At 45.9% G+C, this 68,707-nt stretch overlaps 7 protein-coding genes across 11 annotated transcripts in view; 3 read left to right on the top strand and 4 right to left on the bottom strand.

Moving 5' to 3' along the window:
* The window catches only part of prkcq (protein kinase C, theta), a 10,390-nt gene extending 7,359 nt beyond the window's left edge, over nt 1-3,031 (bottom strand). Inside the window, 2 exon segments of the mRNA XM_047015557.1 lie at nt 922-1,414; nt 2,373-3,031. Coding sequence (XP_046871513.1) covers nt 922-1,039 — 118 coding nt within the window. The 5' untranslated portion in view covers nt 1,040-1,414; nt 2,373-3,031.
* Nucleotides 3,032-9,252: 6,221 nt separating this feature from the next.
* sfmbt2 (Scm like with four mbt domains 2) lies at nt 9,253-29,621 on the bottom strand. Of its 3 annotated transcripts, none has more exons than XM_047015558.1 (21): nt 29,501-29,621; nt 24,818-24,990; nt 23,934-24,022; nt 22,694-22,934; nt 20,803-20,823; nt 17,709-17,797; nt 17,098-17,341; nt 16,373-16,470; nt 15,891-15,992; nt 15,492-15,722; nt 15,150-15,276; nt 14,911-15,024; nt 14,675-14,717; nt 13,917-13,984; nt 12,853-12,992; nt 11,972-12,081; nt 11,617-11,792; nt 11,284-11,453; nt 10,798-11,067; nt 10,544-10,672; nt 9,253-10,373 (listed from the first exon to the last, which is right to left on the bottom strand). In XM_047015558.1, exons 2-21 carry the CDS (start codon nt 24,906-24,908, stop codon nt 10,233-10,235), a joined length of 2,694 nt encoding a protein of 897 aa, XP_046871514.1. In that variant the 5' UTR covers nt 24,909-24,990; nt 29,501-29,621; the 3' UTR covers nt 9,253-10,232. The 3 variants fall into 3 exon arrangements, with proteins under 3 accessions (XP_046871514.1, XP_046871515.1, XP_046871516.1); XM_047015559.1 differs by having other exon boundaries at nt 29,536-29,607; XM_047015560.1 differs by lacking the exon at nt 20,803-20,823.
* Nucleotides 29,622-31,803: 2,182 nt separating this feature from the next.
* Nucleotides 31,804-38,879, top strand: tmem110l (transmembrane protein 110, like). Of its 2 annotated transcripts, XM_047015548.1 has the most exons (8): nt 31,804-32,241; nt 33,700-33,748; nt 33,903-33,998; nt 34,103-34,224; nt 35,237-35,349; nt 36,025-36,108; nt 36,816-36,944; nt 38,641-38,879. In XM_047015548.1, exons 1-8 carry the CDS (start codon nt 32,052-32,054, stop codon nt 38,758-38,760), a joined length of 903 nt encoding a protein of 300 aa, XP_046871504.1. In that variant the 5' UTR covers nt 31,804-32,051; the 3' UTR covers nt 38,761-38,879. The 2 variants fall into 2 exon arrangements, with proteins under 2 accessions (XP_046871504.1, XP_046871505.1); XM_047015549.1 differs by lacking the exon at nt 36,025-36,108.
* An 819-nt stretch (nt 38,880-39,698) lies between these two features.
* On the bottom strand, nt 39,699-50,785 carry itih5 (inter-alpha-trypsin inhibitor heavy chain 5). Its single transcript, XM_047015544.1, has 14 exons — nt 50,296-50,785; nt 50,150-50,194; nt 49,569-49,732; nt 48,964-49,074; nt 47,880-48,166; nt 47,536-47,705; nt 46,908-47,024; nt 45,655-45,826; nt 45,130-45,439; nt 43,346-44,058; nt 43,198-43,251; nt 42,349-42,465; nt 41,543-41,920; nt 39,699-41,430 (listed from the first exon to the last, which is right to left on the bottom strand). Exons 1-14 carry the CDS (start codon nt 50,425-50,427, stop codon nt 41,162-41,164), a joined length of 3,039 nt encoding a protein of 1,012 aa, XP_046871500.1. The 5' UTR covers nt 50,428-50,785; the 3' UTR covers nt 39,699-41,161.
* A 433-nt stretch (nt 50,786-51,218) lies between these two features.
* itih2 (inter-alpha-trypsin inhibitor heavy chain 2) lies at nt 51,219-58,571 on the top strand. The gene is made up of 21 exons (XM_047015545.1): nt 51,219-51,490; nt 51,659-51,691; nt 51,902-51,940; nt 52,396-52,568; nt 52,725-52,829; nt 53,080-53,242; nt 53,361-53,468; nt 53,617-53,745; nt 53,868-53,984; nt 54,177-54,345; nt 54,926-55,051; nt 55,276-55,457; nt 55,713-55,898; nt 56,084-56,223; nt 56,299-56,471; nt 56,568-56,690; nt 56,783-56,896; nt 56,979-57,177; nt 57,456-57,628; nt 57,743-57,854; nt 57,983-58,571. The coding sequence occupies exons 1-21, from the start codon at nt 51,389-51,391 to the stop codon at nt 58,137-58,139; spliced, it is 2,823 nt and encodes a 940-aa protein (XP_046871501.1). The 5' UTR covers nt 51,219-51,388; the 3' UTR covers nt 58,140-58,571.
* Nucleotides 58,211-61,451, bottom strand: kin (Kin17 DNA and RNA binding protein). Its single transcript, XM_047015546.1, has 12 exons — nt 61,195-61,451; nt 60,915-61,009; nt 60,754-60,797; nt 60,538-60,660; nt 60,246-60,430; nt 60,008-60,056; nt 59,849-59,906; nt 59,609-59,729; nt 59,345-59,464; nt 59,165-59,264; nt 58,925-59,025; nt 58,211-58,792 (listed from the first exon to the last, which is right to left on the bottom strand). The coding sequence occupies exons 1-12, from the start codon at nt 61,306-61,308 to the stop codon at nt 58,730-58,732; spliced, it is 1,173 nt and encodes a 390-aa protein (XP_046871502.1). The 5' UTR covers nt 61,309-61,451; the 3' UTR covers nt 58,211-58,729.
* A 47-nt stretch (nt 61,452-61,498) lies between these two features.
* On the top strand, nt 61,499-64,877 carry atp5f1c (ATP synthase F1 subunit gamma). Of its 2 annotated transcripts, XM_047015550.1 has the most exons (9): nt 61,499-61,587; nt 62,197-62,231; nt 62,424-62,555; nt 62,813-63,020; nt 63,251-63,394; nt 63,645-63,709; nt 63,817-63,972; nt 64,117-64,213; nt 64,664-64,877. In XM_047015550.1, exons 1-9 carry the CDS (start codon nt 61,547-61,549, stop codon nt 64,665-64,667), a joined length of 882 nt encoding a protein of 293 aa, XP_046871506.1. In that variant the 5' UTR covers nt 61,499-61,546; the 3' UTR covers nt 64,668-64,877. The 2 variants fall into 2 exon arrangements, with proteins under 2 accessions (XP_046871506.1, XP_046871507.1); XM_047015551.1 differs by lacking the exon at nt 64,664-64,877 and having other exon boundaries at nt 64,117-64,217.
* The last annotated feature ends 3,830 nt before the right edge of the window (nt 64,878-68,707 follow it).

The following is a 68,707-nucleotide window of genomic DNA, read 5'->3' as shown; positions in this document are numbered from 1 at the left end:
TTCTTCGATCATTTATTTTTATTTGACCACGAATGATGACTCTTGAGCTTTTTCTTGAAACCGAAATATCTTTGCTAGAAGATGTTCATAGCCATTATATTAAGAGGAGGAGGAGAGGGGGGGGGGGGGTTACTACGAAATTCATGCAAACTGGCTAACCATACATGCATCATCATGAGCTGAGTCAATGGACTATTCACTAGACAAAGCGGAATAGTGTACTATGATATCAGCACGCATTTTGACATCCATGTATCTGAAGTGTTTTGAAGGGGTTGCAGCAACCAAAACTGTGGCCAAATGTATCGGCTTACCATATCACAGGTGTGATTTATTAGCTTTGAAACTGCGCTGGATATTAAGCAGAACAACTATGTTTTGTGGTCTGATTCACTAGCCGTGTGAGTGTACTTTCTGGTAAAGGCTTGCAGTTTAAAAACAAATCTGGTCTGAAAATTAAGTGAATTGAAACTGAGGGAGAGTTCTTCCCCTGAATGAGTCCACCCTCACACATACACTCTAATAAAAGACACACACACATACACATATCACATGTCCTTCTAAAGGTTCTATGGTCTGGGTGTCATGAGAAAAGGGGAGGAACATTATAATCACATCATCTTTCCTCTCCAGCTCACTCTCTTCTTAGCACCAGACCTGTCATATTTACCCAGATAAAATGTAGTCAACATGGAATGAAAACCCTGTATTCAGCAGACAAGGTCATTCATGCTACTGTAACTAATCTCAAAATAAATATTACACAACAAGACAAATCACTTACTGATCTACACGCTTATTTGAAGTGTATCAGGACTCTCCATTTACAGCTCAGCATAGTTAAACAACATACCGGCCCATCACAGCAATGTCAATGCATTGGCTCACATTTGAACATAAGACACACACAGACAGACGTACCCGTGTCAATGGCCTCCTTCATGTAGACAGCACAGTAAGGGTTGAGTACCTCTTCGTGGTACGCTAGTCCCGGGTCCATCTCAAAATTAGAGAATCCGATACGCAGAAAGGGAGACATGACTGCGTGTTCCTCCAGATGAAAACCCACTCACAACGTCCACCCCGACCTCCAGAGAACCTTCTTTATCGAAACCCGCCCTCTCTGCACTTGTTACAGCGAGAGTGTGTTTGTTACTTTTGGAGTGGAGGGCTCTCCTCTCCTGTTGTTTAACCTCCCAGATGGAGTCGGTTGTTGTCAGGAGAGTCTCCCGGCCGTCACCCCCCCACTCTCTGACACAGGCCCCCCCCCCGCTGACTGGCCTTTTCCTCCAGAGGAGAGATGGACTGGCTGGCAGGGAACAGAGGGCAGAAGGAAGGGAGGGCTTTTTGTCTCACAGCGACAGTTCCGCCCTCAAAGCCTCACTCCTCCGGTCCTGATAAGAGCTGTGTCTCCCTGAGAACGGAAGGAGAAAGAGAAAGAGAGAGAGAGAGTATCCTAATGTCAATGACAAGGCAGCAGTTTCCACATCACCCAGTAGACTCGGTTTCTTTACGTCAAAACAAGAATTATCCACTGCTCAGCATTCCCAAACCCCAAACCAAAAACACATTTCCCACTACAGTGAGCCAGTGTGAGCCATAAGCACCTACCTCAAAGAGTACACATGAAACATTATTTGTAGAATCTATTTTACATAAATCCAGAGTTTACGCGGTCCTTCCTGTCATGACGGTTAGAGTACATCTAACGACTTGCAGCTAAACCTTCTCAGTTTTGAACCAGCCCAGCCAAGCCTGGTGCCTTCTGTGGTTAGCTCAGTGTCGACGGTGGAGGATCTACCCGTCAGAGTGATATTTGAGGCCTGACAGAAGGCTGTGTGTCAGTACCAGTCGGAGATGAGACTTGGAAGGGGCCTATTAATAGACATGTAATACTAAACGCTGTTCAGCAATAAGCGGGGCCAGTAGTCATCATTATACAGTAAGGGTCACTTGTAAATTACTTCTACCCCAGTGTGTTTGTGAACTCAGATGCACATGCACCATGAAGACACACACACACACACACACTCACATGTACAAACATCCAAATACAAAAATGCTGAAAGGTGTAAATTTTTTCTACGTACACACAACTAAGTCAGCTACAGCACTGCAGTGGTTACTAACAATCAGTCACTAACACTTACTAACAGTTAGTGACATAATCAACTTCTCAAAAATATCTCACACCCATCCGCTCCCCATAGAGGTAACTGAAACACAAATTGAATTAAACTTATATAGCCCTTTTTACAAGAAAGTGTTTTCACAGTTTCACAGTTGCCCACAGACCAGCATCAATAACCCATCTGAACCCTCAGAGAAGATAAGAACAAACACACACATGTACAAACTCACACACTACCTACCTCGTCAACTGGGATTCTCTGACTGCACGAAGCCCGTGCAGCCTCCTGTGCAAAGCCTGTTTAGTAGCGTTGACATAAACCTATAGCTAATATGTTACAACTTCCTGTGTTTGAGTGACAGGCAGCTAACCACACTTCCTGGCCCAGGGTTATTATATGAAACTTCACAGGTGGGGAGCTCCCGAAAACACAACAGAGAAAAAACGAAAAACACAAAAACAAAAACATAGAGCTCGAGTTTAAATCACATTAAAAATCATCAGTCTACATTCTACAACATATGTTGGATTAAATGCATTGTAGATTGAGGTTGAAATTACATGATAAGCCTCCCCTTTCAGCTCTAATACCCTGTATTTAGGTTGAAAGGATACAGGGGACATTGTTAGACCATAGTCTATCCCTGATTATCAAAAAGCAGAATTTCTGTTCTTTATCCGGTCAACAGAACGCAGCCCGGAGGAGCGAGACCCACAGGGTAACCTGGCCGACCTACAGCCATGGAACTCTTTCATCGCATGGCCTCCCGTCGACACACACTCACACATGCAGACACATACACGCACAGACACCTCCAGATGGAAAGGTCAAACACAATGGCCAACGCCATGAAAAGAGCCTGTGCCCTTTCAGAGATATTTCATCAGGGTCAAAGTCAAAGCAGCCCCCCAGGAAGACCTCTGTACTGAGCAGCATCAGAGGTGTTTGTGTGTGGATGTGCACACATATGTGAGGTAGAGAGAGGATTGAGAGAGAGAGAGAGAGGAGAGAGAGAGGAGAGAGAGAGAGAGAGAGAGAGAGAGAGAGAGAGAGAGAGAGAGAGAGAGCATGGATATAAAAACCTTAGTAGTTATTGACAAGCGTTTGTGTAACCATGGCCATTTATAGAGGTTATACTGACATGTGACAAGGCACTTAAGAAGGAGGTTAGTTAGTAAATATGTGGGGCTTAACAGTGGAGTGTTTGACCACTGTTTCATTGGATATTTAGTGCAAGGCTTATTCAATGAACAAATGAACCCAGAAGTGTGAACACCTTACGCAAATAGTTGAGGATTTACCTTAAGTTGACTATGAAGGCAGAACTTGTGTAATTCCTGACTTACATTTCATAACAAAGAGTCCATTGAATGAAATTCAAAAACCATGGAAAAACATTTGTGTGTAGTGCTATTGTCTATAAGTTTATGAAGCCATTGAAGCATCTTCTACTGTATCTGTTATTATAACCAGTACAGTATTAGGCTATTTCATTTGAAATAATTGTGGGTAATTTTTAGAGCACCAATTAAAGTAACAAAAATACGTTATATGCGTAAGATTAAAATAGCGAGGTTCAGTAAGATAGGCCTGCGTTTAATTGACAAAACGAATTACCAACTAAAGGCAAAATTAGAGCCTATAGTTGACGCTCAAAAATACTTACCACAATAAGTCAATGATGACCCGTTAGTCAATGGCTTGAGCATTTCAAATAGTATTTCAGGCATTATAGACAACTACACACCAACAACACTGAACAGCAGACCACAAGCTCACCTCAACTGCCGGCGGCATAAGAGAAACACGCTGTTTCACTCCATCCGTCTCAAACATCTGTTCAAACGTCAGTTTAGTTTTCGGCATTAAATAATTACGCTTAAACAGTTCAGCTGCGAATCTCACATCCACTTGTACTCTCTGCGTTGTCGTTTGTCTTGGGCTGTAGACTTTTTGATAGCTAGTACTCTTTATGTTGCTACAAGCTTTTAAAACAGTCATAAGGCAATGAAATTCAATAGCGCACTCATGAGGACTTCAGTGCTACTGCACGTGTAAAGGTCAGGTAACTTGGGCATGTTTGCTGCACACCTAGTTTACTGTCAGTGATTTTATCCCACTTTCCGTTTTGTAGTAGGAAAATGGGACTCATTTTCTGTACGAAATAAATAAGATAGTACACCAAGCGCCCTTAAAAACGCCATCTGGCGGACAAGGTAAAATTCGAGGTTATTTTAATTGGGATGGAATTTTGGCTCATCACCAAAGGGCACTTCGACTGCCACGGGGTCCTGAGTTAAAGTAAAGCCAGATGTCCACTGCAGCTGTCGAAAATCTGGATTAGAAAAGCCACTCGTGTGAAAGAATAAAAATAATAATTGTTCAGCAGGTTTTGTATACACATACGAATCTCAGTATGTGAGGTAAACGTACAGCTTCTCCTCCACAAGATGGAGACACTTAACTGTAGTTGAGTATTTTTCGCTCCACTCAATACCCCACAAGAATAGGTCAGATTTCTTCCACCAGGAGGCGTAGTGCCCTCATGGTGCCTAGCTAGTCAGAATGTACAGTATGTCGAAGGTAACCAGTTGGGCCACTCAGGAACTATAGCCCAGAATTTCTTTTCTAAATAGATCCCTGAGTCAAGATCATGGGAAACATGATGCCTAAGCATGACTATGACACATTCCTGCTCAGGTCTGAATAGAAGCAGGAGCATGCATGATCCAGATAGACTAAAATATCACTCCAACAATCATGAATATTTATTCATTTCATACTATCCACATCACATTGGATGATTAAAGTGGCATTCAATTATGAGCCTCTCTCTCTCTCTCTCTAAAAAAAGTATGAAAGGAAAAAATGAAATGCAGGTGTATTGAACCTGACATGTTTTTCCCCCACTGACAGAGTTAAATAACCAAGCACAGCTTAATTTACATTTTGATTGAGTGATTGGTTGACAACAGCTGCATAATAATCCTCTGTTCTGGTTCCTTGATCCATAATATTTCACTTTTCTATTCACCTATGAATGTGAATGTGTGAATGTTTTTATTCCAGGATAACATTGTGTTGGTGTTACAGATTTTCCTAACATTCATTAGGATCTTATTATGGGAAACCCATTCATCTAAGCAAATCTCACATTGAGTTTTGAATCAATGGATGTGCTCAAATGATTCCCGGTTTGAGAGGAGTGTTAGAGTCTTTTGATGTTGATACGGGATAGGTTGGTGTGTGTGTGAGCGAGAGAGAGAGAGAGAGAGAGAGAGAGAGAGAGAGAGAGAGAGAGAGAGAGAGAGAGAGAGAGAGAGAGAGAGACAGAGACAGAGACAGAGACAGAGACAGAGACAGAGACAGAGACAGAGACAGAGACGGAAAGAGAGAGAGAGAGAGAGAGAGAGAGAGAGAGAAAGAGAGGGAAAGAGAGAGAGAGAGATACAGAGAGAGAGAGAGAGAGAGAGAGAGAGAGAGAGAGAGAGAGAGAGAGAGAGAGAGAGAGAGAGAGAGAGAGAGAGAGAGAGAGAGAGAGAGAGAGAAAAACAGAGAAAGAGAGAGAAAGAGAGAGAGAGAGACAGAGAGAAAGAGAGAGAGACAGAGAGATAGAGAGTGAGAGAGTGAGAGAGAGAAATAGGTTCCGAAGAGCATTATTCCTTTGTACAGTGCACCGATACGGCACTGAGGGAGTAAGCCTGCACTCTTTTAATACATGTTTCCATGGAAACCGGACCAGCAGCCAACCAGCTGCTTAAAGATTCCAGAGAAATTCCTCCACACCCCTCCCCACACGCACACACAAATTCAGGCACGTGTGCACACGCACACACACCTTATGCATATCGGTACTCTATACTATACTAGTGTGAACGCATGGATTATAAAGCAACCTGCTAAACGAAGCCCTGTATAAGAGACCCAATGTAACTGCTCACAAGTAGGATGAGTCTGTATGAGTTGGTAGTTCCAGAGGATGTGGTTAACCTGCTACTGACTGTTTCACACATACACGTACAAACATGCACACGCACACTCAAAACATGTCTCTGCAGAGAATCCATTGTGACACTGTTATGCCGGTCAACCAAAAGCTAAAAAGATAGACCTAAAGGAAAATGAATCAGCAGTTTCAGAGAAAACAAACTAAAACAATTGAATACAAAGGAACCATTTGCCCAATGTTTGAAGTAAGCAAAGACAAATTGAACAACTGTTTTCATTTGAAAATACAGGAAAATTGAGAGCTGACGTTTTCCTTCTCGCACACACATACACTCAAACTGTACACAAATAGAGCGTGATAATTGGAATATGTTTTTCTCTTCAACATCTGGGGTAACACTCCCGTAAACAGAAAAAAACAACAGAGAACATGCAAGAGATATAATGGCAGAATTGGAGAGAAAGATGGAGAGAGAGAGAGCAAGAGAGCAAGAGAAAGAGAGAGAGAGACAGAGAGAGAGAGAGAGAGACAGAGAGAGAGAGAAAGAGAGAGAGACAAGAAAAGGACAGTGGAAGTCCTCTCATGCCTTGTCAGCTCTCAGTCTCGAAGGGTTTGAATTTCACTGACACAGCACAGAGCCTTGTCGTTCCTCTCGACCTTCCAGAGATGGAGAGACGTCCCCATGTAGAGCTTCTCACGTTACAGACAGACCCTCCCCTCAGCGTCGGCCCCACACCGTCCTGTTCGCCTCTTCCAAAAACACACTAAACTGACGGATTAGCGGAAACGACTACGTCAAATTCATTTCCCTCAAAGGCCATTGTTGGACCCATTGGGGAGACCTGGTCATAGTTTAAATGGGCCACTAACTGCATGCTGTATTTTACAGCACCTCATTTGCGATAAAGTGTAGAGGATATCTAGTGTGTTTAATGTAAGGTAACTCTGACTTTCCATCCGCACTCTGTAAACCAGCATATTGGGGTTGAAGCCTTCTAAAGCTCCCTCACTGCGTGTTAGGTCTGCCTTGAGGCTGGCTGACGGATTTGAAATTACATTCTGGGCAAAGACAAGACATGTTTGATACTTTCATCTGGGAATGTTGTATTGGTCGTCTCAAGGCACTTGTGTTTTTTACTCCCTCGGTTTGTTTTAGATCTGTGCTTGGCTGGCAGAGACACATACATAAATGATAAAGAGAACCAGAGAAAAACCTACAGTAACGTTTCGATCCACAAGAAACTGTGTCTGGTTTGATGTGAAATACATTCTACAAAGATTTTTTGTTCATCATTGCGCCAACTCATATTTTACCATTCTATTTGAATCACCCAATCCCAAAAACAGAAACCCACAAACACACTGACACACACTTGTCCCCCCCACACACACACACCCTCCAAGGGGCTCCAGTTGTGCTTCACTTCACTTCTGTCATTTTCAAAGAGACAATTTATTTCAATTGTTATCATTTTATCCATTCCCCCCAATGATAACATCAACAAATGTATTATCTCTGTGTAAGGCACAGGAGAAGTCTCTCCCTCTCTCACACACACGCACACACACACACACACACACAACAGGGTACGCAGAGTCACACACAGGCACAAACACACGCACACAAAAACCCTGTTTCTCTATTTCAATTTTAGATGCACCCTTCACAAAGTAAAGGCATATGGAAATGAAAGTGGAGCAGATGGAGAGACGGTCTCAGGGGCACCACAGATGACTTATGAATAATGAACAATAGAGAGGAAACTGTTTTGCTGGTACACAGAGGTGCGATGTTATGGACTGGCTCTCATTCTGCTCAGCTAAACCCTTAATCAATTGTGAATCATGTCTAAATGATGCAATCACTGCAACACTTCTTCAATTTGTTCCAGTGAGATCATCCGTTGGGTTATCAAATGCGGCTTCGTAATCGATGTGAGACAAGCCTCATTAGAATTACATTGATCTGAGTTATCAACTATACTCTGATAGTCCTACAGCATGTTCCTTTTATTAAAGCTCTGATAAGGCCTGACAGTGTTTGTATGTTAAATCTTCGGTAAGGAGACATTTGAGATCTCTCTTATACGGTTTGACTATGTTGTAGGACTGACCATGCTTAGAATGGGTTTAGTAAAAGTTCATACAGTACAACCCTGAACAGTCCCGTGCTTATGTCTTTGGTGGGTGTAGTTATTGACTGGCAGAGATTAGCTCAACAATCTCTCCAAACATCATCATTTTCTCATTCAAGCATTCTCTATTTATCTGTCTTTATCTGTCCTTTGAGGGCCGTACCACAGTGCTGCAGTGACCTAGATTTGGGCCTGCAGTGTGTGTGTGTGAAAGAACAGTGTGAAAGTTGTGGTTAACCATTGGCAGTCACAGACACACATTCACACAAGCATGCATGTGCATGTACTGTTGGCATGCATAAAAGCACACAAACCCACACCTGGGTTAAGCCTCCTCTGTATGTGTCCTGTCACACCATGGGCATTGAGACAGGAAGGGAATGAGGGACACACCTGAATATGCATTTGTTGGGACCATTGTGTTTCATTGGGCAGCATTAGCATCACAGTGTGACTGCAATTTACCTCAGGAAGACCAGCCATGGAACTACACATTTAAATTGAACTGTTGGTCTACATTCCCATATAAAAGATTTAAATGAGTGTTTTGTGCTATGCAATCATGACCTATCCAGTTTGTATTCACATACGACGACAGGAGAAAAATCATGCAAAGCAAACGTTTGATATTGGGTTGCCAAGCAACGGAGAGAGGTAGCAGTTGAACAGACCAGCTTTTCAGAGTGACTCAATAGAACGTGTCAGAGTTGGTGTATGTGTGTGCTATTAAATTAATTCAGCTGTGCCGATACAGGAAATTGGTGAGGCACGACTTGTCTTGCAGTGAAATAGACTCATCTAAGTACTGTTTGAATTACATTAAGTACTCACATTGATGTTAATGTGGAAATTAAGTAACCTGTCAGGTGCTGCATGCCCCAAAAGCATACAATGATCTCCAATGTAGGTCTGCATAAACGTCTATTTACCACATAGGAACTCATAGCCTCTGATGACTATTGAAGTCACTGTATAGAAATGGCGGTTTTCACTAAGAAAGGCATGATACCTTTCTTGCACATGCAAAGAAGGACCATTACTATGAAAATCTGTATAAATTTATTTTCTTATTATCAAAAATATCTGCACCACATTTGCATAGATTATATGAAATATATTTTAAGATTGTTTTGAAAACATGGTTCCATAAAAGGAAAATAATTGGGATCAAATAAATTAGCTTGTGATTTCCTGTTCTAAAATGTTTTGACTAGCTAGTTGTTCCAATCTCTAAACAGGAAATTGACTTCTATCTAACATAAATAACAGGAACATCTTACAGAACATAATTATGGAAATGAAAAGAGCTGGATAATGTACAGCCATATTACTACAGTATCAATTCAACTGGTAACCAAACAAGTATCCACATAAGATAGTTCATCTCTTAAATATGCACCATAATAAATATTGCAAATATATTATCGCAAATATATAATCTTAGGTTAATACATATTTTTGTCAATTTCTTATAAATCAATTTAGCTGGAATTAAAACAAAGAGATAACGCTGGGAAAATAAAAGTAAATAATTCTGCTTAAATGCAGTGGCAGTTATCACAAATAGTATGTATAGAACATGAAAATCCATTCGAAAAATGAGAAAAACAATGTTCACAGATCTGTATTCCACAGGGATTGTGGAAATAATTGTAGGAATCCCTTTACGCTGCTCAAACAGATCAAAGATCCTGAAAGTGTGGCGGGTTCTTTTAAGACTTTGTCTGATGTTACTTCCTGCCCTGAATCATAAGTCCATCACATTTTCACTCCGATCTTCCGACCAGCAAAAGGTGAAATCCCAGAATCCTATAGGATTAAGGAGCCTGTACTCTCAGAATTGAATTAAAGTCAACATTCAGAAGCCAACTCTGTTCCACTTCCTGTTCCACTTCCACTTTCTGTCCATCTGACACCTCCAGACTATAATCCAGAACTCAACCACAGGGTCATCTCAGAGCCTCCTCTTCCTCAGAGGAAAGTGGCAGGTAAAGCTTACAGGTGGGGTGCCCAATGTCAGTTGGCAAACTGTCTGTAGAAGGCCACTTTGACCCTCTCTATCTGGTGACACAGCTTGATGGCTGGACCAAGCTTCAGGTCCATACAGTCCTGCACTGTTGGCAGGGTCAGCAGCAGTAAGGCTTGGCCGTCGATGTCCTGGAGAACCACACAGAAACACAGAGAACGAAAGAGGGAGAACAGATTGAGAGTAAGAGAAACAGGGAAGTTGCATTTGGGTTTAAATGTGTGTGTAGGGATAACACGATTTCGAATGGGCGTGAAGGGTTGGGCCCTACTTGGACAGAAAAACAAACGTGTGTGTGTACCTGCTCATGGAAGATCTTGGCGAGGGAGGCACAGTCAGTGGAGGTGATGAAGCTCACCACCTCGTCTACGCTCCACTCCAGAGGGTTCCTCTCCAGAACCAGCTGGCTCTCCTCCTCGCTGCACTCCACCTGAAACAACAAGCCCCACAGCATCACCGCGTGTGTGTGTGGAGAAACGGGTTTGGATTTGTCCTCAGTGAGCATAAGACTTCTTGATACGTTTGTGTCTGTCTGTGTGTATTTGGTCTCCATACCTGCATGTCCTGTCTCTTGGGAGGCTGGTACTTGGCCTGGCTGTAGGACAGTGAGCGAGTGCTTCTTCTCCTGCCCTCAGGGCCGTCTGCTTTGCTCGAGGCTGCGGCCGTGTGAGTGGCCCTGCGTAGCGTGGCGGCGCGCCTCGGACGGCTGCTCGCCACCTCCACGGAGGAGGTGTCCGTGTGGTCCTCGCGCGGCTCCGAGCTGGTGCCTTCCTCGCTGCCCGACTGCATCTCCATGTCCTCGTCGTCGTCATCCTCATCGCTGTCCTGCATGGATCAAGTGTGGTGAGCATGAACAGGGAGAGGTGGGAGTAATAAGCACAAACGGAGATTGAGAGGAATAAAGCGAGTGAGGCAGAGAGAGCGTGTGAGAGAGAAACAGAGAAAGAGACAAAGGGGTGAGTACAGACAGAGAAAAAAGAGAGAGAGAGACTTGAAGAGAGCAGGGTGTGTAGAGTTGGAGACTGGGAGGCGGCGTCGTACCAGAGGTGAGCCTGCAGGCTGGTAGTCCACTGCAGACGAGCGTCGCTTCTTCTGGACAAAGATGGATTTCCTCTTCTTCCTGCGGCGAGCAGGCTTGGCCACGTCTCCCTCCATTGAGAACTCTCCTCCGCATGGCTTGGTCGGCTTCTTCTTCTTACCATAATAATACGCTGAGGATAGCAACACACAACCGATCACACACTCCACCATCTCAGAGATTCTCAGAAACACTTCCAAGCAATTTTGTATTTGCGTGTTCTGTTTTATAGGCACTCTCCGCATTTGGAATTTGCTTTCCCCACACACAAATACAGAAATACATTTTGTCCTTACTATATTTGGTCTTGGTCTGTACAAAGCAGTTCTCTGGACACTTGTCTGTGACGAGGACTGTGCTGAACAGGTTTGGGCAGCACTGGAGCTTCACACACACTTTACGACAAAATTCTGGTATCTGCTCTGCCAGACGCACAATACGGATGGACGAGCGATACGTCTTTCCCTTGTATCTGAGGAGAAGAGAGAAGAAAAAATGATATAATTCTTTGGAAAACTGGAGTTTAACATCCCGTGTAAAGACTATATCTACGCACAGGATGTTTCTTCTCAGTCACTGAATCTGAACCTCCCTCTGCTCACAGAGAGCTTGTGGCCTATCCAGGTCTATATGTTTACTAGGTCTGCTTACTTGGCCTTGAGGGTCTCCTCATGGCAGTCCCAGTGCTGGTCCTCCACCTGCTGCAGCTCCCTCAGGACACGCCCAGGCTTGTAGGCCGCGTTGATCAGCATGCCCAGCACCTAGGTCAGGAAAGAGCACTTCCGGGGTCAGAAACAAGGCACCTCCTGCTTGATATACTGGTATATGACCCAGACACAATAGTGTGATGGACAACTAGTTTGTCCACTGAATGCAGTGTAAAATACTGTTTGTTGAAAGACAATTATCTGTGAAAACTGATGAGACCAAACAATAAGATGACAGACATTTTGATGAATTACTTGAATCTCCCCCTCTCTCTCTCTCTCCCTCCCCATCCCACCCACCCCCTCCTATTGTCCCTCTCCTAACAAAAAATGAAAGAATTGGGATCAGAAGTCAGCATGCTTCCACAGTTACACGCAGGCACACGCACATAATCAGAAAAACAGCATGTGTTTCTACAGAGGCTTTGTGTGTGTGTGTGTGTGTCTGTGTAAACAGGCATGATTGACAGCTCCACACATTAAAAGAAGCTTCTGCTGGCAGTCTGCAGGTGGTTAACAAGATGTCTCAGTCTCTCCTTTTCTCTCCATCTCTCTCCGCCTCTCCCCCTCTCCTTCTGTGGATCCCTCTTCTTTCTGTCTCTCCGGCACTGATTAGGCATGTGCCTTTCTCTGCCCCCCTGGGTAGGATGTTCTACCTCTCTCTGCCCCCCTGGGTAGAATGTTCTACCTCTCCCTGGCCCCTTGGATAGAATGATCTCTCTGGAACTTCCACACAACAGCCTTTTTTCTCCCTCTGTGGGTGGAGGTCTGGCTCTACCTCACTGATGTGATGTCTGGGTTCTGATCAGGCATATGTTAAGGTACCTCTTTCAGGACCAGCGTGCATTTCCCTGGCCCTACGGCTTGAGGCAGCTCGGCGATGCGGCCCTTGTTAAGGTAAGGGCCGGAGAAACAGCGGTGGTTCACAAAGATGCGCGAGCAGCAGTACCGTCCATTGGCTGAGCCTGGAGAGGAGAAACAATGCATCATGGGACATCAGACCAGTGATAGACAGATGTACAAATTATCCAAACAACACTGTGGACGGCTTGTAGCACTACAAATTGGAGTCAAACTGGAGTCTACAAAAAGTAGAAGCAGAATGCACTAACAATATCAACCATCCCTTAGACTCAAGAAAAGAACTACAGGAATGGCAAGAATCAGAACCAAAATAGAATTATTATTAGTTCACCAAAAGTACTTGAGCTAAATGATAAGCATGAGACCCTGGCACAGCAGAGCATTGCCCTCTACCCTGAACCCACACTTGCAGACAAGGGGCACCTGTAATTGTGCAGCTCTGGGTGAATAATTACGAGGCTGTTGAATATGTATGTGCAAGTGGGTGTTTTCTTTTAAAAAGGATCTTCGAAGGAGGGGCAAGGGTCTCATGAAAACAATACCGTCGCACCACCCCCTCTCTACACACACCACACAAACACACACTTAACAATGCCTGTCTACACTGCTCCTAAGATAACATGTGCAGTTGGTCTGCTCCCATTGGCGAGGAGCCCCCAGGAGCCCAGGGACATACTGTGCAGAGGGGATCTCTGATTGGGAAGTGCTACAGGCTGACACATGTTGTTTGTTCATGTTACTGCACCCCCCACAACAGGGGTGGATGATGAACTGGGCCCATAAACACACACACACACACATTTAATATATACGCACATATTTAGTATATACAGACACAAACACAAAAGCAAACATAGCCAAACGCACACACACACAGATAACTTCTGATGCAGTGTGCTGGCTGAGTTTATCACTGTTATCATCATCATCCTCATCATCATCATCATCATCGTCGTCCTCCTTTTCCATTATCATTAATAACTGTAATTAAATAATCTTTCATTTGGACCGGGAGGCTCAATTACCTGTATCCATGGCAACTGGCTGGCAGAGATTGAGAGGGATGGTCTCCACAGGCTGGGGCGGGGTAAACCTGCAAACCAGCAATTGACCAATCAAATCATCCAATAGCAGTGATTGACCAATAATCCAAACAATCAATCCCAGCAATTAACTGCATATATTTCTGTCTTCAGATTTAGCTTTTTCTGGTATACATAGCTGTTCCTAACACTGTCAAACTCCAGTGAAATGGTAAGGTTAGATATTGATGAAAGCCCTTCATAGAAAAGTAAAATGGTATTAAAGGTTTGCTGGGAGGGTTGACAAAGCATTGCTGAAAGTCTCATATTTCTCCTGCTCTGAACAGCCATTTCCTCTTCCTCCAGGCTGCATTTGCCAGCCACTAGTGCAACATGTCATTTGTCAACAAAATCAATCAGGGCTCTGAGGAGGCAATTTAACGATGAACAACTATACAGTGTGTGTGTGTGAGTGAGAGAGAGAGAGAGAGAGATAGAAAAAAAGAGAGAAAAGGGAAAAGAAAGAGAAATAGGGAGAGAAAGAGAGAGAAATAGTGCCCTGGGGGCTTTTGGATGAAATCCACTTCTGAGTCTCCACCTCGGGTGTTTGTGGAGTAAAGAATAGAGATTGTGTGGGGCAGGAAATGGGTAGGCATCGATTTAGTTCTGAGCCAGGGCAGAGCTTCAGAGAGGTTTAGGCCACATGCTTTAAACAGGTTGTAGAAGATGACAGCTGTAGAGTTCTTGAAGAGATGACTTACTGCTTCTCTGGCTGGACTACTGCAATCTTCTTGTGCTGCTGGCCTGACACAAACACAAAATGACAGGGTAAGCTCAAACCGTCCAAAGCATTATCATTTCACTCAAACACAGGCAGGCCAGCTTTATATTGTATCTATGTGTATGTGTGTGTGTGTGTGTGAATGTGTATCTTACTGTCTAACCGTGTGTTTGTGCACGGCCGTGTGTGTGTGTGTGTGTGCAGGGTAATACATACAGACAGGTTTGAGGGGAGAGGTCAGGGGATAACCGTTGGCCTCGCACCACCCTACAGGGAAGATGTCCATGGACTCCACATCCACCAGCCTCTCTGCCAGGGGCTGGGGCAGACCTGCACGCAGAGGGCACAACACACTCAACACTGGATACACCACATCCCTTCAAATCCACGCTAGAAGAGGAGGCGTGTGGACAGTATTCTGTTGGATTTCGCACACAAACACACACACGTCTTACCCTCCAATCGGAGCCACAGCAGGCGGCCCTTGGCTTGCGTGATCTGAGCCACGCACACCTCCTCCAGCCTGTGAGGATTCACAGCCTCCAGCCACACGTCCTTGGAGAAGCCTCTGCTCTGCCACGTCTACACACACACACACAGGCACAGCAAAATCTGAATGAACTAAATGCACCCATTCACCTGAGAGAAGTGTATTTCTAACAGTATGAATAAAGTGTGTGGTGTGTGTCTCCATTGTGCGGGACGACACGCCTACTACAAAGGGACAGGAAGTAAAAGAGGATGAGATATAAGAAAAGGAGAGAGAGAGGAAGGAGGAGGAGGAAGAGCGGACTCACGTCGGGGAAGCAGCTGTCAGGAGCAGCCTCTGCCCCACGGTGCTTCAGGTAGTCCGCCCAATCAAAGTCCTGGCTGGGGTAGGCCCGCGGCCGCTCTAGACCAACCCCGTTCTTCATACACCACTGGACGGGCAGGATACCTGGCGAATCAGCATGGCACACCTGGGACAGGGGTGTGGCCTCGGGGGTTAGGTCATCGACTGTGACCTGGAAGTAGTGCTCATCGTATACCTGCAGAGAGGGATGGCAGACCAAAGAATTTGCAGGGTTCCATTCGAATCCGTTGTGAACACGCAGCATGCAGAGTCCCAGACATCAGTAGGGGATGTGGCAGGATATGGGGTGGTGAGGCTGAGTGGAGTTTGAGCTGGTCTGATGCCAGAGTTCTCCTTCACTCACCCGCGTGACAGACACGGGGCAAATGTGGAGCGGTTCCCATGGTGACACCATCTCCAGTTTCATGCCGGTCTTGAAGGAGTGTTTGGACAGATCGACATGGTCCTGGAACAACCCAGTCACAGTGTTACACTCACAAACGCAAACACACACACTTGTTACAGTTTTACAATACACTCATATACATTTTCTACTTGGGAATAACCGTACACAACATATTTTCCATTCATGAAAGCATGTTGTAGATCACTTTGAGGCACACTGAGAGGTGAGCCACTAGATAACAGCAGGGAACGCTTATCTAACCTACACTGCCATAAACCACATTGGGGCAGTAAACTGCATCCATCCTGATAAGGCTATAAACTTCCAGCGATGATGAAGTCAGAGTCTGGTTAAATTATGTAGTGGACTCCACATAGACCAAACAGCCTCATTGTTCAGTGGAACATGTTGTGGCAGGGAGGGGGGGGGGGGGGTCTTACCTTGAACACCTCCAGTGGTAAAGGTCTGCTCTCTGCCTCGGCCCGCGCTGCTTCCAGAGCCTGCTGCCACTCGGGGGCGCTCTTCAGAACACGCAGCTCTGAGGAGACACAGTCGAGTCACACACGCACACACACGCTTCATCAAGTCGATGACATGCAAACTTTAGTTCCATTTTCAGCTTTCAATGGACAGGAAACACCATCTTTCAGCAACACAAGCTCTTTATAGCACACACTTTCATACACCCAAATACAACACAAGCTCTATACAGCCCACACTTTCTTAGAGCTTAGAATGACAAAGAGAACTCCCACCCAAGTATTGACCACCTGCTAGCACAAAAATGATGCTAATTATTTCAGATAACTCATGTTTCGGTCATCATTCGGTTTTCAAATAATACTGTAAAATGTTATACCTGGCAGTCAACAGCATAATCAGAAATACATGCCTATGACGTAAAAGCTACATGTGACCTGGATGATTTCACACCACACAAGGAAACACATCTCTAGAGAAATACGGGAGTGAATAGGAGCCGTTCCATTCACAGCTGCACTTACAGGATCAGCCAGTTTGCAGGGAGAGGGCTGAGGGGGGAGGGAGAACTGCCAACTGTGCCGTTTAGAGGGGGTGTTAATAATGCTCATTATAGTAGCGCTATAGCTCTCTTTCAGAACTACAATCCCCAGGCACTATCATGGTGCTGGACTGAAGGTCTCACCGGCTGGAGGCTGCATGGAGAGACTGTTTTCCTGGGCCCAGCCTAGCGGGCGAAGCCGCACGTCCAGGTAAAACAGCCAAGGGCTGTGGGAGTCGTCGTCGAGGCCGACGTAGCGCAGATGAAGCCTCCCACCGACGTTCTGGGTGACGCGCACCGCCCAGTAGAGGGAGGGGTCCGTGAGGTCACAGAGCTCCATCACTGAGCCCTCCACGATCAGATCCACTGTGTTCTTACCTCTCAGGGGCTGAGATAGAGAGAGAGAGAGAGAGAGAGAGAGAGAGAGAGAGAGAGAGAGAGAGAGAGAGAGAAAGAGAGAGAGAGAGAGAGAGAGAGAGAGAGAGAGAGAGAGAGAGAGAGAGAGAGAGAGAGAGAGAGAGAGAGAGAGAGAGAGAGAGAGAGAGAGAGCAGAAAAAGAAAGCAGAGTGAGAAGGCGTGAGGGAGAGAGAAAGAAGGAGACAGAGATACTGTTGTTTATACAAACCTGGTGGCTTTTTGCGTATAAGATAACCCAACCTAGAGATTTAAATGTCTGATTGTTTAACCAGAGTTCAATCACATGTATACACAGTCACACTCCCTCTTTCACATGTGCACGTGATAACAATGCTCACCCCCTCTAACAGGTTAGCTGGGGCCGTCCTTGAGCCAGTCAGATCCTGGATGAGGAAGTCTGTCCAGTCGCTGTACTTATCCTTGATGGCTGGATGAGAGAGAGAGAGAGAGAGAGAGAGAGAGAGAGAGAGAGAGAGAGAGAGAGAGATTAATTAGATGTGGGTAGTAGACAACACTGAAAATACATTAAACAAGTTTTAACATTACAAATGTTGGAAGGAATTATTCATTTTGAGCACTGAGCACTAAGCGTGCACACACACACGCACACACACACACAGGTGTTCTGTAGTGCCATCTTCAGACTCATTCAAACTGCCGGGTCCCTGTTCATTTGCCTATGACATGTTTGTTTATTCCACTTCCTGTTTCCCACAGTGCAGCAGCGATGTATAATTCATGCTGAGTTATTATGGGGTTTGATTTGCCTTTGATTTCACGCTGACTACCCATAGATACACATGCACCAACTGCGGAACAAAGAAATGTTGCAATCAAGTATTTTTCAGTGACAGCTTGGCAGGGCTTTTTCAAAACAAAATTTGAACACAAAGGATCCAGGTGATTGTTTGAGCTAGTCCTAGCACAAATACAAGTGACCTATATTCCACTTATGAGAGTACGCTGCTATGCTAGCAAACCATGTGAGTCATACATGGTGAGCATGGAAAGTGACTGTGCTCTCTGTGTTGCCAACATCTTGCTTAAATACATGGAATGCATCAACTACTACAGATAACTGAACCTTGTAAGTTATCTGATGTTTAGCTGGCTGAGAGATTTCCACTGGAACTTTCCAAATCATGCTTTTAATATGTACACATTCCTGGTAATTTTCCGCAAAAGGTGAAAATACTTTTTTGAACAGCAAAGGTCTCTTATTTATGGTGTTTTTTTCCTGTCAGGTGACTTTCTCTGCTCACCAGTGGCACATGCGTGCACGTGGATAAACACATTCAGCCCACAAGAGCAGTCCTGTTGATCTTACCCTAGCAGTCTCGACTGTTGAGTAGTGAACAGAAATAGATCTGTACTATTCTTACAGATCCTGACTAGATTAGCCATCAAGCCACCTAGAATAGCATGTAGAGCAGGGCAGAACGCAGGCCTTGTACTGCTTCCAAACTTCCTCCTCTCTCTCGTCTTCCCTCAAAGAGCCCAGTCTGGTGTTTCTGTTCAAAACCATCTCTCTCCGGGCTGAAGGCAAAAGTCTGACTTTCGCATTTACAAGCCCTCCATAATGAACCTGGAGGACAGCCCCTCCCCCCCTCCCCCCCCCCCCACAGTCCAACATGCAAAAAGAAGGGGCAGAGATCCTGCCTATTTGCATATCCTGCAAGAGTCCATTGGGTAAACTGTGCTGTCCGAGTGGGATGCTGGCTCATTAAACGATCATTCTCTGTCTAACTATCTGAGGGTGGTTGTGGCCTTGGAACACAGCAGTACAACAGATTATAATCAAGGCTAATGGGAGCAAATTAGCTTTCATTCTCTCAGTTCATATCGAGTCATTATTTCACTTGCTTGATGCAGCAGTAAGACGTCTTGCTCCAGGGTGTAGTGTGTAAAGAACAATCCATTCAAACCGAAAGCTCGTATTTCAACCGTCAATAAGCATCTATAAAAGAATTGCATTGACACGCACACTCACGTAAACTGAATGCTTATTCAGTTTGAGTGTTATTGCTACAGTAGCCTATATACACACACACACACACACACACACACAAAACACACACGCACATCTCTGCACTGTCATAGATCAAATCTGGTGGGCCATTTTATGAGCAGGGAAATGTGATGATGTTAACTATTAACGATTTTATAGCTGTGTTCATGAGGAGACAGGGAAAAATTATAGATGCATGAAATATGAATTACCCTAGTGCAGTGTTAGAGATAAGTGCTGTGAATTTACTGTCCCTGGAGAGAAAAGAAAAAGGCTGGGGGATTGTGTGTGTGTGCATCCAGAGGTGGGTGGGGGTTTCCAAATGAGAGCCATGATAATAACGTGTGTGCAAATGTAAAGTGAAAGTACAATTCTGAGAGAAACAATGTCATCTTGAAGAGAAGTTGAATCTGCTTTAGTAGGCATTTCAAATGAAATATGACCCCTCACATCCCTCCTCCCTCACGTACACTAATATGTACACTTCCCAGAGCTTTTGTAAATTCAGTGGTGAGGACAGGGAGGCGGGGTCATTTGGGTATCAAATCAGCTCTGTTCTGCTGTCATAGAACCTTGCTAGGTTTGTCCTTCCTGACTACTCACCGTTTACTCTTTCAATGTGAGGGACAAGACACACACACACACAGACACACACACACACTCATACCTCTACCAGCTGCATGTCTAGCCGGGGCTATCGGTAAGGAGTTTGGTGAATGAACTAAATGAGCCGCTATAGTTGTGAGACACGTCCTACTGATCACATGACCTCCACTTGTGATTCCCTCGAAGCTCTTGACACATGCATGTTGTTACTTTGTAATGTCGTTGCTAGTAAATATAGACCATTCTGATCATCAAGATACTGTTCAAACCAAGCACTTCTCATTATTATAATTTGTTCATGTAATGCACACACAAGCGCACACACAAGCGCACACACACCCACTCACATTCAGTATCAGTATATGCAATGTAAAGGCAGATCTAGAGCTGGGGCCTTAGTCTGGGATTGACCCTACTGTATCGACCAAAATGTTAAATTATTACCAATAACCCAGCTAATCAATACCCATTTGTACACCATAATCAGGGTGTATTTGTGTATATGTATGTGTGTGGAAGCTCATGTCAGTAAGACATGTGGACATCTAAATGTCTAAACACTCCCATTAGAGAAGGGAGATAAGAAGAAGATAGGAAAACATGGAGGAGCATGCAGAGGGAGGCAGAAGAGTAAACTCTGAGGTAACTTCCTGTTAACAGGCGGACAGACAGGAAGGGGAGGAGGAAGAGAAGGCTGAGAAACAGGAAGCACACATGCATCTCAGAGTCAGTGTTAGCAGTACGTTGCTTCACATGAACCACTGGCCAATCAGGCAAGGCAGGTTTAGTTAGTCAGAGAGTCTGATAGGTAAGCTTACCTTTTCTTAGGTAAACGTTATCTGAGAAACAAAAAGAAATAGGTGTAACTGTAATGAAGAAATACACACACACAATGACAAACTCTGTCTCTCTTTCTCAACACACACACAGGCATAGTTACGCAACCACACACGCACACAATGTGATACAAGAGCCTTGAAAAGTTGCCATGGAAGGAAATGCAGTGTAATTGGATATGTGATCTGCATACAGTACGAGAAAGTGAGGGATCATCATAGTTTGCTTTTTCCTAGTAAACTCATGCAACATAGTGATCTTTCCAAAGCGCATACATACATCCATGTAAAGAGCCCTATCGAGCCGACTCAATCCACTGTTGTTATCTAGCCCCACAGACTGTCAACTCTTCCTGTTATCATCCATAGTCCAGTACGTTCCATGTTCATGCTCAAGGTCTGATGCTCAGTGAATAACCCCCCCCCACACACACACGGATCTGTCCCTTCAAACCCCTCCGCTCACTGTGAGTGCCTGAGAGACCCTGAGCGGAGGCAGACAGACTGGGTGTGGGAGTCAGGACGTATGGAGTTGGTGTGGATGGTGAAGACACACCTGTCACAAACTAACAGACTACGGTAGTTCTAATTATATTATGAGTCCAACTAGTAGTTCTATTTCCTGTAATTGATACTGCTGTATCTGATCCCGGCATAACGTGCTGGGGTACTTGTGTGCATAGTAATGCGTGTGCTTATGAAATATAGATTACATTTTGGACAAGCCTTGAACACTAAGGGGTGAAAGAGGCAGACATGTTGGACACAGATCTCTGAACCTTGAGCAAAGAGTGGAGCCACTGCTATTTACCATGTCTAATATGACATGTGTGTTTTTGAATTGAGTGTGCGTGTGTGAGAGAGTGTGTGAGTGTGTGTGTGTGTGTGTGTGTGTGTGTGTGTGTGTGTGTGTGTGTGTGTGTGTGTGTGTGTGTGTGTGTATGTATGTATGCATGTTTGTTTGAGTAAGTAATGGGATTGAGTAAGGGACTGGCCTGTTGTTCCCCCTCCACTGTCACCTCAGTGCAGCGTTAGAGCTTCAGCGTTAGAGCTTCTGGCTGTTGTGGGCGTGAGTGCATGTTCTGTTTGACTGTGGTAAAAGGTCTTCTCCATCAGTCATGACATCATATGGTTTCTTTCATCTTTATTATGGTGACCCACCACAACAGAGATATGGCCATTAAAGTAACAGACATTATAAGTGAAACTAGATCTTAAAGAATCCAATGAAGACTATGACCAATTGGGTGATTATCCATTACTGAACATTGATTAACATGTAACCATTGCATGTAAGTGAACAGCAAGTGAAGTGTCTTTTGTAGATGTTCAGTCATGGCTGAAATATGAAAGTATGCTGAAGGTTTGAGTGTGTGTGTAATGGTGTGTATATTATAGTGTTTTTGTTTTACAGTGTATGTATTATGGTGTGTGTGTGCTACAGTGTGTGTGTGTGTGTGTGTGTGTGTGTGTGTGTGTGTGTGTGTGTGTCATGGTGTGTGCATTATGGTGCATGTGTGTGTTATGATGTGTGTTAGGCAGAGTGCAAATTATACAAAGACAATCGGGGGGGGGTCAACTTCTTCTCCAGGTCGTGTATCGACCCCCCCCGACCTGTAGACCCCCACAATCTCTTATGTGGGGGTCCAAGTCTTAATTAGGGGGGTCAGACCCCCCAAACCCCCCCGTAATTTGCACCCTGGTGTTAGGGGGTGTTTGGGTGTGTTATGGTGCAGCTGTTAAGGTGTAAGTCCTACGTGTGTCATGGTGTGTGTGTGTGTGGTAGGGCAAGTGTGTTATAGGTTGTCATAGTGTGTTTGTGTGTGTGTGTGTGTGTGTGTGTGTGGGGTCACTAGCGTGTCAGTTGGTTTACCTCCTGGTGGCATGAGAGTCTTGCTGTTCTGGGCACACCAGCCCACAGGGTGGAGCTCTGCGTTCATGACATCACACCAGAAGTCAGCCTTCCGGTCTTCTCCGTAGCCGCTGAAGCGCAGCAGCAGCAGCTGGCCACAGGTGGTGATGATGGTCGCCACCCAGTAGGTGTCTGGGTTACTCTTATTGGCCACCTCCAGCTTCATCCCTGGCTGAAAGCTGCTCTGTAGGCTGATCTCCACCTGGATGGACCAATCACAGAGCGTGTGGTCACACAGGGGACCGTCCTGTCTGGGGACTTAGAGAAGCTAGTTTGGGTTGAGGTAAAACTGATGAAATGAGGATTTGCATAGCAAATAGAGAGAGACGAGAGGGGCATGTCTGTCTAGTCTGAATGTGCCACATATATTATGTGTTTTGCTACAGGCAACAGCACACACACACACAAATCTAAACCCATTACATAAAACACAGCAGGATGTACAACTCTAAAACACACACACACACTCCCACACAGAGGCTGGACTGCCTGTAGCTCTCTTATATAACCCGAGTGATACAGCACATTTGCATTGTTGTAGCAGGAAGTCATGAGGCCATTTGCATTGTTGTTACTTATAAGATGTTGGCCTTTTCCAGTGACACAAGCTGTGTGTTTGCTGTGTGTATGTGCATGAGACTGAGGAATCACTGTTTCAATTTGTCCAAGCACGGCGCGAGAGAGAGAGAGAGAGAAATGGAGAGAGAGAGAGAGAGAGAGAGAGAGAGAGAGAGAGAGAGAGAGAGAGAGAGAGAGAGAGAGAGACTGGAGTTGCACTCTAATTTATTTTTTACTGGGGAAAAAATCCTGGTCTGTTTTTGTGACTCAATCCACTTTTCTACCACATATGACCTCCCTGGGAGTCCAAGAAGACATCTTTACCACTGAGGAAGTGGACAGCTGGCCTTCCTGGTATTTGATTATGAGCATGTACGTCATGAGAGACAGTATATTAGTCTCTTCTTTGCCGGTGGTTTAGCTTGGCAGTGCTGTGATCTCAGAAGCAGGTGTATAAGCTCTAAGTCTGGGAGCCAGTCTATGTTTAACAGCATTAGCTCAAGCCTAGTCTGGGCCCTGCTCGCTCAAACATACATGGTTAAAGGATTAGTTTAGATGCCACTTATTCCACGACAGTATTCGCAGGAGAACTCTTTTATTGTGTTGATATGTAGGGACACCCATGCGTGCTCACGTCACTCACGTGTCTGAAGGACGTATGAGGGGCGGCGGTGGCCCCCCTCTCCTCCAAATACTCCTCCCAGTTAAAGTCTGCCTCTTCCTCCATGGAATCTGATTGGAGGAAATCAGTCAGTCATCAAGACCGAGGTCAACCTTTTGTTCGTAGCACCACTTGAAAGATTTGAAGAAAACACTTATAAAGGCTGTATTACGAAACGTATATGAATAAATAAACACGACTTGTATTATATACACAAACACACAGTCTTTATCTACAATCCTTAGATTATAAAGGAACTGAAATAGGAACAACGCCTTCTTCTTAAATCCCCATTTGGGTCACTTGAAAATGTATCTGGTCCTCCGAGCGAGTGTTTGTGTGTGCGTGAGTGCGTGTGTCTATGTGTTCTTAGTCTAACGCAATGCCACTGTTTCTTCTCAAGGTGAAAATTGTTCAGTTTGCCTGTGGGACACTGATACTTGGAAGGTATAATGTGTCTGCCAGTGCGCGTGTGTGTGTGTGTGCGTGTGTGTGTGCGTGTGAGTGTGTGTGTGTGTGGTAGTCTCTGGGGATTCTACCATGTGAGTATCTCAATATGATTGTGTAGGCTTGCTATTCTCTATTCCACAGAAGAGTAGATGGGTTTCTGGTGTACTATGACATCACGAATTCTACTGTTCTAAACAGAAACAACAAACCCTAAAAAACGTTGACAGAAAATTTCCCAAGATATGCCAGCATTCCCTTTCTCATCAGCCCAGTTCCTGTTCTGCTTTATCTGTGATTTGAACTCAACTCAACCAATCTGTTGATATGATAACCAGACAAAAGGCTCTGAACAGAAACTAAAACAGACACACATTTCCATATCACAGGAGGTAAAACGCCTAGGGGCAAACCCTCACCTGTGTGAACCTCTTCCTCTTTCCCATTGGTTGGACTGTAGGACTTTCCCGTGTTGAGGGCCAATGGCCTGTCCTGTGTTTGGGAGTGCATCCTGGTGACTTTTAGCCTTCAACCTTTGTCCCCTGTCAGTCAGCAGATTCCTCCCCCTTCACTGCATCTCCTTCAGTCCCGGCTGACACAGAGAGGGTGGGGGCCAAAATAGTTAGTTAGGAATTTCAAATCAATATCCAACTGAAATCAAACCGTAAACGAATTCAACCTATAACAGTAGATTCCATAAAGTCTCACGTTCTGTTAGCCTTAGCTAACATAGTTTGATAAATGTATCTTAGGAAGGTTTCTGGAAACACGGATTGACATTTGATTCAACTCAACCTTTAGTAACTCATTCTCATTTTGCTTGCCTCTTTGTTTCCAAAGCATGCATGGATATCAGCAGCATTGTGGGGCTTCTGCCATGCTTGTCTCCGCCCCCACAATGACTCACTCTTCTACTTACCCCCCCCCCTTTCATCAGCCCAGCAATTAACACTGACTCAAAGAACAGACACTCATGGATGGCCTTCAGTCAAATGAAACCACAACAACTCTGCAAGTCTGCATAAACAGCTTTCAGCTGACAGTTAAACTATTAGCCTATAAAACTCACATATCTCTTAGCTGGTGCTCAAGGCTGAATTCTAGTATGGCGTCACACCCCTCTGTGTGGAGTCTGAATGAGGATTGTATTTACTTTACTGTAAATACTTCATTAGTGGTATGGCTGTGTGCTTGCACTATCTACATGGGTAGTTGCTTCATCTGCCAAAGTGAATGTCCCCCCCTCCCTCTCACAGTGATCCAAACACACATCCATTGCGTAAACAACAAGCTGGGCTAATTTGACTCACATGACACTGTCCTCTACCCCCAGCCCCCAGCCCCTTCAGTCTGTCCTCTACCCCCAGCCCCCAGCCCCTTCAGTCTGTCCTCTACCCCCAGCCCCCAGCCCCTTCAGTCTGTCCTCTACCCCCAGCCCCCAGCCCCTTCAGTCTGTCCTCTACCCCCAGCCCCCAGCCCCTTCAGTCTGTCCTCTACCCCCAGCCCCCAGCCCCTTCAGTCTGCCTACACACAGAACTAGGCTCCAAGACCAGTTTACTTATTAGTAACATCTAGATACTCCACATCTTTCTTAACTAGATGAATCCTAACGCACTTGTGCAGTCTTTGTCAGACAGAATTAAATATGTTTTTAAGATTCTCCTGTTGTTAGGGCAACATCTTCTTTTCTAAATGTACACAAGTTGTAATATAATCTAATGCTATTAACACTTTAACAACCATTTGCTAATTTAACAATTTGACACCTTTTGAATTCAAAGACTTCATCAAACAGAAGTTTCCAACAAACTTCAAAAAATACTTACAATATACTGAATATAATGAAATAGTGTGAGTGTGTGTGGGCGTGTGTGAACTTGTGTAATTATGTGTTCATGAAAGTGACATACCCATATAGTATGTATATGGATTTGATGTAAAAAATGCAGAGATAACCATTGGAGCTTACTAGTGTTAGCCTGGCTGCCAGCCCACAAAAAATGTGGTCGGGAAATTGGGTCTGGAGTAGCTCGGTTTCCCGAACAGGAGCTGTTCGGACCAATGAAATTGTCAGGGCGGGCTATATATGATGATGGACAGATGATCAACAGTAACATAATCAACCACTTCACCAAAGAGCCCCATACTCACAGCCAAACGGAGAGCTATCAGACTCATATTCTGACTAGAATTATGAATATGGCAACGTCAGGCTGTACTAGTGCTACACTATGATGGAGAAAAGGTTGTTTCCTTAGGACTATAGGATCTTGCTAATCAAAATATGAAGATAGTTTGGGTTAGTAGAAACCCTTATCAGTGAAATATAGTTCTGGCTTGTTTGATTATATCACTCTACATGAAACCAATGACATCAAAAACTGTTGTCCAAAGGTATTCCCTTGATGACAACGATGGTGTTTTATTCCTCCCTTAATTCTGGAAAACTGTTTGCTACATCTGGAACTGAAAATTGTCCAGTCAGAAAGGATATGTGTAACATCTCCTCAATAATAATTTTCTCAGCCCCAATGTTTCCTAAAATTGAATAAAACAACAATGTTTCCATGACAGCAGATGGTGGACTTGGGTTTGGACCATCCCTGTCCACTGCAGACATCAGAGCACCCCAGATTGAACCTTGAGGATTATCCCAATCTGGGAGTTAATCTTAGGGCCCAGGTCCGCTGGCCCTGGGCCCATCAGCCTCAGATTGAGCAGAGCTGGATCTATTGATTAGCACTGGTAACCCGTGGATACCCCATGCTGGTTTTTGCGTTTCTGTAAACCCCAAACATGAACCAAGATTTAACAGAGAATTAAGAGATTAACCAAAACTATTTGGTCAGAGGGGATACTGTCTTTATCTACTATCAACCACAGTTTGATAGAGACTTTTTGTTGTTAATGCAAAAGTCAGAGAACTTAACCTTCTTTGGTTAAGTTAAGTCTAAATCATATATGTTTGGTCACTAACCCCCACTTGGTTAGAAACAGTATCTGAAGCATTCTCAGATCAGCTGACTTTGATAAAGGCTATGTGCAAACAACTGACTGGGCAGCCCTCAACACACACAGGCCCAGAAGAGCCTACAGAAGCCACCTCGGGACGCCCTCTCATTATTACAACATCAGGGAATTTAAATAAGTTGTCGGGGAAATGTAGAAACCTACTCTTGTGCTCTAGAACACAACAATTTGTCTTTTTAATCTCGATCAGAAAGGGGTAGGCCGAATACATTTGTAGCATAACTTTATAAACGCCTCCTGTTGTGTGTCCTCGTCTGTATGATAGATCATGACACGGTGCTCTCCCATCTCCGCGGGCCTTGTGTTGCCCGTGAAACTGCTGAAGGGTAAAGGCGCCAGCGGTTACCTATGACAGCGAGGATTAATGTGTAGGCTTCACCGAGGTGTCTCTCGGTGGGTAAACGAATTTGGCAGTCAACGTAGAGATCTTTTTCTACGTATCTCTCATAACCAATTTTTTAACAATATTAATTTGTTATTCTTTAAAACATTGACAGGACTCGTACGTTGACGTGTTGTGCTGCACAACGGATGCTGTGACATGATGCGCTCATGGCGCAAGTGTAGGCTACAAAGAGGAACCATGTGTATGCTTTATCAGTATCAGGCCCTTTTAACTAAGGAACATATTAACCTACGGAACACTAGACATGTTATTTCAGTTCAGAAGGTATTCAGTATCCGATACGATGTGTTGGCTTCTGTTAAGACATCGTCACACGTATTCCTTTAAGAGCAAATGGCAACAAGCAGCCCAAACGGTTTATTTATTCATTGCTCATGTAAGAATCATTGTTCAGTCCTAAACATGGTTTTATTGTCTTTACTCATTATGGTGCTGAATTTAATCCCGGAGAGGAATCCTCGGCAATAATGCAAAGCTAAACCCCGGATTTGCAGACCGCCCGCAAAAAAATTAAATGGATACGCGTGGTTTAACCCAATTATCAACTTCACGATACACATTTGGCATTGCCTAATGTCGGACTTAAAAAATGACCTTGCGTAATTTTAGTGTCTAATTTAGCCTGACATAGGCCTATGATGACAAATTAATGTTTAAAGAACTGTAGCCTACACGTAGGCCTGCTGCTTCAAATAATTCTGAAGAACGATCATAGAGGTTCTAGATCTAAACTGCGAATTTTGATAAAGTGAAACAGGAAACGTTGCTACTGCACATAAGAGATAGGCCTGCGTGTGTAGCTGATCGGTGTATGTCTGTAAAGCAGTCCGTCATGACTATTTGGCACTCCACTGATGTACTTTGCTCACTCAAAAGTATTGCAGCGGAAAAAAACTCGAACAGTGCTGCTAAACGCTCACTTTAAATTTAATTCAGTAGAGGTGGTTTATAGGTATCAAAAGAAATAAAAACCGACCTCTTATGTCCGATCATTGTATTTTTTCCTCATTCAAAGCTTTTATATGCAGTTTTTACACACTATAACCCGCCATGTTGAAAGTGGTTTGACATTTGGCAATGCCCGGTATTTTCCGATGCCTGTGCGCACCTAAGTGTGGAAAAACACATGACACACCTACACGAATAAAATAAAAATAGGAAAATGCTGAACGAATATGTTTAACTTACTCGCATTAGGCAACACGAAAGAGACTATAGCCTTGTCAAATTTCACCGTTTTGAATGGAAAACACACAAAAAAAACAGGCCGGTTGTGACCGGTTGAATTGGGAACATTTGAGAAGGTTAAATGAAATGAGTTTTTCAATACACAAGGTTGGCAATAAAATACGTTTATGTAGGCAAAATAATCTTTGAATTATAAAGCAGGTATCAACAATAAAAAACATGACAACGATATCAAAAGTGCCACGAAGCAACGTTTTGACCGCAAGTGACAGCTATAATTACGCACGTAAAACACTTTGAACAACTTGGCTCATGAATGCACTAGTATTTCTGTTTCTAGAGAAACAGCCTCGGAGCACTTCAAGGTTTTAGCCAGGGAAAAAACTCTCTCGGAGGATATTTCGTCGACAAAACGACGTCGTTGAATTCAGAGACAACGTTATTGCATAAAGAAGCACATGACTGACACCTGTCCTACCTTAATGACGTTTTTTTGAATGTAATTTGCGAGACCTTTTTCGTTCTGTGGAACCCGAGCGAGAGACGTCTTTCAGCTGCTGCACTCGGCCAAATCCTCGTTCCAATATGGCATCTTTCATCTGCGCATGTCCAAAAAATCTTCTGATTATTTTCAAGCCAACTCCTTCATTGACCTTTAGTGCAGTTGCAAAATTTGTTCGAGCCAATTATAAATAGAATGCCAAAGTCCCCACCCCCAACAACTCTCTTCTCTCATGACCGAATAACCATTGTAGCCAGAAAAGCGTCAGTCTAAAAATCACAATAGGCTACATCATATTGATGCCAACTACAATCTCTTAATCATGTATAGTGGACTATTCAAAATACATTGTTTCAAATGAGACGAGGTATTTCAGTTGAAACACCTCTGTTCACATGATAAATTATGAATACTACGCGAAACGTTTCAAACAATATTATCCATGTCGTCCATAGCCTATTTCGACCGATTTACTCCCAGCACGAGGAGTTACACTGTTTGTTTTTGGTTTTTCTGGGTACAAAATAGGCATATTGCATGCGTTTCTACAATAGGTTTATATTGTTACCATGTGGTTTTAACCTTCTCTGCCACTTTTAAATGACCTCTTGAACGCAGCCTAATGTTACAGGTTTGTGCATTTTTTATAGGCAACTGGATAGTAGCCTATAAGCTTTAACACTTAAATGTATAAATTAAATGTACAGATATATTAAGAAAATAATCGTGTAAAGAAAGTCATACGTTTCACATTAAAGTTGATCCAAATGTTTTTCTTGTATTTTAGGCTACCCTATACTTTTCAGAGAAGTAAACACATGGGAGACTGTAACCGATCTGAATTTAACCGAATAGTCCCTGTCTTGATGACAATATTTCACACAGTTTCAGCTAAATAATTAAACGCCGGCTGAGGACTTTATCATAATAAAATGTGATTCGTCAAAGGCTGCATAGGTTCCCTCTGTGGTATAGATTGTCCATTATACCACGTCCACATAGGCTACATTGGGATGAAACACATGTGTTTGATACATTCCTGTGATTTTTGTCACTGTAACCTCTAGTCCACAGACATGGCTATAATTGAAACCTATTCTAACTCCTCGTTGTAAAGTCAACACTATCCTCTAGTGGTAGGATATGGCGAGTGTGAGGATAACTAACTGTGGTCAAGAAAGATTTTTGAACCCTGGACATCAAGACCCCAATGAAACGTGTGTGTGTAAGGAGACAAATATGTAAGCAGCATTTAAGAAAAGTTTAAAATAGTCAATAGGCCTTTGTGTTTATGTTACTTGTTTTAGCATACCGTTTACTTAATATGCCAAATAACTGAATTATAATTTATTTATTAAACATGATTATCATGTCAGAGTCATACCAATGGGCAAGAATGGACAAGACAAATAGGCCTCGTTTAAGGACACTTGAGGCACTGATCACAATTTGCCCGTATTGACACCATTTATAAATGTCACCTGGTGTGAGTTTTTTTTGTTTTAAACCTCTCGTTACTGACACTGACTCAAATGGATTGCCATCCTATACTGTGGACTCATCCACACCCCGGTAAGGCGGACCTTGCAGTGTCATAACCCAGTCCAACCCCAGTAAGGGAGGTATTGGCCTTAACCTGGCTGAGAGGTGCCGACGTGCTGGTAACAGATGGCTGAAGGCGCGCGGTATTAATCTGCCAAAGAAGAAGCTTTACCAAGCGCGCGGGAGATGGGATTATCCCCCACGTGCGACCTATACTGTAGCCTTCTGTGCGCAACTCAGAGGAACGGAGGCATTTTGATATACCGTGTAATCAAAATAATCTATGTTGAAACAAAGCATGTTTTCCATTGGGCAGTATGGTTTCGGCTTTTAGAACGGCCTGGCAATTAGGCACGGGAAGGAACAATCGAGAACCTTCCAAGTAGGCCGCCCTCCAAAACAAAACTCAATATGTTTTCCAATGGCCTACGTAATTAAACTGTGTCAAATATTTTTGTTTCTGCAATTAGCATTATCATTTCCTACAAATACATTATCCTACAACAGGCATTTAGCATTCAACTGAGTTTTGGCCTATGAGTCTTTCAACGTGGCTACAACAATCGAAAATTGAAAAGATAATTGACTTAATTATTGATACAGAGGAATTCGATTAGTTGCATTATTTTCCATTCCTTAAGCATCTGCTCCCTGCTGTGGTGACACGAGCGCACATGATCAGTCACAAACAAAAGGAACAAAGACCGTTGTATTCACACCGACCGAAAGAATTCATCAGCAGGAGGTGACGTCAGAGCCCCGCATACAGTCGTTGTTTTGAACATGGATGTTAGGCTGACAACAGAACGCCGTTTCAGACCTCCGTCAAAGTTTCTTGGATAAAGCATTATCAACTTATCGTAATTATAAAAAGGGGCATCGTTTATTGTTATCAGTTTGATGCATTTTCGAAGGAAACTAACATTTGCAACAGAGAAAGCGCTCTGCACCCTTTGTCAGGGATTGTTTTTAAATTCTCTCCGACATGGACATGCACGGGAACGACGGTATATTTTTGGTGAAAAGACTGTTTAACAGTGAAGTGTTTGAAATGTCGAACATGTCTGACATTACAAAGGCAAATCCCCACGGCTGCGACAACGGAGCTCTCACCAACAGATTCGGCGTATTGATCCAGGGACTGCTCGCTGTAGTGGCTTTCAGCACTTTAATGCGTAAGTATGCAATTCCACAATAGCTCACTACGGAAACAATGTTTCAGAGTGCTTGAACGTAGAGAATTCAGTTGCCTTACATTTACAGATTCAAACTGCCAAGTTACACGTACACAGAAACTATGTAAACATATTTAAAGGGGACCCCCAATCCCACGTGGCTGCATTTCTTGTTTTTCCTTAGGCATTCACAGCCTACGTTTAGAAATGAATGCAAGTCATTAATTTGAGTTATTTAATTATGAAATAGAAGTATAACCGTTGGCTTAAATTTCAGCCAGTTATCCTTAGACCTCTATGACAATAATCATCTCGTACTTCTTTAACATAACAACTGTTGACATGGATTTAGCCACTGGTTTGTTCATCTGTCAGGAGACTATGGAGTCCTGTCAGAGATACACATTAGTCTCATCCATATTTACTCAAACTTATTCAGTTGAGATTTTGTTTTACTTTTCCAACCAATGTAGTGTTGCGTTTCAGTGTGTTTTCAGTGTCTTGGTTAAAGCTATATCACTGTCATCTACTATTAGAGCCTTTTCTTTAAATAATTACTTGCAGACTCTATATCCTTTACAATTACAACCTTTAGTGTAGCCATGTCACCATCATTTGAGTATTTGACATTTGGAAATGTGAAAAGGTACAAAATGATGCCAGGAAAACTGGAAAAAATGCCAAATGAGCAATTGTGGAAGTGTTTTAAAAAGGGGGTTGAATCCTGTGTTAAAGGTTAGTTTTGGTTAAGAGGATGTAGTAAGATGAAACAGTAAAGAATACCAGGTTCTCTGCCACCAGTGACTTGCTGGGTTTGTGGGTCTCAAATGTATATGTGTTAAAAAGGGAAGAATCTCAACATGGGATCAGACTCTAAAGGTGAGTATAGAGAGTCATTGATCCAGCAACCTCCAAACTGTTACTTATTAGCAAAAATATTAATAATTAACTAACGGTTTGCGTCTACAGTGTCTATGGGTGCATGTCCTCTGGATGTCACATTATGTTACAGACCATATCTTAAAATATGCTACTGGAAAACCACAGTCCAATCAGTCCAGAATAATGCTGGTATACAGAGACACCATACTGTTTATACCAAGACCTTTCCAACCCTCTCCTTGCCAAAGGGCAGCCATTTTTGTTTATAATTCTCTTCCTCCTTGCTATTTTTGGGGACTTCCTCTCATTGAATGACCATTCACCCCACCCAGTCAGCCAAAGCTCCTTCAGTGGAAAACATTCTGAAAAATGGAAGGCAGGAATAAGGGCCCTTTTGGTCCACCACAGAAGTGTTCATCTCTGCTCTCTCTTTATAACTTCTCTTTATGACTTCTCTTTATGACTTCTCTCTGTCCTGGAGCCAGAATGTGATAATGCCCAGTCTGCCCACAGGCCATGCTCATGCCCTCCTCACAGAGTATTTTTCCAAACTGTCATCTCTCTCTGTGTCCATAGTGAAGAGGTTCCGGGAGCCTGTAGGGATCAGAAGGCCTTGGAGGATCTGGTGAGAGATGCTTCTGTTCTCATCCTTAACTTTGATTACAACTTTGTGCTTCAAGATCACACACCCGGCCTCCACTCCCCTTCAAGTCGTATGGGTCCACGTGGTTTTAACAGCTGGCATCTGTGTACTCTTTCCTACTTCACCCACGGTGCAGGTTCTTCGACACGTCCAAGCAGGCTATCGGCGCTCTGTTCATCCACTTCGCCAACGTTTTCCTCTCCACCCTCACTGAGGAGGACTCCTGCTCCTTGTAAGTACCCGATTGGATGATTGTGTCAGTCTCTTAATGGCTCCGCCAATTATAATCCCCCACGCCCTGTGCTGAATGTGCTGTGGTGCGATTGGTCTCCCCAGGTATCTGATGAACTTCCTCCTGGATGCTACCCTGGGGATGCTGGTGATCTGGGCGGGGGTGAAGGTGGTGTCGAAGGTGGTGGAGCACAAGCAGCACACGCTGCTCATCTTTGGAGAATACGGTGAGCAGGAAACATCTGCGGCCTCGAGGCCGTGACAGACGGTTGGGGGTCGGCCAGGGGACAGAGGGACTGGGAGCCACCTGTGGCTGTGCTGCACTGCCAGCTGTAACGGCAGAGAGATCGTGACAGGTTCTTTAACATTGGACCTCATAAACACAGGCTGTACTGTATTTCACCACTAGGGGCCGCTGTTGGTTTATGAGCGAGACAGAAAGACAGAAAATATCCACAGTGGGATAGACGGAGAACTTCCAGCTGCTAAAAGAAGGTTGGGGGGGGGGGGGGGGGGGGGGGGGGGGGACTGTGATGGCCTCAAAGAGGTTGGAGCCAGTCACTCCGCTTGTTCAATGGTTCCACAGTTGCTGGTTTAATACGAAGCACATGAAACCGACACAACATTGAAATGACGATCATCTGCTAAAATACTTTTTTGCCTTGTGGTCAATTTATGATCTACACAGAGGCCAAGTTGGTCATGAAATTTCCATTGATTAAAGATATTTGAAATACAGCTGTGCTTTAGCCACTGGTCGTGTGGAGTTTAGTTTCACAAATCTCCACTTCTGTTCACCTTTTCCCCAAATGTCCGCTGCAGTGTCTGTTATCTTTATCACTGGGATTTCTGCTTAAGGTTATTGGTCCTTGTTTCTTTGCCCTCTTCGTCCCCTGCTCATTGTCTCTCTCTCCCGCTGTCATAATTTTCCTGCTCTCTTTCTCCTCTCACCATCTCCTTCCATCCTGTTCCCAGGTGGAGTGCGTGTGTGTGTTAATGACAGACTCTTGTCCCTTTATGTGTGTGCTGTGATGACAGAGAAATGCAACAGTGCACCTGAGACAGGTTTAGACGAGCACACTGAGCTTCTGTGTTTTGAAATTCATGTCACCCATCCAGACTTGCTGCATGTCCTCCCTAACCAGAACCCTATATGGTCTGGTCAGCCTATGTGTGTATGTGTATGTGTGTGTGTGTGTGTTAGACCTCGGTCGTGACCTTTGTGATGTGTGTGTCCAGGGGACCCACCCCAGGCAGCAGCATGGCTTGGCCAGTGTTGTGTCTACCTGCTCATCATGGTGCTGGAGAAGAGCATGGTCAGTGTGGTGCTCCTCATCCCCGGTTGGACAAAGGTGAGTGCACACCCTGCCCCCAACCCGCCCCCGACTGACCCCAACCCTGAGAGGATTGACTGCTTCTAAATATAGCCTGCCCATAATGCTGTGTGCCCAGGACAGAGGAAATCTGTCTTTTGTGTTACCCTTGTTTCTCTGCTTCTGCTAATCATTTAAAAGTATTTGCTCCTGTGAGATATCAAAGTCAGCAAAAAAGCACAGGCCAAATCCAGAGGGGAGGGGATGAAAAGGTTTCCTGGAGAACAAAGAGTGTAGTCTCTGATTCCAGTGGGAACGTTCAGCAGAGTTAATGTCATGCAGCCTCTGAGCGATCTGGCACCCCCGATTGTTTGTGCATGTCTTAGGGACTGGATCTTGTTTGTTCATTTGGACCTGCAGCAGCAGCAGCAGCAGCAGTCTCTTCAGTCCTGCATTCCTCAGATACGAGGGGATTGTTGGGCCCACAGCTCCCTTCTTAACTTCTCCCTGTAGTCGGAGCTCAGTTTTCCCTATACATGCTTTTGTATTTTTCTTTGGTTTATGACTTATTTTTGAGCAGGGTGGAGGGTATTATTTCTCCTGGAGAGAGGGTGTTTGTGTACGAACACAAACTGCTAATAACATCGTGTTTCATTTGTATGGGACAAACTACATCTGTGTGTGTGTGTATTTAACGCTGCGGTGCCATCCCAGCTGCAGGAAGTGTTGCTGGACTACATCCCCAGCCCCCAGATGGAGCTGCTGCTGGTCATGCTCGTTGTACCCTTCATTGTCAACGTGAGGGTCACACCGCCGCACTGCGCTCACACACTGCACTCACACTGCTCTCACACACTGCTCTCACACACTGCTCTCACACACTGCTCTCACACACTGCTCTCACACTGCTCTCACACACTGCTCTCCACACTGCTCTCACACACTGCTCTCACACACTGCTCTCACACACTGCTCTCACACACTGCTCTCACACACTGCTCTCACACTGCTCTCACACACTGCTCTCCACACTGCTCTCACACACTGCTCTCCACACTGCTCTCACACACTGCTCTCCACACTGCTCTCACACACTGCGCTCACACACTGCTCTCACACTGCTCTCTCACACTGCGCTCACACACTGCTCTCACACACTGCTCTCACACACTGCTCTCACACACTGCTCTCCACACTGCTCTCCACACTGCTCTCCACACTGCTCTCACACACTGCTCTCACACACTGTGCTCACACACTGCTCTCACACACTGCACTCTTGCAGGTTTACATTCAACAATTGTATTCATTGAACAGATGCTCTAATCCAAAGAGACAAACAAATAATGCATTAAGAAAGTACAGAATAAGGATTTTCATTGTTTAACAGTATTTTGGTGATCTGTTTCTTTTTATAATGACCTGTAGTGTTCTAGTGTTGTGCCTGAAGGGCCTGTACACAGTTCTGTATGTGTGATTGCCTTGCTCTGTGGCGCCCCCTGCAGTCCATCATGTTCTGGGTGGTGGACAGTCTGATGATGAGGAAGTACAAGAGCCTGAAGAGCCTAGACGACAACTGTGGATCCCCGGAGAAAGCTGAAGGATCGCTGTGGGTTACCGACGAGGAGTCAAGGGTAAGAACTAACACTGACCTCATTGACCAGGTAGTAAGGACCTGGCACCAAGTACTCTGAAAAGAAGGAGCTGTAGGGATTTGTAGTTCAATAATTGCTCTTTCGCAGCGTGTTAATCATAAGAGACTACAGATTGTTCCAGCTCTTATACGTGCCACTGCATCGCTGTCGCATGAGGGGGATTGCATTTGATGATCCAAACGTTGACATCCCTGGGGTACGACTGTTCCTTTCCCACCAAACATCCCCAGAACACACAGATCCCTACGGGGTGCGGATGAAGGCCTCCCTCATTTGTTTATGGAAACAGAAGAGAGAGGACTGTAGTGTGTGTGTGTGTGTGAGAGAGCTGTGATGCTGATGTGTTTTCCACAGTGTTTCGGGCCGTCTGCACCTGTTGTTTCAGGGTGCCCACCCTCCTTTATTTAGTCTTCCCTCTATTTCTCTGTCATTCATGGTATTTTTTCGGTATGGTCCAGTTTCACGCCCCTTCTGTATAAGATTAGGCCGTGTAATGCGAGTCACTCCATAAAGTATTGGAAAAATCATTCTCAGATACACAAGTTGTCATGACAAATGTGAAAATATCTTGCAAGATTACTTTAGAGGTGCAGAGTTCTGGTTTGACTTTATACTGGGTTGACTGTGCAGTCTGATGTTTGGGTGCAGTGCATGCTAAAGGGTGACCTGTATTGTGTCAGTGTGGGATCAGTCAAATGTCTCTAGTTGGTGCTGTCTTGTGTGGAAGACTTGCAGTGTTGTCGGCCTGACGGGGGGTGTGCATGAGGCCAGGGCTCAGTACTCTCTCAGCCTGTGGAACAGAGCTCTCCTTGTGATGTGTACAATCATAGAACTGGCCCCCTACACAGACGCCAGTCAGTGTGTTCCATTAGCCTATACTTTCTAATACACACATGCACTCACAAACACAATATCTAGTATGACTAATATCTAGTATGACCTTTCACTCTGTGGAATCGGTGACTGTGACAAGCGGGCATATTTCTTTTGCGATCCGGACTATTCCTTTTCTCTCTGTCTCTCTCTGTCTCTCTCTTTTCCCCTGGTCCTCTGCCAAATGCTCACAAATCATCCCTTCATAATGTGAATAATAGTGACATTTGGCATTGGTTTCCATGCACTGAAGTTATGGAAAGCAGAGCAGAGTGGAGGAGGAAGGACAAGCCAGAGAGAGAGGCATTGATGAGGACAGTGTTGGGGAAGAGGGTGTAACATACAGTGTGGTCAGATTTGGCCCTAATATGTCCCTAGGTCAGCCTGATTAAGTCATAGTTAGTGTGTGTGTGTGTGTGTGTGTTAGTGTGTGTGTGTGTGACAGTAGATATGTGAAGGTGCGGCAGAACTGAGCTTTCCTTCTAGCAAACCCTGAATCTCCTCCTCATCTTATCCAAATGTTCTCCAGCCCTGTCTCGTCTCTACATACAGGCCCTTTATGATGCCGTAAACATTACGGTGTTATGGAATTCTGTCTGTGGAACTGGGCAGTCTGGAGAATATTCCACATGGGGAATGGAGTTTTACAACTTTAAAGTGAGGGAATTTAAGTATTCAGACACCTGCCATGGCTGAAAACCGCTGTGTGTGTGTGCTCACTGACAGTCTCAAATTGTAGAGTGTTGGTGTGTGTGTGTGTTCACTCAGGTCCACTGACCTCTGTCGCCTCTGTCCTGTCCAGGTCCTGCTGACGGTAGACACAGACACAGAAGACCAATCTGAGGAAGAGGCAGGTCTCAGACAAGACTCCTACTTAACCCCCCAGGGAGGGTCTATGGTACCAGGCTGGGTGGAGGTGTAGCCCTGGAACCCCCCTCCTCCCCCCCCCCAAACACACACGCACACGCAGTACTAAACACAGACAAACCCCGTCCAGCAGCGTTGTTTCATTGCCAGAAGACCATACTCTCACTCAGGTTACAGAGCTGGGACACAAGTCCCTCTGCATTGACAGATCAGCATGGATGTACTGTTCATTTTCAGGTCTAACCATGCATCATGGTATCTTACACATGCAGTGTGAGGAGGACATGCAGGGGGACATCTGTCCACTTACAGTAGACCAGGGGGACATCTGTCCACTTACAGTAGACCAGGGGGACATCTGTCCACTTACAGTAGACCAGGGGGACATCTGTCCACTTACAGAAGACCAGGAGGACATCTGTCCACTTACAGAAGACCAGGGGGACATCTGTCCACTTACAGAAGACCAGGAGGACATCTGTCCACTTACAGAAGACCAGGGGGACATCTGTCCACTTACAGAAGACCAGGAGGACATCTGTCCACTTACAGTAGACCAGGGGATTTTGGAGGCAAAAATGATTTCTGAAGAGCTCCTTCAAAACATATCCTCTTCCAAAGACCACAAGATCGTTAGATGAATACCATGGTAATTTATTTTTCTTTTTATGAGGATGAATGTCTTCAAACCCAACCTTACTTCCTTTTTAAATGGTCTGTAATTTCTCTAACATGCGTGGCCTGGGGCCTAGTACGCTGTGTCAACATCTAGCTTCTCTCTCACCACAGTCAAGTACCCTCGTAGGTTAGGTGTCAGCCCTCGCTTTCTCATATGTTCCTTTAGGTCAGTGAACCTAGAGAGAAGATATTTCTAACAGACAAACTTGCAAACGTGGTCCTCAATGGGTTATTTCTGCAGGTGGGGAAATATAAGGGATCATCTGACTTTATATTCCTGAATCTGGGATGGTTTGGGATTTATTCAACTATTTGATCGAACAGATATGTGTTTCTGCAATGCACAATGGAGTGTGGACCAAAATATTTATTAAAACTTGAGTGATCTGATGTATTTATTAGTTTTGTGTGTACTTTACACACTTCAGTGTTTAGACTTAAAAGTGTGATCAGTTGTGAAATAGGGAAGGAATTGATACCACATAATGATCTCATGGGTTTTTGCCAATACAGTACTCACTCAGTGAGACAGACTGTTCAGGACTAATCTGAAAAACCCAAAGTGTTTTATTTTTGTATCCCATAGATTAATGCATGACATTTTTTGTGAATATAAAACTGTTTGTGCTTCAATCAAAGTACCACTATCTTTGTTATGTGTTTGTTAAATGTTGGTCCATTCATTTCTGTTAGGTGTTCTGTTTGGATTTCGAACCATTCATGTGAGGACCAGTACCACTACACAATGTTTACACTTGGTGACTTCTAGCTATTCTGTTTAATTTTTTTTTGTATTTTTTTAAACATTTTGTACTATTCCAGTTTCTCACGTTTGTACAAACAGAATCATGAGTTGTGTATGAAATATGAGAACTTTTGTGCGATAATATGAGAACATTATAGCTGCCATCTTTGGACCATTTTGTTATTATAACATTGATATGATTGTCATCTCTTTATACTACAAATAAAGCTGTTGATACTTGAACAAGGGTGGAGAGGTGAATTCCTGTGGTGGCCTGGCCTCTCAGAGTGCTGACGGACACCTGAGAAGGGAGCCCAACAGCACACCTGTGGAGGCAGGGCCAGAAGCCCTGTGACCCCCAGCTGATGACAGGGGAGTGGGGAGGGGGAGGCAGGTATAGGGCCAAGGAGGCCAGGAAGAGGCCAGTTATTGGTGGTGGGACGGAGAAGGTGGTTAGTTACAGGAGTGGGACCGGGTTTGACCAGGTGTGATCCTAAGCAGTGTCTCCACTTTCATGATCTCCAACATGGTTTACATGTTTGTTCTATGTGGGAGTACAGACAGCTTGTTACAGAATATTGGGAAACTCTTGTGGTATTTGGATAAGGCCTTTGCTAATGTGACACCCTTAGGAAAACTCCATTGAGCTGCATTTGACAACGCGGTTTGGTTCTGCATCATTAGTAGGTGTTGCCTGCTTGGTTATATTTACAAAATACTAAATGTTATTTATAAGTACACATTGAGTATAAAATGATACACATTAAAGTCCTTATTACATAGATTAGAAATAGTAAAAAAATATATTCAACAGTATTGATGATGGAGATTTGATTAAGGTGTACTTGAGAAAAGCAGATGGCTGGCTTGGTAGAATGGTGGTTGTGCATGAGACAAGATGTTTGGAGTAAAGGGGTGGGGTTTAAAGACGATAGTGTAATGAGGCTGTGTTTGAGAAGGGGGGTGTCAAGCCAGTGCTGCAGTTCATGTTTGTGGGACAGGTCCAATTCCATGATCCTAATTGGCTGAGACTTCAGGCCCCGTTCTCCCCGTGAGCCCAGTCCTCGGTATCAAACAGATGGGACACCACATAGTTCTCGTACTCGCCATCAATGAGCTTGGCGGCGTTGTTTCTGGCGAACCAGCAGTCCACGCTCTGCGTCCCACTGTAGATGCGCCTGGTCTTCTGGACCACGGGCACCGAGCGACCTTTGACCTTCAGGACAGTTGACACTTTGTCTCCTGGCGATGTGCCGTTGATGGGAAGCTCTGCCAGGCTCACGTCCTCAAATAAGAACTGACCTGGAAGTAAAACCCAAACAGGGTCAGAGTTACAGTATATACAACCACACAAAACACATCTGCAGCCTCTAGCACGTCCCCAACTATACTACTAACGATGTGTGGCTCGTACCCAGCAGTCCATGGCAGCTGGGAGACAAGCCCTTGCTCTGGGAGATGTAGAAGCCCAGATGGTCTCTCTGGTAGGGTGCTGGGTTCTTATACTGGTGCACCAGAATGACAAAACTGATGGTTCCCCCTATGGTCACTGTCACGTTGGCTTTCCCCATGATGGCCACCGCCAGCCCGCCGCTCTCCACCGAGACGGTGGTGTCGCAGGGCAGGATCATGCGGTCCCGTCCGTCCAGGATCACCTTCTTTGGGGTGATTTCTATGTATGCGTGGCTGGGCTGCTTCACCACGATGGTGATGCTGCTGAAGTAAGTGCGCTGCTGCTTGTGACTGCCCGCTGGAGCCGGGGCTCCGATCAGCGCACCGTTCACTGTCACACCTAGACGCAGACACACAATCGGTCATCTGAATGGATCATAGATCCTTGAGGTAGTGTAGACTGAATGATGTTGTTGGTTGTTGTTGTTCGATCTGTGAATGAGTCTGAGGGGTAGAGAGGAGAGGAGTAGAGCAGAGCGGACTGGAGTAGAGTAGAGCAGAGCAGATCAGAGCAGATCAGAGTAGAGTGGAGCAGAGTAGATCAGAGTAGAGCAGAGTAGAGCAGATCAGAGTAGAGTAAAGCAGAGTGGATCAGAGTAGAGCAGATCAGAGTAGGGCAGAGTAGATCAGAGTAGAGCGGATCAGAGTAGAGCAGAGTGGAGCAGAGCAGATCAGAGTAGATCAGATCAGAGTAGATAAGAGCAGAGTAGAGTAGAGCAAAGTAGATCAGAGTACAGCAGATCAGAGTAGATCAGAGCAGACTTGTACCAGAGTGCCTGTGGTCAGACACAAGGCGGAGGATGTGTCCCGGTTCTCCGTTGATGTTGAAGCACACCGCCACTTTACTGAGGGGGAACTCCACCACAAAGTGGGGGTCACCATCCGCTGTGGAAGACAGGGACACAGAGGGGGAAGTGAGGTCAGAGAAGGGGGGGTGGAAACCCAGCAGTACTGCTGGGTGACTGAGGCGTGGTTGGCTGTTGGGAGCTGCACAGCGCATCCCCCAGTCTCAACAGCACTCCACTACAATGTAAACGCTTGTTAGTGAGTGAGGAAGGCAGTCAGAAAGAGAATTCCATGAGAGGAACAATACGTTTCAGCATGTTTGTGTGAGAGCTACTGTGTGCAATCATCTTTGTGTCTAGAACATGTGACATTCCCTGTGTTCCATCTGATAGCAGAGCTATCATGTGATCAGAGATGAGAAGTCTGGAGGAGAAGAGCGGATGGGAAGAGAGAACTGAAGGGGAGGGTGCAAATGAGTGAAGATGAGAGAGCCATGGTAATGATGGGGTCATTAACCCTCCCTGTCTCTGATGGCATCTCACAGTTTTCCTTTTACTGGAACACACACACACACACACAGTCTTTTCTCTCTCAGTCTCACACATTCCCCCACCCCACAACCTAACTGTGTGTTTGTGTTTGTAATTGCCGCCGGCCTCAGTGCTGGTATTTCAATTAGACCCTGTACACTCTTCTGCCAGGTTCAGAGGCATCTCCTACTGTGATCATGACTGTCTGACGAGCGTCTAAATTACAGGGCCACGGGGAGAGAGAGAAAGAGGGAGAGAAGAGACTATGTTAACAGTACATATTCTCTCTCAGATCAATTACCTGATGTTCTGGAGAGTGTAATGGATTTTTTGACTGGCTTCTTCTGGACTTGACCTATAAAAACAACACAACAAATTACATTGTACCTTGTTGTTTACACCACGTCATCCAATAACAACCCGAGGTCAGATCAGGCCACGAGCCTCACCCGTCGTCTTGGCAACACCGGAAGCCTTTCGGCCAGACTGGTTCTCATTCCTGTGGAGGCTCTGGGGCGTGTCTACCTCTGAGTCCTCTGACAGCTCATTGGCCGAGGAGGCCTTGTCAGCGTCTGGGATGGGGCCGGGGGTGGGGGTGGGCTCAGGGCCAGCCATGGTGCCATCAGGGAGGACCTGAGGTTTCTCCACCACCAGGCTGGTGAGGGGAGTCAGGAAGTGGTACGCCACCGACAGGTTAGTGGCCTGCAGGGTGTGCCCCTCCCTCTCTGCGCTGGTCTGACTCCGCAGTCGGTCACGCAGCCCCTCCTTCACACTCAGGAAACCCCACACACGCTCCACAAAGTCCTCCGCCAGTGACCCCACGCTGTCAGTCATCCCCCCCGCCCCCGCCCCCGCCTTCAACCCCCCCTCCGACCCCGCCTTCACCCCCACCTCCGCCGCCATCTTCACATGCTTCTCCGTCTCCACCTCCCGTTGCCGTAGCGGCACGTCAGTTTCCAGGATGATGCTCTTGTCGCTGCTGCTGGCCGTGACCTGAACGTGGAGGGATTCTGCGCTCTGATTGGTGAGTTTGCCGGCGATGACGATTTCGGAGCCGTTGAAGTAGTTGCTGAAGAGGTGTTGTGTGACGTATTGCACAGAGTCCTCGGGGTAGTTGATCCTGATGTCTGACAGCAGAGGGGTGCCTATCTCATCGTAGAACCTACAGAGAGGAGGAGAGAGAGAGAGAGAGAGAGAGAGAGAGAGAGAGAGAGAGAGAGAGAGAGAGAGAGAGAGAGAGAGAGAGAGAAAGAGAGAGAGAGAGAGAGAGAGAGAGAGAGAGAGAGAGAGAGAGAGAGAGGAGAGAGAGAGAGAGAGAGAGAGAGAGAGAGAGAGAGAGAGAGAGAGAGAGAGAGAGAGAGAGAGAGAGAGAGAGAGAGGGAGAGAGAGAGAGAGAGAGATTAGGCCCATTAAAATATCCTGAGGCTTTTTTTCCACTTCATTTACAAAATGACACACAGCATTATGTGTTTTTGCTTGGATATCCTCAAGAGTGGAGAGTCTCAAATAAACCAACAACCAGGCCTGCAAAGGAGAGGATGGTTGAGTGTGTGCGGGAGCTGTGTGTGTTTGCATGCTGCTGGGCCCCTAAGCCAGCCTTACACCACAGCAAACCCCCCCTGTCTGGAACACAGTACTCAGGCCAGAGCAGCCTGTGCTATTATCTCCTGAGTCTGTCTATTAACCCTGAGACTAACACTCACACAGATGTTTCCCAACAACAACACACATTCCTTCAGGACTAAACAAACAGCTAAGTGTGTGTGTGTGTGTGAATTACCGAGGAAGTTGGGTTTGAGAGGCAAGGGACCTTTGTCTATCCGCGTATGTGCATGTGTTTGTGTGCGTGTGTGTCTGTGTGTTTGTGTGTGTGTGAGAGAGAGAGAAAGCCATTTAAGCTGCTAGTTGTCAGAGGTCCTGGTTGATTAAAAAGGTCTGTTGTCAGCGCCGTTGCATTTGCCCCCTCAGCCAGCTTAGCATGATGAGTGACAAGGAAAGGAAGATGACGAAGAGGGGGCCGAGAGAGGGATTAGGAAAACGTCATTTCATGTATAGAGTGCAGGACAGAAAAGGAGCAGTGCTCGGAACTGATTCACTTCTATCCAAGTGACAGATTAAATGAGATGGCGATCAATATGCAGGAGAGTAACACAAGACAGCCCCAGACACACACATACACACACAGACACACACACACACACAGTCACATACACAGACACACACACAAACGAACCCTTTGAGCATAGCGCTGGCGTCGGCGTCCTCGTGAATGTGTCTGCTCATGCCACAGTTGTCCAGGGCCATGCGCTCCAGCAGACGGAGGTCCAGGTCGTTCCCCAGGCCGATGGTGAACACACAGGAGCTCCCCCTCACGGCGGCGCGCGCGTTCCCCAGGATGAGGGCCGACTCCTGCACGCCCACCGTGGGACGCCCGTCCGTCAGGAAGATGATCAGCGACACGCTGTTCTGACCCGCCTCCGACGTGGACAGGTAGTTGCTTAGCAACGAGGAGCCCGTCTGCATGGCGCCGTTAATATCTGTGCCTGGTGAAGAAGGAGTGATGGGATGGCAAACGTGTTTACTGCATCTTTAAAGTGTTCCTCACAAAGAATACAGAACGTGGAATTGATTGAGATTGACAATGAGCCAACAAGTTCCCTCCCTGAAAAAATTACAAAAATAGTGAATAGTAATTGCAGGTATATTAGATGGAGTAGACAGACTGGGCGAGAGAGCATGAGTGAGAAAAGGCCCTCACCTCCAGTAGGTGTGAGCATGTAAATGAACTTCTTGGCGTCTCTGACGTTAAGGGGCGTGACCGGAACGAGGGATTTGGGCTTCCACACCTTGATGCGGTTGGAGAAGCTGACAAAGTTAAAGTGGTCGCCTGGACGCAGGTCCCTCAGGATGGTGAACAGGGCCTCTTTAGTCTGAAAGAGAGAGGGGCACAGAGAGAGGGAGGAAGAGAGAGAGATAATACACATGAATTGAGTTCTCCCTATCAGTTGATCAAATATATTTTTTATTGTCAGAAGTGTTCATCAGTCGGATTGTATACACTATTCCCAAACCGTTCCCCATCAGGGAGAGACACTAACCAATCCATAGAAGCACACGTGACCTAACACACAGAAACAGTACACATACACACAAGGCACATACATTTGGAACTATTTTACTTCACACTGAACTGCACAGGCTCATAACGAATCAAAAATCAAAAATGAAGTATATGAGAACATCTATTTGGGTGTGATGGAGATGATGGGGAGGGGGGGGGCTACCAGACGACAGCTGATAGGCTGCGGGGTGGGGGGTCAGAACAGTCAGACTGAGCCCTCTATTGTGGAGGGAGATCAAAGCGCTCGTGTTGTTCTCTGCACTGAAGTCCAGAGGGCCAAGGCGTGGGATGGTGGAGTGGTGGGGGGGCGGAGCTAGGGATCATGACGTCATCCGGAGGGTTCCATTACTCCAGAGCCACTGACTCTCCCTCCTTCTCTCGAGTCAACACGTCTTCACTTTAGCCCACACTGTTCTCTCTCTCTCGCTCTCTCTGTCTCTCTCTCTCTCTCTCTCTCTCTCTCTCTCTCTCTCTCTCTCTCTCTCTCTCTCTCTCTCTCTCTCTCTCTCTCTCCTATTCCATCAACTCTCTGGTCTGTTTGGAACTGGTGTCAGTCCTACAACAGCTGGGGTCTGTCTATGGCTGGGGGATTCTCATGCAGTCACCCACACACACGAGAAGCTCTGATAATCCCATCCCCAAGTGGGAGGATGACCCTAGAGAGGGCTCAGGTCCACTATCCGGTACTCTGGTTCTGATCTCCAAGGACAAACTCAATCAAACTTTGCACGACAAAACTGAAACTTGAGTCAACTGCCTGGAAATTCACGAACACCTGCATTGAGGAAATCTTTTACTGATCCCATCCACACATTGGCTGTTAGCCCAGAGCATGGTTGGACATGACCGTGAATTGACTCCAAAGATTTACTGGAGCGCGAGCGGTTTACCTGTCTCATCTTAGTGCCGACCATGGAGGCGCTGGTGTCGATGACAAACACCACATTCTTAGGGACCGCCGGCAGGTCTTTGGGCGCAAAATAGTGGACAAAATGGCCGTTGAGAACCTAGTGAAGACAGACAAAGAAAGAGAGAGGATAGACCGGGATGTGACATACATCTTGGGGCAAAAGTGAAAGATTCAGAACACAGCTGCCTACACATCCAAGATACAGAATTTGTAGTGGATATCAATGATTCAGCAGCCATGTTTGAGCATAAAAACATGCTCCGCCCACACAGGGTTGAGGGGGCTGGAACATATGGGGGCTGGTTGGACTGCAGTACAGCCCAGGAGGGAGCTCTCACAGGTCTGGGAAATCAATTGCGTGTGGTTGGATGTGTGCATAACAAAGAGATGTGCATCTGTGTGTTTGAACCCTAATTCAAAGCATGATATTTCTTTATAGCTGTGAAACGGAGATCTACATGGCCTGACATGTTTGATCTATTGTGTGTAGACAGGCTTTTTCCACGGTGTGATATAAATATTCACACAGACAGGATAGTGTGTGAGTGTTTGCAAGTGTGCAAGAGAGAGAGAGAGATGGGAGAGAGTTTGAAATCCAGACAGCTGACCTGTATGTCTCCTATCCCCATCTCCCGCTTCACGTCGTAGCGCACTACAAAGTCTCCCAGAATGCCGCTGGTGGTGATCTGGGCCTGCTGCACAATGTTTGGCTTGAAGGTGATCTTGCAGACGTTCTTGTTCTGTTTGATCGCCGTGGTAACAGGGGGTGTGGGATTTCCTGGTGGGCGGGAGAAGGAGTGTGTGAGAACAAATAGGGGCTGTGTATTTGTGTTGAGCTGGCTGCAAAAACTAGATCAACACCCCCCCCCCCCCCCCGAGACGATCCCAACCAAAGAAACCAGACAGACAGAGAGAGATAGAGAGGTGGGGAGACATGGCCAGACAGACAGACCTGTGTTGCCCTGCGTCTTAGCTTTAGCGCTTGCCCCCTTGGCCGCAGCCCCGCTGGCCTTGCCGTTGCGTAAGGGCAGCACCTCCAGGTGTGTGATGGAGGAGTGCTCCACCACCGTGATGTCCACGCTCAGCCGGCTGACCAGCTGCAGGGGCCGGAGGCTGGTCACATGCTCGTACCGGCCCAGCCTCCTCTGGAGCAGCTCCTCATAGGTCAGCAGGAAGACCGCCCGGTTACGCCCCGGGATACTGGCCGCCATCCGGAACAGCTCCATCTCGGCCTCTGAACTGGTGGGTGGGGAAGAGAGGAGAAGAGGGAGGGATGGAGTAAAGCGGGGCGGGGGGGTGGGGGGTTATAGGAAGGGAAAACGGAGACGGGGAAGGATAAGGAGGGGAAAATAAGAGTCAGAGTGAGGAAGGGGGAAATCAGGGCAGATTAGAAGCAGAGAGAGATGTGGAGAAATGGAGGAGGAGAGAAGAGGCACGAGGAGAGAGGTGGAGTGCTGGAAGATGCAGTCCAACAGCTGACATCATCAGTGTGGAAGTGCTGGGGCTGCCAGGAGAGTTCCTCCTGAGCTTCAGCCCAGAACCACTCCAATAAAGACTCCATACCAGAGGAGGGATATCATTCTCTTCACTCCTTCTCAATCCATATCTCTATTTCATATCACTTCTATCTATCCCTTTCTGCCTTGGTATGTAGTATTCATTAGAAACTGAATTGAGCTCACTTTAGGTCACTGATTTAAGTCACTTTAGGTCTGGCAAGTCGGCCTATGATCTCATTTCTTCATGTCATTTCTTCCGTCTCTTATTTATGTGACAGACTTGTCCATGGAGGGATTACATTATTCCACGCTTCCCTCAAATGTGGTCAGAAACACACAGGCTCAGTGGCCAGGGTTGTGTGAAAAGATTTTTAGGAGGCACTTAACCTGTTCATGTTGCCAGAAAGTGGCTAAAGATCAGTAACATAACCCTAGAACCCTCAGACTGCACAGCATGAAAAGAAAAACAAGACATTCAATTTACCACAAACACACACACATGCAGACACACATGCAGACACACACACGCACGCTTACCTCTGGTCTCCCTCCCCCTTGTTCGGGGGCTTGGCCTCTCCGCCCTTCTCCTGTTTGACCTTCTTCTCCTTGGGTCTGACATCACTGGCGTAGACACGGCCCCCAATTATCCTGTGGTGTACAGGGTTAAATCAAAGGTTGCTAATTACAGCCAAGGTCTTATTAAGGACAACTTATTGTCATTTCCACAAAGGCCCCTTGTTGCTGTTGCTAATAGTTCCCATTGCAGAACCAATCTTAGACTACTAAGCCCATTCTCCTCTATGCCCATTTACTGCTGCCGTAAAAAAATAAGAAGAGGTGGCTGTAGCAGGGTGACAAGAGAGTAAAACCTGCCAGTATCTCACCAACCCCTGGTTAACCTCTCCCACGGCAACAGACACCATCATAAACCCTCACAATGATTGACTGGCCGACCACCATGCAAGCTTTGAGAGGGGCAAATGGGGGTAAATGTTCTTACTAACTGGGTTAAAAAGTGGAATGCGTACCACACAAACAATTAGCCTTCATAATGCAACCTTACAAAATATTAACTGCGTCGCTTTACAAAATAATAGTATTGATCTGCACCACGGCCTCGGCCTGTGAGCTGCACTGCTTACATGGTGAAGTTGGATATGTAGGCAGCAGCGGGGATCTGGAACTGGAAGACGCCCTCCGCGGCAGCGGAGTGTCGGTTGAGCAAGGTGCAGGACACGGCCGTAAAGGCGTATCGAGAGATTATGGTGGTTTTTATTGAAAGCTCCTGGATGTGTGGTTTGGACTCCTGCATAGTAGATACATGTGTCCACATATCAGGATGACCGCAGATAGTAGGCTACATAAAATAGTGTATTTTTTCTTTTCTTTTTACGAAACGTTTGTATTGCAACAGTTTACTGATCCGCATATCGGATATGCACCCATGCAGTAAGCATGAAACATCACGAGCTGGCAGTTTCATAAAAAAATGTGGACTGGACGTTGGGAGAAATATCCAGAACACTGCATCTCCTTTGCTCACATAACGCGTCTGCAACTGCCTCAACTGTCGAAGAACATTTCGGGATGACAAATGTAACACATTCCTCCCATCAACAATATAATACAATTCACTCAAAACGGATTTATGACAGTGACGTATAATTAAGGAAGCACAAAATACATGGGAAGCATAAGGGCACCCCATTTCATTAAACTTTACCTTAGTAAGCATGGCTTTCACCTGTCGAGGGACTCTGCGTGGAGCCTGAGGACAGAAAACTGTCAGTAGTGTTGCATAGTTGTCTGTTGTAACTATCCAATGTATACAGTGTGACCGATTGACAATTTGGTTTAAACACCACTTACTAAATCCAAATCAAAGTCTGTCAAATCTGACAAATTATCATCTTCAAGGTCAGAATCATCAAACTGAGCCAGTATACTCGGACTGAAAAAAGTTAACAGCGTGAAAAGCAGCATCTTGACCTCAATATCCATTTAGAATAAAAAACAACACGAGCGCATATATCCAGTGCGCGGCGCTCTGTCTGCGGGTCGTTTAGATCAAACTAGTGACCACAGTTGCAGCTGAGGAGGTGGGTGAGGACACCGGACAAGCTGCGGCACGCCCTCGAATAAACGCTCGGTGTCTGTCAGCCCCCCTTGCCGTTTGAGTGGCCTTGTAGAGGTTGAGGGAAAGAGCGCTCGTAACGGGTCACACAGACGCACTACTATTATCCAGAGCGCATCCCTCCATCGCCCATCAATTACCTGCGCTTAGTGTCAACTGTCAAGGACAACGACAAATAAGATTTAAACTTGCTTGACAAATATGAACTTGAATAAACAAAAAAACGACACTCGGACTAACACATCCATTACATATTTTGTAAACAAACTTTCCCTGGTGTTTTACTTTTACCAAGATGGAAACTGTTTATCAAAATCACTTTATCAGCCGCTCCGGCGCCCCTGTGTGGATAGAAACTACATTCAATCTAGCAAACTGTTTCATATGGCGTTGCTTGTCCCATTCTAGGAAATGTCAACACGAATGCCTTACCCTCCAGTTTTTCTTTTCCAATTATTTGATGATCTGACATCAGTCAGTTGGTCTGGGTTAAAACAGACGTGACAGAGTGTGTTATTTTACATAGCTCAGTCACACATTCTAATCAAAGTGTAGATATCAGAGATATAAATGGCCTGGTGGACTCATCACCATTCAAATCTGTCCTATTTACACTTCCTTCCCACAGGTCAAGTTTCAAAGTTTCCCTGTGTCCCTGGGAGTTCTGTGAAACAACAAATATTGACTGGGGACTTGTCTACCAGCACTGCACACTTGATTTTTAACCCTCATTCTGGGTTTGTCGCTGGTCTCTCCGACAGGTCTCAGCAGAAGGACTGTGTCTCTGTCTGTCTCTGTAGAACTCCGGAGGGTCGGGCTCGGACTCGCATGCTGGAGAACATGAGGCCCCTGCTGTTTGTCCTGGGTCTCCTGCTGCTGCACCAGACCTGCTGCTATGAATTCATCGTGGAAGAACGGGACCCGGAGAAGGTTAGTCTGAGTTCCTGTTCCGCTGATGGGATTTAGTTGAACTAGGTGGTACAATGCTGTTGTTCTTTACAACTATTTGGATTAAGGGCATTGCTTTACAATGTTTTATTTTGAATGTCACTTCAGTTGCATGTTGATGTTATTTAAATGTGTGTTTTGTTTCATCAGTTAGGATTTGAGGATCAACATGGAAGACAAAGGGTGAGATGTTTTAGTTTGATTAGTTTGTTTTGTATCCGGTTGCTGAAGATGTAATTTTCCAACTCCTGTTTGGCATTATGTGCTGTGTGAGTCCCAATACAGGGTCAGCATTCTGTCACATTCAGAAGTGCAATACATATTAAAAACAGATTAAAATGACAGTGGTGATAACACAAGATTCATTTGAGGGTTTGGTCTCTGTGTTTCCAGAGGGCAACACTAACCAGTGAGGAGGAGGAAGACTTTCAGGTGAATCCTGCTGTTTGTTATTCAACCTCCCCTATGTGGCTGGGTCTAGTCTTATCTACTAATCAATGCTGCTGTTTGAACACTTTGTGACTGACAGGTTATTGACTTCATTCTGATGGTTCTCTAATCCACTTTTCTGTTTTAAAGGGTGATTTTAACCCTAATAAATCCTCACACGAATGAAGGTTTTTATTGAATTTGATGTTTTGCCTGATCAATATTCAAGTCAACAAATTATATAACACTAATTCTTACGTGTGTGTGGCATTTGTAAGGTTAAACCCCAATCCAAACTGATATCAGAATCACTTCCATGTAGCTTTTGTGCATGTTACTGAGTTAGCAGATTCAGTGCTTGAGTACACAGTGTACTGCTGTAGGTCTAAAGCTCATAACTTTGGTCCCTGGGTGATGACATCAGAGGTCAGTCTCTCATGCTGTGTTTGCGCCCACAGGCCGTCAAGGGTGATGACATCACAGTTAAAAGCTACAAGGTGGAGAGCAGAATTACGTCGCGCTTCGCCCACACCACGGTCAAAAGCTCCGTGGTCAATTCGGGGCCCAATGCCCAGAGCATCGCCTTTAACGTCCAGATCCCCAAAAGAGCTTTCATCACCAACTTCACCATGTAAGCACCCCTGAGCATACACCACAAAGCCTGGATCCACCAAACCAGTGGACAGACCCCTCCCCCTGTACACATGCATCAGACAGCTAACCTTCAGGCGTTAGCGGTCTTTCTAACATCTCTGGCTTGTATGTCTGTACGACCCTTGTGTTGCAGGAATGTGAACGGGATCACCTTTGTGGGCTCTGTGAAGGAGAAGGCTGTGGCACGCAACCTCTACGCCCAGGCCAGAGCCCGGGGGAAGGCCGCTGGCATCGTCAGGTACGTCCAGCAGCTCACAGAGCACTGCAGGCAGGGATGGAGCAATGGCTGTGTCCACCCATCCACTGACCAATGAGAGTGTCTCCATCGCCAGGAAAGGGGCGTGGTCAAGGCACGGTTGAGAAATCACTACGCCCTTCAAGAACGATCATGAATTAGCACATTTCCTCAAACAGTATCTTTGTTAGTTGCGGTGAGTAAACAGTGTGCTGGTTCTGCTGAATGACCATGTGATACCTCGTCTACGCAGGACGGATTCTCAGGACATGGAGACGTTCAAGACCGAAGTACACGTCCCCTCTGGCAGCAAGATCGAGTTTGAGCTGCACTACCAGGAAATGATGCACAGGAAGCTGGGGTTCTATGAGCACACTCTGCACCTGCACCCTGGACGACTGGTTCCTCAGTTTCAGGTGGGTGAGGGACCTTTGGTGTGTCTCTGTGTCTCTCTGTGTGTGTGTGTGTGTGTGTGTGTGTGACAAGGCTTAAATACTTAAATATGTTTCTCCATCACATCTCTGTCTGTACCAGGTTGATGTGTATATATTTGAGCCTAAAGGAATCGCCATGGTGGAGACACCCAACACACTGGGAGAACACTTTGCAGGCATAACCAAAGTCACCTCATCAAAAGACAAGGTAACATCATACACAAAGCATGGCTTGTGGCTGCACCTAGGTCTCAGCGCACGTCCTTTTGTGTCTTTGCGTGTTTTGTTTTGTTGTCAGTATTGTGTGTGTCCATGTTGGTATGTGTGTACATGTGTCCGTGTGTGTGTGTGATCAGGTTCATGTGGTGTTCAAGCCCACCCTGCAGCAACAGAGGAAGTGTGAGAACTGCACCACCAGTGCCATAGACGGCATCTTCACGGTCATGTACGACGTGGTGAGAGACAGCAATGCTGGAGAGCTCCAGGTATGACCCCAACTCAATCACAAACGTACTCCCTTTTCAAACACAAAGAGGTTTTGTGTTACGCTGATGATTACGCTCATGAATCATTTTGCTTTTTTGGTTATTTTATATTTGTCTTCCAGGTCTCAGATGGGCACTTTGTCCATTTCTTTGCCCCCAAAAATCTCTCCCCCCTCCCTAAAAACATTGTGTTTGTCATCGACGTCAGTGGGTCCATGTGGGGTGTGAAGATGAAGCAGGTTTGTGATGATAACCATGGAAACACTGTCATTGCACTTTGTACTTTGACTCATAAGTCACATCTGTCTGTCTGTCTCTTCCCCCTCCCCTTTTTGCCTTATGCTCTTACTGTTGAAGTTGTATATACAAAACAACACCCTCCTGTGGACATTAGGTAAAACTGCATTCAATTCCTCTCACCCTCTTCTCAGACAGTGGAAGCCATGCAGGCCATACTGGATGATATGACCATTGATGACCACTTTAGCATCATAGACTTCAACCATAATGTGAGATGCTGGAGCGAGGATCTTGTTCAAGGCAGCACCATTCAGGTGGATGAGGCTAAGAAGTACATCAAGAACATCAGACCCAACGGAGGTGAGAGAGAGATAGAGAGATAAAGAGATATAGAGAGAGACTGTGAGAAAGAGAGATAGAGAGATAAAGAGATATAGAGAGAGACTGTGAGAGAGAGAGATAGAGAGACAAAGAGATATAGAGAGAGACTGTGAGAAAGAGAGATAAAGAGATATAGAGAGAGACTGTGAGAAAGAGAGATAGAGAGATAAAGAGATATAGAGAGAGACTGTGAGAAAGAGAGATAGAGAGATAAAGAGATATAGAGAGAGACTGTGAGAAAGAGAGATAGAGAGATAAAGAGATATAGAGAGAGACTGTGAGAAAGAGAGATAGAGAGATAAAGTGATATAGAGAGAGACTGTGAGAAAGAGAGATAGAGAGATAAAGAGATATAGAGAGAGACTGTGAGAAAGAGAGATAGAGAGACAGACAGAGCAATGCGCCCTTGGGGGGAAAAAACATCAGCAAACTGAGGTAAAAATGATTCACTCTGATGATGGGAGGAAGAAGAAAAAGCGGAAGAGGAAATGGAGGGCGTGGTTGATTGTGTGTGAATGGCTGTCTGTGTCTCTGATTGGCTCTCGACATCTGACCCCAGGCACCAACATCAACGAGGCCTTGCTCAAGGCCATCCAGATGTTGGTGAAAGCGTCCAATCAGGGCGTGATCGACCCTCGTTCTGTATCCATGATCATCTTGGTGTCTGATGGAGATCCCACCGTGGGTGAGATGGACACTGCACATCACTTCCTGGCATCCTTTACCTTCTATACTGTACAGCTGGTATACTGGTACATAGTTGTCACTTCTCATGACACACTGACTAGCAAAGTGGACTTTGTATTTGTCCAGCTACAGCTTTTTTCTAACCCTATCCATGTGCTCTGAATGACCTGAATGATCATCTAACTCCAACCTCCCCCCATCCCTCTCTCTCTCTCTTTGTAGGGGAGATCAAGCTGAGCACCATCCAGAAGAACGTGAAGCGCGTGATGAAGGACGAGTTCTCCCTCTTCTCATTGGGCATCGGCTTCGACGTGGACTACGACTTCCTGGAACGGATCGCCATGGAGAACAGGGGCATGGCTCAGAGGATCTACGCCAGCCACGATGCCTCAGAGCAGCTGAGGGTACGACAGGGGTGGAACACCGGCCTCTCTTCAACCTCCTCAACCACTGTCTTCCCCAAATCTACCCAGGGGGCCTCCCCAGCTCCCTTGTTATACTAGCTACTCTCCCCTCTCCTCAGTTTTCTTAAAGGTCCACCTTCTCAACGTCTGCCATCTTCTCCACATCCTAGATTAGCCCTCTCTTGCTCACCCCTGTTCCTCCCTCTTCCCCCCCCCCCCCGCCCCCTCGGCCCTTCCTTCTCTCCTCGCCTCCAGAGCTTCTACAGCCAGGTGTCCTCCCCTCTCCTGAGGAAGATCACCGTCCAGTTTCAGGAGGAATCTGTCTCTGACGTCACCCACAACCACTTTGACAAGTTCTTCAGCGGCTCGGAGCTGGTGGTGGCAGGGAAGTTGCAGTCGTCCGATTCCTCCACACTGAAGAGCACCACCACCGCCTCAGCTGTGAGTACTACACACACACACACACACGCATGCACACGCACCCACACACACACACACACACACACATAGTCACAATCATGTACAAATACACACACCTACCCACACAAACACTCCATATCTCCAATCTCCATATACACTTACCCACACACAGACAAACCTGTTCTGTGCCCTCCTGGTCCTTCCAGGCGCGTCTGGATCTATCCCTGGAGACGGAGGCAGACTGCCTGGAGCTAGACTCTATTCTGGCCCAGCAGCAACACTCCTTCACAGGCTTTGCCAGGCAGATGTGGGCCTACATCACCGTAAACCAGCTACTGGCCGAAAGGTGAGCGAGAGTGGGAGCTTTGGTTAAAGCATTGTTTACAGGATCAACTGGTGCTGAGTCTATGTTCCTATGTAGGTCTCTGGCACCTACAGCAGTCAAGAAGAGGAAGATCACCCAGAGGATCCTGGCTCTGGCTGTGGAGCACCAGTTTGTCACCCCTCTCACTGCCCTACTGGTGGAGAGTGATGAGGCCAAGGAGAGGCTGCTGGCAGATTCCCCCAAGGACCCCAAACAGGGCTGCTGTTCAGGTGCCTGATAACAATTCTGAGGGATTCATTGCTTCTTTATTTTCATGTTTTTACCTTTGAGCTAACAAGTGTGTGTGTGTGTGTGTGTGTGTCCAGCCCTCCACCCTCATGGGGTGAACCCTGTGCAGCTAGTTCACAGCCTACCACCCTGGGTCCAGATGACCACAGTAGCACCCCCTAGCGAGTTGGAGGGAGTCCTACCTGAACACATCACCATCGGTAACACCCCCCCTCCTCACACACACACACACATACACACAACTTAAGGCATGCTTGTGTTGTGGATATTAACGTGAGTATCTATGACACAGTGGAGAATGATCCTCACTTCATCATCCACCTGCCCAAAAACAACATGGACGTCTGCTTCAACATTGATTCCCAGCCTGGACACATCCTCAACCTGGTGTCGGACCCTGGGACAGGTACCATTCTCATACATTACAACGGGTTTGTGTGTGTGTGTAGAAGGAAGGGGTCACATGACAGACCACTGTTCTGCCATAGGTGTCCTGATAAACGCCCAGCTGGTTGGCGCCAAAAAGATGGATAAGAACAAACAGAAAACCTACTTTGGCACTATCTCAGTGTTGGACAGTCTTGAGGGCATTAGAGTCGAAGTTAGCACGGACCACATCATCCTGACAGATGGACAGAACAACCAAACCTTCCCATGGGGCACCACTGCCAACGCCACTCAGGACAGGTAGTTCATGCCACCCACACACACACCAAAAGGTCCAACACAAGGGAGTCAGGTGGCTGAGCGGTTAGGGAATCGGGCTAGTAATCAGAAGGTCGCTGGTTCGATTCCCAGCCGTGCCAAATGACGTTGTGTCCTTGGGCAAGGCACTTCACCCTAGTGGCCTCGGGGTGAAAGTCCCTGTACTTATTGTAAGTCACTCTGGATAAGAGCGTCTGCTAAATGACTTAATGTATATGTAAGATGTGTAACTACACAAACGGTACACGTATATGTTTTAGGGTGAAGATTACCGTTGTGAAAGACTACCAGGTCTCTGTGACCATCAACGAGAGCATCTCTGTCATGATGATGCTTCATCGTGTGTGGAAGAAACATCCGATAAATGTGGACTTCCTTGGACTCTACCTACCCAACGACAACCAGTACTCCTCCCAGGCCCATGGTCTCATAGGTGGGCCTCCAGTCAGGCTCTTTCACGACACAGGCCTGGAACATCATGTCCACGTCATGCTTCAAGAACCAAGTCTTCTGACTGAACATTTTGTGTGTGTGTGTGTCCTCTCAGGTCAGTTTGCCCGAGAGCCTGCAGTGAAAGTGTACAACCTCCACCAGGGAGCTGACCCACTGAAGAAGGAAGCCACCATGGAGGTGAAGGGAAACAAGCTAGCTGTCACCAGGTAACAGTCTGTCCTCTTACACACATGCACACCCTACTCATAATGTGGACACTGGGCACATGGCATTTATGAGGAATCTAACATAGGGATTGTGTTGTGGTTTTAATGTGTGTATGTGTGTACAACAGGGGCTGGCAGAAAGACTACCGGCAGGATAGGAAGTATGGCTCAGATGTCTTCTGCTGGTTCATCCACAACAGTGGGAAAGGCTTCATCGACGGCCATTACACCAACTACATTGTCCCGGAGCTCGACAGCTTTCCCGTCACTCGGAGCAGCCAATAAGAGAGCTCACAGAGGGTCATGTGATCATGGAGTTGTTACTTGAGTTATAACATGCAACAATGTACTACTTATATGTTCATAGTACAATTTATTTTTTTGATATCAAGATAGACAATATTGCGAAGTTTAACAAATGTTCTGTCTAGAGAGAAAATTGAATTCTAACCAGTGTTTCAAATAATAGCAATAAGAGTTGTGCATCCGCTTCGTACAGGGTGAGAGGTGTTTCCAGATAATAGTATTATGTATCAACTGTAAAACTGAAGAATATAGTAATGGTTGCCATGAATACAGAAATTAGAATCATGCACTACAATCCAAATGTCCCTAATCATAGCATCGACTAACTGAGAGGTTACTTGTGTTTATTCAAGAACAATTATACATCATAATTATAGAACCACCTGAATATAAAATAAAAACAAGACTGAATATCATTGATCTGCCTGACTTAGGTCAAAAGAGTCAGCTTCAGGAGCTTTCTGGAATATGTACAGACTGGGGGGAGCCCCGGGGGAGGGACTCTGACACGGTAGAGCCTCTCAGCCTATAGGCTGCAAGGAGGTGGGAGGGGTTTACAGGGTTACGGGTCAGGCTATTTTGGAGAAATCCTCGTAGGCGATTCCATCCACCTTCTTTCCTTTCATGCGACCCTGGTTCGGAAAAAGAAACATCCATGAATCACCCAATACTCATTTAGAGACAGTTATCCATCTGCCATACACCAATGGAGGATCAGACACAGTAGGGGCATTAACACTCAGCGGCCATTTTGTGTCTTTTACCGAGTCCAGTATGAGGCTGGCGCTGAACTTCTTCACATCAATGGAGTTCAGCAGAGCCTCTGTGGCTCTGTAAGGTCCATTCAGGATCAGAACCCGTTTACCTGCAGGACACAAGAGATGAGGATAGGAGTGATCAGAGCTTTTTGATACATCTAGGCAGGTAGGCATAGACAACCCAAACGAGTCTAGAATACTATAAGACTTCTTTGTACATGGTGTCACTCCATGGTATCAGGTTACCTGGCGCAGGGATGACGGTCTCCAGGTGACTCTGGTCCAGTTTCAGTTTGTCCCCTGAGTTGATCATTTTCACTATGGCTGTGTATTTATCTTTCAGCTCCTATCGACACAGAAAACACCAACGTTACTTCACAAACATACCAAGATGTTCTCAGCAAATCAGGAAAGTAAAGGTGTTACCTTAATGACTCCTTTCTTTTTGTGGTACTTCTCCCCTAGTCTCTTGGTGACGATCTTGACCACAATCTCTGTGTGCAGCCAGTGGTCCATTCTGACAGATTGTTTCTTTTGTTCCTCCATCTGAACCCAACACGGCACAAAACAATCCAGCTGATTCAGATATACTATCCAGCAAAAACACAAACAGACATCTACACAACATAACAGCAGCACAAACTGGGTTATCTTTACTGTGGGTTCAGTCAGAAGGTCACACTACTGTACCTCCATAATCTCATCCAGAGCTGATTTCTTCTTCTTATCTCTGGAGTCTGAGCCGGAGGGCACATCTTTCCTCTTCCCAGAGGCTGCTGCTGCCTTTAGGGCACTAGGACCCAGGGCAGCGCTGATGGGACAACCAGAGAGTTAACTAACAAACAAAGACAGGCCTAGAGCTTCAAGCTTCTAGCAGTATTCTTATTCATCATGAGCTGGATTCAGCAGGCTTCGAACAAGCTACAGTACCTTGCTTTGGAGGGCCCAGCCACTGACGCACACGCACCCTTTGCCAGGTTGAAGGCAACTGAAAAGAACATTAATGAAGAGCACAATTGTAGCACTGAGGGGATACATGAAAAGGCTGTATCATTTCTTGTGAATGTTTCTAATAAGAAAATAACATGCCTTTCTCTTCTTCACCCTCTCTCTTCAGCTCAGTGAAAACAGGTTCTTCCTGGAATAGAAAAAGAAAGAAAAATCTGGATACTTGCATTCTTCTTATCTTATTCAAATCTATCGGAAACTAGCCTCTGATCCATCTGACTAGGGCTAGGCTGTCTAGCAGGCATAACCCCATAGACAGATCCCAGCAGGGAGTATACTTTGGCCTGTACTGTCCTCCTGTGCAGAGGGGGGCACTCACCTCTGGCTCTTTGCCCTCTCTGCCTCTGCGGACCTGGTCCTCGATGAACTTGGCGCTGCGCTCCTCGTCATCCAGGTCCTGCTTCTTCTTCCTCTCCAGCTCCTCCTGGCGACGGATGGTCTCGGGGTCACGGTCGATGTACGAGACGTACCAGCCTTTCGGGGTTTCGTCTACCTTACAGTACCCTGGGAGCGAAACACAGTGACGTTAGTGACCACAGCTGCACACGCACGGTGCTTACTTACTGGCAAACGCAAACACGATGCACTCTTTGGACAAAGTAGGAACTTACCTTCTTTCCCAAGCCACTTGGTGAAGTCGGTGAGTGTCTCCCATTGGGTGGAGTTCATATGGACGTGTTCCCTGTCACTGATGTACTCATTATAGACAATGTTGTTGTGCACACGCTTGGTACCTAGATAGAAAGATAGATAGAGATTGTTGATTGGTCTCATCGTTTCTTACCCATCAGCACATAATCAATAATCACTTTGTATTGTATGAGTACCAAAGCGTCTTCGGATCAGCTCCAGAAAGTCACTCTTGAACTCCCTAAGGATAAAACCGAGAACCATTAGAAGAGGACCGGTCGGCCTACAGTTTGAGACAACTCAAGGTATTGACGCACGGTTGTATTTGAGGTAGCAACACAAAGCATGTCAGACTCACTCAGAGAAATAGTCCATAAACTGGTTTGGATCCTCTGAAGCCAAAAGAAGTTGTCTCTGGTGAGACTCCGACATGCAGTGACACTTGAAACCATTCTGTGGACAAGCAGGATTCAAATACATATCTTAACAGTTAGCTCTATACGTAACAACTACAAATAGTTGACTAGGTTGCCATTCCATTATTTACAGATAGAATAAAGTTGATCAATTAGGCTATGTTACAATTTCTTAATTTAAGTTTGCGTGCGTGTACAGTGGCAGTGGCACATTTTCCTTACCTCGTCTCGACATTGTTTCTGACACATCTGGCAATACCATCTCAATTTTTGCAAACCTTTGGCTTTAATCCGGTTGCCGATGGCTTTAGGGCTGAGAAAATCTGCTTTGCCCATCTTAAAACAAAGTGTTTACATACAAAATAAGACAAAGGTCGTAATAATATAAGTAAAAACAAAATAACCGACAACACGTTCGAAAATTGTTGTGTCCCTTCGATCTCCTAATCGTGTGTGTACTTCGTCATCACTTTACGTGTAGGCGTGGACATTGAATGAACGCGAGTTTTCGTTGAAGTTGTGCCATTTCTTGCGCTTGCGCAGTCCTGTGTGTCTGACCTTCATAGAAGTAACCATGTTCGCCAGGACCAGCGCGTTGGTTTTCCTCCCACAATGGTAACCTTTTATTTTACGTATAACACACATTTGACAATATTAACATTTGTGCACCCTTTTTATGATAAAGGTTTATAGCATATCTGTAAATCCGCTGTTAGATCATTCGGGTCATTCATTGCAAGGGCGTGCTAACTGTAGGCCGCAGATTCCGAATGCGTCTATGCACTGTACAGTTCAGTGAATGGCCAAGTTGAGTCGGCTTGCTACTAATGCTAGCTAAATTGACATTTGCTAGCATATGTGTCATTGTACTTTCACAGTACTGTGGTATTGGGGACATTGTGTTCCTATACAAAATGTACACTGTTTGCATTTGTAATGCAGTCTGAAATGTCAAGTCAGTCAATACATGTTATATAATTTCATCTAGGCGTCGCAAACTAATCTGTGCTAAATCGCGTAGAAACGCCAGCTACTACTTAGCTGTTAGCTTACCTACCCCTGCCAGACACGGCTAGTCTCTAGCCTTAGCTATTCGTAACATTTTTTGATTATGACTGTTTACATGTAGTTGCACATTTCCGAGTTTGACAAGGCTGCAAAACAATATGTGGATTTGCAGCAATTATGTTATCAATGCATTGATTGGTTGCTGTGTATTTGCAGTGGGCAGGTCAGGAACATGGCCACCCTGAAGGACAGTAAGTGTTTTCTCTGCATACTACCTCTAAAGTGTAAACCATACTATTGTGTTCTGCTGTAATGCAGAGTACAATACATCAATATTACATACATAAAGAAAAATGCTTTTTGATTTTATTATCATACAGAGAGAAAGTCAAATCTACTCCCCATGTAAATGTAGTCATTCATATTTTCCATTTGTCTGTCAGTCACCATCAGGTTGAAGTCCATCAAGAATATCCAGAAGATCACCAAGTCCATGAAGATGGTGGCAGCTGCCAAGTACGCCCGTGCTGAGCGGCAGCTGAAGCCTGCCCGTGTCTACGGCACTGGTGCTCTCGGTACGTTGCTGGGACGTTTCTTTTACATTCTCCACATTACATCAATGAATTGCGTTCGAAGGGGCTGCATTTGACGATGCACGAGCCTTCAGATGATAGACGTTCTACATTCCAAGCACCTACATAGGTTCCAGTAGTAATCGCTACTGAAAGACATGAGGCTACGTTGGTCCGATTGGTGGTTTGCGGTGCCACAGTCTGTATTTCTGTCATTTTGAATAGTCATCGATGCCCGTGTGTGTGTGCGTTCCTTTCAGCCCTGTACGAGAAGGCTGACATCAAAGCCCCCGAGGAGAAGACAGGGAAGCACCTGATCATCGGCGTATCGTCTGACCGCGGGCTCTGCGGTGCTATCCACTCCAACGTGGGCAAGGCCATCAAGAGCGAGATCGCCAGTCTGACCAGCACGGGCAAAGATGTGATGGTGGTCAACGTTGGAGACAAGCTCAGGGCACTGCTGCAGAGGTAGCTAGTGGTTCTTTGGTGCTCTCTGACACTGGCCAAGAGATTCACCCGTCATGGTTTTCATTCCTTCGCTTTTATAAGTGTATATGCTTCAGCTGTCAGGAATTTCTCCTTGTTCAGCAGTTCAAGTGACCTCTTCACTTATTCTATTCAGTATTTTAGCAGAAAAACGATATTCGAAGATGCATTCAGATCAGTTGGTGGTGATGATTCTCTTTTCTACCTCCCAGGACCCACAACAAACACCTCCTCCTGAGCTGCAAGGAGGTGGGCCGCAAGCCCCCCACCTTCGCCGACGCTTCCATCATCGCGGCTGCGGTCCTCGACTGCGGCTACGAGTTCGACCAGGGCTCAGTTATCTTCAACAGATTCAGGTATTCGGGGGTTTCTCTAGTGAACAGACCTGTGTCGACCCAAGTTCCCTCCTTCTCACTTGCCAGTAGGAGGGTTTAAAGGCTTTATGGGATATCACTTGATTCAAATCCAGGCCCGGGAAGCGATTCCGTGTGGAGGCATGTCTGGTGTGACTCGTCAGCTCTGTAGGCTTCTGTGCTCTGATGTCATCCTCACACAGCCAATGAGAGCTATTGACCTTGTGACATGTCATGTGCTTCCCTCCCACAGGTCTGTCATCTCATACAAGACGGATGAGAAGCCCCTGTATTCCGTGGACACCATTGCTAACGCAGGTATGGAGTCAAACGCACCGCAGGCCAAACTGGTTTGAAAAGAAGCTAACCTGACCCCTCAGACCGTAGCAGGAGATGCTAACTGTGTCGTCTTGCTCTCCCCGCAGAGAGCATGGGCATCTATGATGACATCGATGCTGATGTGCTGAGAAACTACCAAGAGTTTGCCCTGGTCAACATCATCTACTATGGTCTGAAGGAGTCAACCACCAGTGAGCAGAGTGCCAGGATGACTGCCATGGACAGCGCCAGCAAGAATGCCTGTGAGACCTCCTTCCTCCTCCATCATCACTGCCTCTACTTGTGTCTCTTAAACAGACGATCCGTTTGGATTCGTTGTCTTCTCATGCCACATGTTCATAGGTCAACCTCCTGAATATTATGTTTCTGTGTCTCCGCCCCTGAAGCTGAGATGATTGACAAGCTGACCCTGACCTTCAACCGTACCAGACAGGCTGTCATCACCAAGGAGCTCATTGAGATCATCTCTGGAGCTGCTGCTCTGTAAGTCCTGCCCTCTTCTCTCCCGCACGCTTCTCTCTCGGCTCTCTCGCGGCACAATGACCCCCACAACGATCCCACTTTTGCAGTCACCCCACCCTACTAACACATGTAAAGTGAAAAATTACACAACTTCCCCTCAAGACCACGTCCTGTGATAGTATAGTCAACTGATATGTATATTGACATTTCAATGTCATTTATACCTCCCCTTCGTACCTCCCTGGTGATACCAGGAACTGAAGCATGTCTTTACAGAGAAGGTAACCATATCATAGGTAGATAGCTGTGATGCTGTGTGTGAGAGCTTCCATGGTGCTGGATGAGGCTAGCCCCCTGAATGTTGGCTTTGTCGTGTCCTAATGAAGTGCTGATGTTTGATCCTGTCAGCTCCAGCACCCTCTGGCCAGTGCTCTCAGCACCAAGCCCTGAACCTGCCCTCTCTTCCCCCAGATAAAGCGGTGAGATCCTCCTGTCATCCATCCATCTACAGCGGTCCTTGCGCCTCTGCTTCAAGTCCTTCAGACAGCTGTTGTCAAGAGTTTATGAACATTTGTGCTTCTATTTGTAAAATATTCAGAAAAATAAACCTCTTACAGAGAACTGTGATCCTTTCATGTGTCCTGTTAAGCTTTCCTCACAATAAATACTTGTTGTGACCCTAAAAGATGAGTGATGCCATGTTTGAAAGTAGGACCAGCCATTTATTTTTTATATTACCCTAGGCTGTCCTGAGGAAAGGGAATATATATTTCATAGGCACTGATAATACAGCTATAATCGGCTGTGTTTAAATCTCATCCCACAGCAGAGTGGGATGTGGAGCCACAAACAAGATCCTACAAGTAGACTGTCAAGTTAAAATAAAATAAAAAGCAGTTTTTACCACATGTATAAAAGCTGTGTGAAAGTGTACAGAACCCTATCTGAGAGGCTTCAGGGTCTCCCAGTGTTACTCCAGACAGGATGAAGCAGGGGGGCCTAACTACAGGGAGTGTGTCTGACAGAGATGAAACTCAGGATGTATTTCATCAGTTGTTCTTTGGAGTGTGTTTCCTGGAGGAAATCTAGCCTCCTGGTATTCAGTGTGCTACTGGGCAGACTTGAGTCCCCCACTGGACACACACACATTCTCCATTGGGTAGCATTAGCTCCTGGAGCTGGGGCTGTGAGGTCATCCGGAGGAGTTTCCTGATGCCTCCCAGTCCGACAGAGATGGTGGTTTAGGAGGGGCGCTGATGTGGCCTGAGAGGAGGCTGTTTGTGTGTGTGGGTGCACGGAAGCGTGTGTGTACATGAGGATGTGTGTGTGTGTGTGTGAGGTTGCAGTCCAGACTGGCAGGATGACTGTCAGGGAAGTTAACTGGGAGTGGAGCCAGGGCACAGCTGGGTGTCCCCCACCTCAACCACAATGCCCACCTTCTGTTCAACTGTCTGCAATTCCACCACAGACCACCAGTCTGCGCTGAATGATAAGAAATGTAATCTCGCTTGGGCTCTGATCTTGAGCTGGAGACCCAAGAATCTTTAATGAACATCCCTTAGCAGCTTATCACAAAGTTGTGTTAAAGATGGAATATTTTCCCTCAGTTGTCTTTTTATTAAATAATGTAATTAATTTCTGTTTCAGATGTTCCTGAGAAACACGTATGATGCTGCCAAACCTGGATGTGAGTTTCTCCTTGATGTTCTGTGTGTGCGTGTGTGCATGGGTGTGTGTGTGTGTGCATGAGTGTGTGTGTCCTGCAGGCCTTGTTTGTCTATTGTGTTAACGCTTGTTATTGTTTACTCCTGAGGGAAAGAGGAAATGATTGCATCGGAACACAGAAATTACAGTGATGCCAGTCTCTGATAAGCGTGTGGAGACCAGCCTGGCATCATTCCTCTCAGTCAGAGCTCAACGATCCCAGGTCACTCTGGAGCGCCGGCTTCTGGAGATCTCCAGTCTTTGGAATTCTAGTCCCAGATTAGGAATTTTCCGAGATCCAGGGCTTTGAGGTTTTGATTTAAATGTATGGAATCTCAAAGCTCCCCTCGAGTGGGGATCTGTTTTTTTGTAACTTTGTTTCCAGCAGCAAGATATTCATGTAGTTCACCGTGTGTTATCTTCCTCACATTACCAAGGCTTATGATTAACCTGTACGAGTGTGTGTGATGTGTGCTCTACGGTGAGCCCACGGTTCGGATGATAACGGAGGTGAACGGGGATGTCTGAATGTGTGTGTGCGTGTGTGCGTGTGTGTGTGGTGAAGTGAAGACACGAGAACATTGTGCAGGGTCCCTGTGCTCTGTATTAGCCTCACCTCGTTATCATTATCAACCTCCTCCATTGTGACACGACGGGCGGAAAATGATTAGAGGAACAGGTGACAATGGAGGAAGAGATTTGTGCCGTTACCCCGGGCGCTGTCACTGTCAGGTACAGCGGCATTACACTCAAAAGAAAAGCGAGAGAAGAAGAGGTGATGAATATAAAAGGGCTCTTTCTTATTTTAAAACATTCATGTCTTCCTCACAGAGTAGAATGGGGTTCATTGAAGCCAATTGACCCCCCCCCCCCCCATTCTCCTCTTCCCTTTCTCCTCCCCTACCCCATCGCTGGCTGGCAAAGAGGCAACTGTAGAAAGACAGTGAGCTTCAGAACTGGTGACACAGAGAGGAGAGACAAACACACGTTGTCATCTTTCTTCTCCTCTTGTCCTCTACCTCTCCTTCGTCTCCACCCATTTTCAACCCTTCTCTTTGGATTTCTCTTCTCTGTGCTCCTTTTCCTCTCCTCCTTCCCTCCACCCTGTTTCCACATCTCTCCTCTCTCCCCCTCTCCTCTCTCCCGCTCTCCCCCTCTCCTCTCTCCCGCTCTCCGAACCGGTAGATGGAGGGAGCGAGAGCGAGGGAACGATAAAGGGTGAGAGGACCAGGCAGTTTCCCACGACGATGGATAGTGCTGGTGCGTAAGTGTGTGTGCTCATCTCTGCGTGTGAGCGAGCCCCTTTGTGGGTGTACGTGTGCTTGTGTGACACTGACTCTGATGTAGTAATGCCAGAGTATTATCTCATTCACCCCCTTATCTCAATGCATCCCCCCCCCCCAGCCCTACACAAAGCTATCTGCTCCATGGACTTTTCTGACTATTTATGTAGGACAAGGTCAGAATCGTTTAAACTTGCAGCCTCTCTCGGCCCTGCAGATGAGATAGCTGGAGGAGGAGGGAGCGCCGATCGATTCCCGCCTCGCAGATTTATCCCTTTTCCCTTCCGCTTTTCACTTTCCCATCGCAGCTGCAATGGGGCCCCTAGCGGGATCCCCACCCCATCTGTCTCCTTAACGTGGCGGGAAGAAAGAAGACGTGGGGAACGTTTAAAATACAGTAGCACTCTTAAACGGGCCACTTTTCTCCCTCCCTCCCGTCCAGTCCAAATGAGAGAGCCATCACATCAATCTGGGACACTTGTGTTTCCATCGCTGGGCTATGTGAGGGCTGTTCAGGCACACTTTACACTGCCTGAGGAGGGACAGAAAGAGAGAGAGAGACAGAGAGAGAGAGAGAGAGAGAGAGGGGGGAAAGGTGAGGGAAATATCATTGGATGTTTGATAAACAAAGCAAGGCACTTTGTCAGGTTCTTACTCAGACCCTCATTGTGGATGGCCTGACTAGCATGAAGGTGTGCCTGCAACCCAGAGTTTTCCTTTAGACTGTGTGTGTGTGTGAGAGAGATCCCCATCACTCAGGGCTTGGGTTACTGTGTCCTGGCTTTATGATAGATGGCTCAGGCCAACCTCAGAGCCCCCAGTCTGAGCCACGGGAGAACTTGTCACAGCCAGTTTCCGCTCGCTCTGTCGGCTCCATCACAGTGTGAGTGTGAGTGTGTCTGGTGCATCACCGTTTGTGTGTGTGTGTGCGTGTCTGTGTGTGTGTGTCTGTGTGTGTGTGTGCGTCTGGGGTGGTGTGATGACCCCCCACTGCAACAGGATAGGTGGGTTAGGATGGACCCAGCTGTGTCTCCTTTGTGTACATGTGTGTGTGTGTGTGTGTGTATGTCTGAGTGTGTGAGTAGTGAGATGACCTGTGGCCTCTACTGCTGAGAGTGCTGGCCCCAGCCCCTTCCTGTCCAGACCACACGTCTAACCAGAACCCAATGTGTTTGCATCCAACTCCTCCATTTCATATTTCTTTCACTTGCTCTCACTCTGTCTGCCTGTCTGTCTGTCCCCCTGCCTGCCTGTCTGCCTTCCTGCCGACCTGTATGTCTGTCTGACTGACTTACCTGTCTGTCTGTATGAATGTCTATCCACCTGCATCTCCTTGGTACTTCTATTTCCACATTTTCCTCTTTTCTCTTCATGACACAACTTCCATTCATCCGATTTTCTCTGTAATACAGTCCAACTTTACATACATTACCCCTCAGAATGGGACGAGATTGGACAGTGATAGAAAGCACATGAACTTTACCTTGAGGAGACAAAAATAACAAGTGAAATCCTCCCCTTCTCCTCT

The sequence above is a fragment of the Hypomesus transpacificus genome, unplaced genomic scaffold (genome assembly GCF_021917145.1).
Source record: "Hypomesus transpacificus isolate Combined female unplaced genomic scaffold, fHypTra1 scaffold_304, whole genome shotgun sequence".
Lineage (NCBI taxonomy): Eukaryota > Metazoa > Chordata > Actinopteri > Osmeriformes > Osmeridae > Hypomesus > Hypomesus transpacificus.
Note: the sequence above shows the minus strand (reverse complement) of the source record. Positions and strands in the feature narration are given on the sequence as shown.

Coding starts and splice junctions, on each gene's coding strand:
- atp5f1c (XM_047015550.1), top strand. CDS start 61,547: ATGTTCGCCAGGACCAGCGCGTTGGTTTTCCTCCCACAATG. Junction 63,021..63,250: donor CTCAGGGCACTGCTGCAGAG/GTAGCTAGTGGT, acceptor TCTACCTCCCAG/GACCCACAACAAACACCTCC. Junction 63,973..64,116: donor CAGCGCCAGCAAGAATGCCT/GTGAGACCTCCT, acceptor CCGCCCCTGAAG/CTGAGATGATTGACAAGCTG.
- kin (XM_047015546.1), bottom strand. CDS start 61,308: ATGGGCAAAGCAGATTTTCTCAGCCCTAAAGCCATCGGCAACCGGATT. Junction 59,465..59,608: donor CTCTGGATGAGATTATGGAG/GTACAGTAGTGT, acceptor TGTTGGGTTCAG/ATGGAGGAACAAAAGAAACA. Junction 59,265..59,344: donor AAAAGAAAGGAGTCATTAAG/GTAACACCTTTA, acceptor CTGTGTCGATAG/GAGCTGAAAGATAAATACAC.
- itih2 (XM_047015545.1), top strand. CDS start 51,389: ATGCTGGAGAACATGAGGCCCCTGCTGTTTGTCCTGGGTCTCCTGCTG. Junction 56,897..56,978: donor GGTGTCGGACCCTGGGACAG/GTACCATTCTCA, acceptor GTTCTGCCATAG/GTGTCCTGATAAACGCCCAG. Junction 57,855..57,982: donor AACAAGCTAGCTGTCACCAG/GTAACAGTCTGT, acceptor TGTGTACAACAG/GGGCTGGCAGAAAGACTACC.
- itih5 (XM_047015544.1), bottom strand. CDS start 50,427: ATGGATATTGAGGTCAAGATGCTGCTTTTCACGCTGTTAACTTTTTTC. Junction 49,075..49,568: donor TACATATCCAACTTCACCAT/GTAAGCAGTGCA, acceptor TGTACACCACAG/GATAATTGGGGGCCGTGTCT. Junction 42,466..43,197: donor TACACTCTCCAGAACATCAG/GTAATTGATCTG, acceptor TGTCTTCCACAG/CGGATGGTGACCCCCACTTT.
- sfmbt2 (XM_047015558.1), bottom strand. CDS start 24,908: ATGCACTCCCAAACACAGGACAGGCCATTGGCCCTCAACACGGGAAAG. Junction 24,023..24,817: donor AGAGGAAGAGGTTCACACAG/GTGAGGGTTTGC, acceptor TCCTCCAATCAG/ATTCCATGGAGGAAGAGGCA. Junction 15,025..15,149: donor GCTGTGGCTCCGATTGGAGG/GTAAGACGTGTG, acceptor CTCTGCGTGCAG/GTCTGCCCCAGCCCCTGGCA.
- tmem110l (XM_047015548.1), top strand. CDS start 32,052: ATGGACATGCACGGGAACGACGGTATATTTTTGGTGAAAAGACTGTTT. Junction 34,225..35,236: donor GCTCATCTTTGGAGAATACG/GTGAGCAGGAAA, acceptor GTGTGTGTCCAG/GGGACCCACCCCAGGCAGCA. Junction 36,945..38,640: donor TTACCGACGAGGAGTCAAGG/GTAAGAACTAAC, acceptor TGTCCTGTCCAG/GTCCTGCTGACGGTAGACAC.